The sequence below is a fragment of the Trichophyton verrucosum genome (assembly GCF_000151505.1).
Source record: "Trichophyton verrucosum HKI 0517 chromosome Unknown contig00287_1.f1.exp, whole genome shotgun sequence".
In the NCBI taxonomy this organism is placed as follows: Eukaryota; Fungi; Ascomycota; class Eurotiomycetes; order Onygenales; family Arthrodermataceae; genus Trichophyton; species Trichophyton verrucosum.
Genome location: NW_003315460.1, coordinates 1 through 67,838, shown reverse-complemented (window position 1 = coordinate 67,838; position 67,838 = coordinate 1). Strand labels below are relative to the sequence as shown.

The 67,838-nt window shown below is 49.5% G+C and overlaps 18 protein-coding genes across 18 annotated transcripts in view; 9 read left to right on the top strand and 9 right to left on the bottom strand.

The window, feature by feature from the left end:
• The window catches only part of TRV_03410 (ABC transporter, putative), a gene marked incomplete at both ends in the record, with an annotated part of 2,229 nt that extends 1,453 nt beyond the window's left edge, over positions 1 to 776 (top strand). Inside the window, one exon of the mRNA XM_003022414.1 lies at positions 1 to 776. This exon is cut by the window's left edge and continues 660 nt beyond it. Within this exon, the coding sequence (XP_003022460.1) occupies positions 1 to 776 (776 nt within the window).
• A 151-nt stretch (positions 777 to 927) lies between these two features.
• TRV_03409 (uncharacterized protein) lies at positions 928 to 3,510 on the bottom strand (the record flags this gene model as incomplete). The annotated part of the gene is made up of 4 exons (XM_003022413.1): positions 928 to 1,267; positions 1,335 to 2,601; positions 2,666 to 3,336; positions 3,491 to 3,510. 4 exons carry the CDS (start codon positions 3,508 to 3,510, stop codon positions 928 to 930), a joined length of 2,298 nt encoding a protein of 765 aa, XP_003022459.1.
• Positions 3,511 to 3,655: 145 nt separating this feature from the next.
• TRV_03408 (uncharacterized protein) lies at positions 3,656 to 4,100 on the top strand (the record flags this gene model as incomplete). The annotated part of the gene is made up of 2 exons (XM_003022412.1): positions 3,656 to 3,824; positions 3,895 to 4,100. 2 exons carry the CDS (start codon positions 3,656 to 3,658, stop codon positions 4,098 to 4,100), a joined length of 375 nt encoding a protein of 124 aa, XP_003022458.1.
• A 1,047-nt stretch (positions 4,101 to 5,147) lies between these two features.
• TRV_03407 (uncharacterized protein) lies at positions 5,148 to 6,610 on the top strand (the record flags this gene model as incomplete). The annotated part of the gene is made up of 3 exons (XM_003022411.1): positions 5,148 to 5,303; positions 5,369 to 5,653; positions 5,708 to 6,610. 3 exons carry the CDS (start codon positions 5,148 to 5,150, stop codon positions 6,608 to 6,610), a joined length of 1,344 nt encoding a protein of 447 aa, XP_003022457.1.
• A 332-nt stretch (positions 6,611 to 6,942) lies between these two features.
• On the bottom strand, positions 6,943 to 11,070 carry TRV_03406 (uncharacterized protein; the record flags this gene model as incomplete). The annotated part of the gene is made up of 2 exons (XM_003022410.1): positions 6,943 to 10,492; positions 10,583 to 11,070. 2 exons carry the CDS (start codon positions 11,068 to 11,070, stop codon positions 6,943 to 6,945), a joined length of 4,038 nt encoding a protein of 1,345 aa, XP_003022456.1.
• Positions 11,071 to 11,959: 889 nt separating this feature from the next.
• Positions 11,960 to 12,181, top strand: TRV_03405 (mRNA export factor Mlo3, putative; the record flags this gene model as incomplete). The annotated part of the gene is made up of 1 exon (XM_003022409.1): positions 11,960 to 12,181. The coding sequence occupies one exon, from the start codon at positions 11,960 to 11,962 to the stop codon at positions 12,179 to 12,181; it is 222 nt and encodes a 73-aa protein (XP_003022455.1).
• Positions 12,182 to 13,327: 1,146 nt separating this feature from the next.
• TRV_03404 (uncharacterized protein) lies at positions 13,328 to 13,969 on the top strand (the record flags this gene model as incomplete). The annotated part of the gene is made up of 3 exons (XM_003022408.1): positions 13,328 to 13,453; positions 13,513 to 13,583; positions 13,651 to 13,969. 3 exons carry the CDS (start codon positions 13,328 to 13,330, stop codon positions 13,967 to 13,969), a joined length of 516 nt encoding a protein of 171 aa, XP_003022454.1.
• A 10,189-nt stretch (positions 13,970 to 24,158) lies between these two features.
• TRV_03403 (uncharacterized protein) lies at positions 24,159 to 26,093 on the top strand (the record flags this gene model as incomplete). The annotated part of the gene is made up of 4 exons (XM_003022407.1): positions 24,159 to 24,809; positions 24,896 to 25,182; positions 25,367 to 25,827; positions 26,011 to 26,093. 4 exons carry the CDS (start codon positions 24,159 to 24,161, stop codon positions 26,091 to 26,093), a joined length of 1,482 nt encoding a protein of 493 aa, XP_003022453.1.
• Positions 26,094 to 32,976: 6,883 nt separating this feature from the next.
• TRV_03402 (WD domain, G-beta repeat protein) lies at positions 32,977 to 37,961 on the top strand (the record flags this gene model as incomplete). The annotated part of the gene is made up of 5 exons (XM_003022406.1): positions 32,977 to 33,376; positions 33,443 to 33,566; positions 33,626 to 33,934; positions 33,997 to 34,775; positions 34,831 to 37,961. The coding sequence occupies 5 exons, from the start codon at positions 32,977 to 32,979 to the stop codon at positions 37,959 to 37,961; spliced, it is 4,743 nt and encodes a 1,580-aa protein (XP_003022452.1).
• Positions 37,962 to 38,522: 561 nt separating this feature from the next.
• On the bottom strand, positions 38,523 to 39,704 carry TRV_03401 (endo-1,3(4)-beta-glucanase, putative; the record flags this gene model as incomplete). The annotated part of the gene is made up of 1 exon (XM_003022405.1): positions 38,523 to 39,704. One exon carries the CDS (start codon positions 39,702 to 39,704, stop codon positions 38,523 to 38,525), a length of 1,182 nt encoding a protein of 393 aa, XP_003022451.1.
• A 1,196-nt stretch (positions 39,705 to 40,900) lies between these two features.
• On the top strand, positions 40,901 to 42,837 carry TRV_03400 (flavin containing polyamine oxidase, putative; the record flags this gene model as incomplete). The annotated part of the gene is made up of 6 exons (XM_003022404.1): positions 40,901 to 40,946; positions 41,139 to 41,248; positions 41,439 to 41,464; positions 41,519 to 41,865; positions 41,930 to 42,482; positions 42,537 to 42,837. 6 exons carry the CDS (start codon positions 40,901 to 40,903, stop codon positions 42,835 to 42,837), a joined length of 1,383 nt encoding a protein of 460 aa, XP_003022450.1.
• A 742-nt stretch (positions 42,838 to 43,579) lies between these two features.
• Positions 43,580 to 44,013, bottom strand: TRV_03399 (uncharacterized protein; the record flags this gene model as incomplete). The annotated part of the gene is made up of 2 exons (XM_003022403.1): positions 43,580 to 43,891; positions 43,966 to 44,013. 2 exons carry the CDS (start codon positions 44,011 to 44,013, stop codon positions 43,580 to 43,582), a joined length of 360 nt encoding a protein of 119 aa, XP_003022449.1.
• A 1,994-nt stretch (positions 44,014 to 46,007) lies between these two features.
• Positions 46,008 to 47,604, bottom strand: TRV_03398 (MFS transporter, putative; the record flags this gene model as incomplete). The annotated part of the gene is made up of 3 exons (XM_003022402.1): positions 46,008 to 47,210; positions 47,261 to 47,361; positions 47,448 to 47,604. 3 exons carry the CDS (start codon positions 47,602 to 47,604, stop codon positions 46,008 to 46,010), a joined length of 1,461 nt encoding a protein of 486 aa, XP_003022448.1.
• Positions 47,605 to 53,597: 5,993 nt separating this feature from the next.
• Positions 53,598 to 54,299, top strand: TRV_03397 (uncharacterized protein; the record flags this gene model as incomplete). The annotated part of the gene is made up of 4 exons (XM_003022401.1): positions 53,598 to 53,664; positions 53,804 to 53,991; positions 54,130 to 54,216; positions 54,267 to 54,299. The coding sequence occupies 4 exons, from the start codon at positions 53,598 to 53,600 to the stop codon at positions 54,297 to 54,299; spliced, it is 375 nt and encodes a 124-aa protein (XP_003022447.1).
• A 600-nt stretch (positions 54,300 to 54,899) lies between these two features.
• TRV_03396 (uncharacterized protein) lies at positions 54,900 to 56,294 on the bottom strand (the record flags this gene model as incomplete). Its single annotated transcript, XM_003022400.1, has 1 exon — positions 54,900 to 56,294. One exon carries the CDS (start codon positions 56,292 to 56,294, stop codon positions 54,900 to 54,902), a length of 1,395 nt encoding a protein of 464 aa, XP_003022446.1.
• A 1,445-nt stretch (positions 56,295 to 57,739) lies between these two features.
• On the bottom strand, positions 57,740 to 60,301 carry TRV_03395 (uncharacterized protein; the record flags this gene model as incomplete). The annotated part of the gene is made up of 1 exon (XM_003022399.1): positions 57,740 to 60,301. The coding sequence occupies one exon, from the start codon at positions 60,299 to 60,301 to the stop codon at positions 57,740 to 57,742; it is 2,562 nt and encodes an 853-aa protein (XP_003022445.1).
• A 1,316-nt stretch (positions 60,302 to 61,617) lies between these two features.
• Positions 61,618 to 65,942, bottom strand: TRV_03394 (uncharacterized protein; the record flags this gene model as incomplete). The annotated part of the gene is given in 8 exon segments (XM_003022398.1): positions 61,618 to 61,751; positions 61,771 to 62,057; positions 62,240 to 62,614; positions 62,720 to 63,731; positions 63,790 to 64,357; positions 64,423 to 65,258; positions 65,329 to 65,562; positions 65,669 to 65,942. 8 exon segments carry the CDS (start codon positions 65,940 to 65,942, stop codon positions 61,618 to 61,620), a joined length of 3,720 nt encoding a protein of 1,239 aa, XP_003022444.1.
• Positions 65,943 to 66,196: 254 nt separating this feature from the next.
• Positions 66,197 to 67,174, bottom strand: TRV_03393 (uncharacterized protein; the record flags this gene model as incomplete). Its single annotated transcript, XM_003022397.1, has 3 exons — positions 66,197 to 66,252; positions 66,331 to 66,868; positions 66,953 to 67,174. The coding sequence occupies 3 exons, from the start codon at positions 67,172 to 67,174 to the stop codon at positions 66,197 to 66,199; spliced, it is 816 nt and encodes a 271-aa protein (XP_003022443.1).
• Between the last annotated feature and the right edge of the window lie 664 nt (positions 67,175 to 67,838).

Genomic DNA, 67,838 nt, shown 5'->3' with positions numbered 1-67,838 from the left:
GTCTGTTTGGCCGATCAAGGTTACCGGAAGCTGGTAAGCCTGGCATATCACTGTTTGACCTCCAGTCACGCATTGGACACTCTTCGCCTGAGGTACACGCATTTTTCCCTCGAAGCTTGTCTATAAGGGCATCGGTAGAGTCCGCCTGGGCAGATACATTCCTGTCAAAACCGAAACTTGATCAGAAGAGACGCCTTGACGTTATTTCCGCACTAAAATTTTTCGAAGCAGACTTGAACGCAGAGTTTCTGCTTGGAGCTAACCATGAGGCTCATGATCCTTCGGTTTCTTGGGCTGACAACACCCTCTTCTCGTCCTTGGATGTGGCCCAGCAGCGTTTAGTCCTATTTCTACGTGCTGTCGTCAATAAGCCCGAGCTGATTGTTCTCGACGAAGCCTTTTCTGGAATGCCTAGATCCTTGAGAGACAAGTGCCTACACTTCCTCGAAGCTGGAGAAACATTAGAAGAAAGTACCGGTTCTCGTCGAGTACCTGACTTCAATATGTGGCATCTTCCTCGCCTGCAAAGCCACGCGATGAATGAGGCCAGACATCGAGGACTGTCTGCATCTCAAGCTTTAATTGTCATCAGCCATGTCAAGGAAGAAGTTCCAGATGTTGTCTCGCACTGGATGAGGCTGCCTACAGGGTCAGAGAATGATAGAGGGTTAGTAGGACGTGCCAGCACTGGAACTTCATCAAACAGCTTTAGAATCGGTACTTTGAAGGATAACCAAACGATTCCTGGGGATGCGTGGGATGAAATTTGGGCATAAATCTGGCAAAAATAATAAGAGATGGTGTATAGAATAAAACTGAAATCATAGGCATGTGTATCAGGTTGATTCATCAAGCGTTACATGGGTATTATTAAATCGAGATAATATGCAATGGATAAATTCTCCACACGGATGCTATAAACCAAGTTCACTCTGTTGGGGTGCTATTCGGGGATTTGACAACCAGTCCTTCAACACGGATCATATCTTTAAAATCCACCCCGACTTCTGAAAGTGAGCTAGCATGTTGGTATACTATCTCCATGCATTTCTCCCACACGGGGTTGCTGGGCTCAACACTGCTAAGCTGACGGCTTAGAGTAGCATTAAAGTCGTCCAAATGATCCTTGCCCCATTTAATACTTGCACTGGACATGGGTGATGGGAAACATTGTTGATAGATGGCGATCGTGTTCCGAATCATGGTGAAGTAGACAAACGAAATTTGGAATATATATAACAGCAAGTCACCTTCAAAAACACAGTGTCTGGACGAATGTTAGTGCGAAGAGGGAGTAAAGTAAACGATTACAAGAATGATTACACGGAGCATACCTAGCACGTTTGGTTATTATTTGGCTCCTAGCATTGAGGTAAGCTTCCCGAGCTCGATCATCATAACCCAGCCGAGTCAACCAGGCAACATTCGTCTTTGTAGCATTCATGAAAGAATTAGTATCGACTAGGGCTCGAAGAAGAATTTCGGCAAGTTTGTTAGCCCTAGCATCTACTCCGGAGTTAATGGCCTCCTGAGCGGTTTGATTCCCTTTCAGTCCTTTTGCCAGTTTTCGAAGTTTCTCAACACGCGAAACAGCAGTTTCAAACACTTGGATTGCGATGTCAATATCAAGTTCATCAAGTTGACCTTCCACCCATCTCATGTTCTGTTGCTTTCCGTCGACATCAATTAAAACTTCTAGTTTATCACGAGGGTCCATGGTATCTAGAAATTCAGAATGCCGGTGAGATGCAGGCTGACTGTTGTTCATCAGTGCCTCCCGGGATTTGGCAGCAACCTCTGCCTCTGATTTTAGGCTTTTACGGAGCTCCTCCAGCGTCTTTCGGAAAGTCATGACCAGCTCATTCTTAGCCTTGTTATTCCGCTGGTCATGACGATAGGTAAAGGAGCTTTGGCCATATCGAATGTTGACTGCATTTGGCACGCCACGTTCATCCATGTCTTCGCCAGAATTTAAGCCAGATCCAAGGTCAATCATGTCGATATCCTGTAGTGGCCAGCACTCTTCCGCTACCAGTTTTGTTGGAACAGAAACTGACTTCCCGTTAGCAGTGTTTGGATCCACTCGCTTTCTTTTCTTTGCAGCGATGAGCAGATGATCATTGAGAAGAACAATATGAACTGGACGTCTTGGTTTCCACGTAGCAGAATCAAGTTCAACCCATTGGCTCGATTCCATGACGATGTGTCGCCCCGGGATTGCTGGAAGATACTTTTGAGAACGTTCAACGTTCTTCCATAACTGCTGCAGCTGAATATTCCACATGCTCTCCAGGTTGGCAATAGAACTCCTATGGGCGTGTCTCCTAGCTGGCGCATCATCAAAGTCCGGTTGTGAACCATTTGCTCCGTTCGTTGCGTTGGCTTGGCCTAGAGTGGTAGTAAGCTCGGACATGAGGCCGCGAAGGGTGCTCATCTCCTCCCTTAACTTTTCAGCTTCCTTACTGATTTTAATGAACTGGGTGCGGTTCTGGTACACGCTCTGCTGTAGGTCAGAGGAGGTTTTGCTCTTTAGTTTCCGCAAGTCACTCTGATAGTCTCGTATGTCCTGTTCCGAGGCATGTTCTAACAGCCCGGTCACATCTATGCGAACGGTAGAGTATTAGCGCAAGTCACTACACAAATGAGAAATCAACATGCAACATACAGCTTTCAATTGGTAAATTCGGGTTTCTCAAGGCATTCGCATCCACTCGAATCGGCTGTGCTCCCCCCGCGGACGTGGGCTCCCTGTCTGAGGCAAAGTGGTCTATGGGAGCGCTTGGAAGGCTGGGGACTGGAGGAGCTTCCGAGTCGATGCCCGGGAGAGTATTGAATTTCGCAGAGTATCTTCGTTTAACAAGGTCCGAAGTAGCATCACTGGGCTGCGGGTGGTGTCTGGCTTCTGGAGCTCGTCCTGCTGCTGGCGCGGCGGAGTTGTTGTGATTCGTGATAGGCTGCGGAGCACTGATCTTGGGGCGACGGCGGGAAGCCTTGCTTCGAAGGGTGAGGCCCTTCACATCCATGGCGCCTCTGTCCTTTATTTCAATAGCATAAATCTGCTGCTGGCGGATGTCGTAGTTGATACCGTAGTTGTTGCTGTTATGTGGTTGGAGTTGTTGTAGTCGTCGAAATTGACGTTGCGTGAAACCCAAAAGGGGAAGGCCGAAAAGGTAAAAAAAGGAACAAAATGATAAAACATCGGAAAAAAAAAGAGCTTCGATAACTTCAACTTTTCCAAAAGAGCCTTCAAGTCGAGCAACAAACAACAAACCTGCAGTCCCGATAATTTTCTTTTCTTCTTGTCTGTCTGCTTTTTGCGGTTGGATTAATATCTCGCTTCATTATTTCCTATCACTGATAGAGAAGTGCTACTGTGCCTTCGTCACTTCGCCATCTCTACAGACTCATAATATACAGCCATCGACAATGAGGACATCAACAATAGCGGCCGTCTCGGCTGGCACCGTTATTACAGGATTGCTTGGTAAACCTCTCAATTGTGCTATTCATGCTGTGTTTCATGTGGATTCTAGCTACAGGAGGATATGAGCTGACCTTTTGAAATTTTCTGGTTCTAGCCTATGCCATCTATTTTGACTACCGAAGACAGTCTGACCCCGAATTCCGCCGTGCTTTGAAACGAGATAATCGTCGGATGGCAAGAGCGGTGCGGCAGGAGAATGAAGCTCAAGGAGCTCAGCAGATGGCGAAGATCAGACAGGCAGTTGCCGATGCAAAGGACGAGGGTTTCCCAGCTGACCTTGAGGAGAGAGAAGGCTTCTTTATGAGCCAGGTTGCAAAGGGAGAGGGACTATGCGCAGACAGTACGTCAGACAGACATTAACCCCTTCTAACCCCCTCTCTCGAAGTTCGATCCTAATCTCGAGATTCTAGGCTCCTCGCATGTTGAAGCCGCCGTGGCCTTCTACAAAGCGCTCAAGGTCTATCCTCAGCCCAAGGACCTCATTGCTATCTACGACAGAACCGTGCCAAAGGACGTCCTCGAAATATTAGCCGAGATGGTCGCCATGGATCCCTCATTGAAGCTAGGTGCTTTCACCAGCGACAGCGGCGCCGAGAGCGCCCACAGCGTCGAGTAAAGCTGTACAAGGGACGAGAAAAAAAAAACAGAAAGAAAGAAAGAAACGACGACGACGGATAAAAGACCATCTCCATAGCCGCACTTCTTCTCCAAAATCCTCTCCATCTATCCTCTATCACACTCCCCGGTCTCACCTGTCCGTATATCCTATTAGCAGCCGGATTTGGATTGATAGTCACTGGCCTCGGCTACCAGCAACCAGCTCTCGCATGGATGTCTGGTAATCCTTTCTTCTTGTGCTTCTTTTTGTGGTTTGGTCGGGTTGGGACTGTTTAACACTGTACTTTAACGATATCTTCTCATGCCTGATAGGCTATTAAATGTATTATCTCCTTTCTCCTGCCCTGGGCTCTGGTTCTGGTCATAGTCGTCAAGCTTATACGTCGTACAGCCCCTTGGCCCGCAGCGCTCCTATAGAGACTACCAGCGGCCACGGCCCATGGTCCAAGGGAAGCGCCCTGTGCTATTATCACTACTATTCGCTGTTCGGGCAGCGGCAACTTGAAACAGCCAAGATAGCGGGAAAGCTGCGTCCCGGGATCAATGAACCTTTATTAACGCCAGCCGGCCCAAGGGAATGAATCCTCATTTAACAACCATCGCAGGCGGATCAAAAACCACCCTCCTTTTCCTTTCGCGCAGTCATTCTTTTCAGAGTCGATCTCTTTGTTGGAGCGACTTGCTCGCTCGTTCGTTCTCTCGCTCTCTTCACTCCTTTGAAGCGGCCCTAAGCCCTTGCCGGTCCTTACATTTCGCTCTATTTATCTTGTTGAACGAGGTAAAATTGCTACCAATCTACGATCATGAAGAAGGTGAGCGATACAAGCATTATTCCTTGATTTCACGCGATATAGATGTCGAGGCTGATGCATTTTTTACCTCAGTTCGCCTTTCTCGCGTCGCTTTGCGGCCTTCTGTCGGCCGTTGCGGCCGTGACTCCCATCGAGGTCAAGGGCTCGCAGTTCGTGAACCCGAAGACCAACACCCGTTTCCAGATGATTGGCGTTGAGTACGTTGTCTTGCCCCGTACAATGCGTTTACAATAATGGAAATAAAGTCATGGGTATATCTGTCTGATGCGCATTTCTATCGCAGCTATCAACCCGGTGGCTCATCTGGATATAAGCCAGACAGCGGCAAGGATCCCCTATCCAATGCCGATGACTGTCTGCGAGATGCCATTCTTCTCCAACGTCTTGGTGTACGTTCTCTGTTATATGTTATCATGATATCTACGGAATTAGCCACGCTGATTGCGAGTAATAGGTTAATACCATCCGCATCTACAACCTTAACCCTGCCTTGAACCATGATGAATGTGTCTCCATTTTCAATGCAGCTGGTATCTACCTATTGCTTGATGTCAGCACTCCAGAGTATGGAGAGTACTTGAACCGTGCTGAACCAGCCTCTTCGTACAACAAGCAATTCTTGACTCGTCTCTTCTCCATGGTTGAGGCATTCAAGGATTATCCCAACCTTCTCGGCTTCTTTGGCGGTAACGAGATCATCAACGAAGATGCTGCAAAGAATGTTCCTGCGTACATTCGAGTGAGTATCTACCCCTATTAAGTTAGTTTCTGTACCGACTGACAATGGCTGCAGGCTATCCAGCGTGACCTCAAGGACTACATTGCTGCCCATGCTAGCCGCGCAATTCCTGTCGGCTACTCCGCTGCTGATGTCCGTGATATACTAAAGGACACCTGGAACTACGTTACCTGCCACTCTACCCTAACCCCTTCTTCCAATGCTGATTTCTTCGGTATTAACTCTTACTCCTGGTGCGGCGACTCTAGTTACACCGAGAGTGGATATGACAAACTGGTAGAACTCTTCTCAAAGACATCTGTCCCCGTTTTCTTCTCAGAGTATGGCTGCAATGAGGTGAAACCACGTATATTCACTGAAGTTCAGGCTGTATACGGTCCAGAAATGACCAAGGCCATGTGTGGCGGCTTGATCTATGAGTACTCTCAGGAAGCCAACGAGTATGGCTTAGTTTATCTTGGTGGAAAAGACAATACCACCCTCCTTGTTGATTACGAGAACTTAGCTGGCCAGTTCAGCAAACTGGACATTAAGAAACTCCAGTCCCTCGACCTGAGCACTACCACTATCAAGCCACCAAGCTGCAAGCCCGGCTTAATCACTACCAAAGGCTTCCACAAGATGTTCACCCTTCCAATGAGACCACCTGGTGTTCAGGACATGATCAAGAATGGCATCAAGAACCCTCCGAAGGGTAAGATCGTCGAAGTCAAGAAGACCAAGGCTGAAGGCAAAATTTTCAACAAGGAGGGAAAGCTCCTCAAAAATCTGGAGCTCAAGGTTCTCAAGAATGACCAAGCTAACGTTCCTGGAGAGAACACATCTGGCACTCCTACCGGAAATGGCAAATCCTCAGACGGCTCCAAGGAAGAGTCTGGTGCAGGAATGAATATGTTCAATTCTCATTTCGCCTACGTCCTTGCTGGTATTGTTGCACTAGGACAGCTAATTGCATGAAGTTATCATAGATCCTTTAATTGATAACTAAGCCAAGGTGTCAAGCTAGCGCTAGTATATTAATACCTGATATTTAATTATGACGTTACTCTCAATTATAATAGCTCGTGTGTATATGGATTCGACATTAGACTATTCAATTCTTAATAGAAACCCCCAATCTCTGGTGCTTCCCATTTTGGACCTTCGTTGAGGTCTGTGGTCCATAATTCTTCACTGAATTCAGATTTCCATATAGAGCCCGGATAGGCCGTGTCTGCAGTATGTTTGCACATAAAACAGAGCACCAACCCATTTCTGCTGGTCCGATAATAACGCGGCCCGTATAGTTCCTAAAGCCTTTGATCAGCGATTGTAACCAGCAAAAATTGCAGAATTCTTACATGGAGACACCAAGAACAGCCGGCGAAACTAATCGAATGATACCCCTGAAGAACGATCGTGTCGTCCAATTTGTATTTCGTTTCACTCCAGTTCCTCACTAAACTTTTGTTTTGGTGGTATACAGCAATTCTAAAAGGAGTCCACTCCGCTGCTGGTTCGTCGGTAGTTTTGACTGTGCTCTCTTTCACGCCGTACTCCAGCAGTAAATTAATAAGCTCCACAGATCCGCGCTTACACGCCCAGTGTAAGGGTGACCAGGTATTTTCAGTAAACTTGACGTCTAGTGGCTGTGCTTCAAGTGCTACACGAAGAGTCTCTATAGAGCCACCGCAGGCAGCATGATGCACTATTCCGCGTCCTGTTATATCCAGTGCTTGGGGATCGATGCCATTATCAAGGAAGAATTTTAGCACATCGGCATGGCCACCTCTTGCTGCGAAGTGAGCAGGGTTTCTTCCTTCACTATCCTTATACTGTGCAGGGCCACAAAGTGGAACAAACCACTGAACAAGTTTGAGATTACCGCCGTACGCAATAGCATTCAGGTAAGTTCCATACTTCTTTGGTACAGAGGCATTTGTCGTGCCAGCCAAACCCCTAACCAAATGCATGAGCATGATCTCGTTTCCTCTGATAGCAGCTTGCAGTAAAGGTGTATATCTGAGTTTGTCGCGTTTGGTAGGATCAGCTCCCCGGAGACGAAGCATGTGAACTATCTCAACCTGGTCCCGGACAATTGCTTCGCACAGCGGACTAATCCCAAAGTTATGCTCAGGGTCCACATTTGCTCCCTTTCTGAGCAGTGTTTTAGAAATTTCAGTGAGGCCACTTCGGATTGCATAAACCAACATTGTCTCGGAGGCCACATCTTTCGTCATTGAAGGATGAATGTTAGGGCTTGCTCCCTTCCATAAAAGGAGTTTCACAATGTTAGTATAGCCGCCGAGGACTGCATTGAATAACGGTGTATAGGTCCTCGCGGGGTCAAGGACATTTTCTGCTTTGACTCCTTCCAGAAGAAGAAACTTGACAACCCAGGTGTGGCCATGAACAGACGCCTTATACAATGCTTCGTCACCCACTCTATCTTCAAGGCTTACTCCTGCTTTAACAAGGAGTTTTACGATAGCTGTATACCCTCCCGAAGCCGCATCTTTCAACGCTTTGCTTTCAGCCGTCACCACTGCGCCTTGGCTGATAAGGTATTGGAGAGCCTCAATACGCCCTTGACATGATGCTTCATATATTGGGGTATTTCCGGATGATGGAGCATGGTGTATATCTGCTCCCTCTCTCACAAGGAGCTTGATCATGTCAGTATTGCCAGCTTGGCACGCATAACACAAAGGAGTCCGTCCTGTCGACGTAGCCGCTTCGATATTAGCCCCCTTTTCGAGAAGAAACTTGACGGTTCCTAAATTTCCGCTGGAAGCAGCCAGATGCAGCGGAGTCACCCCCTCATTATCAGCTATTGCGATATCGGCATCATTGCTTATTAGACGCTCCAGTAACTTAATGTTCCCGTTCTTTGCTGTATGGTGAATAGTTGTCCGGCCTTCCTTGTTCCTCGTATCTAATTTGGCACCCTTTTCAATCAGATAGGATATAATTTGGTTATCGCCATTAGCGATGGCGGCATTTACCGCACTTCCATATTCACCCCCCTCTAAATTAACATCAGCTCCTGATTCAACCAATAGCTCGACGATTGGCATCTCGCCCCCGAAGCAGGCCACTTGCAAGGCAGTCCCGAATCGCCCAGCAAGAGCGTCGGGATCCTCTGCATGTTCTTTCAAAGAGATTCTAGCAACATCCAGTAACCTGAGCCGGCAAGAATGGTAAAGGGGCCCCGCCCCTACTCCTCCGACATGATGCTTCCATCGAATGAAGTTAGGGCTTTTGTGGAAAAAGTGACTGATTTGTTGAGCCAACTGACTGTTCTCCCCAGCGGCAAGCGCATGTGTGTCGAATGAAGTAGCGGCATAATTGAGGAAAGACCCATCGTCTACGTCAAAAGTAGGCAAAACACTGCAGTCCCATACTTCAGGATAGGTAAGATAGCGAAGACAAGTTTTAGCAAGTATACTATGTTGCATAGCTTGGCTGGCGGAACTGGACAACAGCTTTCCTGGACTTGAAATATTCCCAAAGTTTGCAAACTTTGAGAGGAGATATTCTTTAACTGAAGCATGGACTAAATGAATTGTCCCGTAACCTTGAGGGGTATCAATATTCCATCTCATCATATAGTCTGGAGCCTCGATCCGAACCTCAATTAACGAGCCACAAAGCTCCTTGATTTCACCATTAACATATTCTTCGTCGATCTCTTCTGGAAGTTCGTCCACAGGAAACTCAGGAGGTTCATCATCGTTCAGATCATTTTCACCGTTACCTTCCTCTCCTTCTTCCCCTACTTCCTCGTCGTCATCATCACAAATGGCAAGTGCTTGGACTAACTCGGATAATTTCAGTGGTCTGTACGCAAAAGTAGCCCAGCGGAGAATGGACATGGCACGGCGCCTTTCGTTAGCTGGCTGCCTTTGAATGTTTGCCCAATTGCGCTCATATACTTGATAGAGTCCAGTTGGCATAGTTGAGACTATATTTCGAAGCTGTTTCTCGTTCTTGCCGCTACGCAGCTGGTCTTGTTGCATCTTGATCCAAAGAAACATTCCCTCACACTTCTCTGCCATTTGAGCGGCTAATTCCCGTCGAAGAGAGGCGTCTTTCTTCCCGAGTTTCTTATTGACAATGCTTTCCGAGTAGAGCTGGATCTCAGACTTGGTTTTAGACTTTGAAATTTGACACTGAAGCATAGTGCTTTCCCCCTTATTTCCAGGGGAAGGGGAAAGTTCTTGGTTTAAATCAACTTCATCCCGGCTCACGATTAAAACCCGACATTTAACGCCCTTTGCGTGCTCTTTCAGTCCTCGAAGTAGCTGGGCTCGTTCGTCATCATGTATTTCGTATTCATCCAGCCCGTCTAAAACAAAAGTAAAAGGGGTAGTATCGGAGGCGATAGCTTTAAATAGTTTCCAGACTTCAGCTTGCGATGCTCTTCTGCCTGCTTCAACATGGTCCATTGCTTGTTGAACCAGTTCTAAATTCCGTTCATCGTGCCGTGCAGCTTGAGAAATCCACGAGCGTACCACGCCATCTGGATGTCCTCCTGCCTGAACATGACTAGTAGAGAAGAAGTACGCTAACGGGTGGCTTGACTTCTCAGTAAACTGCTGGATGATTTTTGCGCATAGGACAGATTTTCCAGAACCTGCTGGACCACATATCCAAAGGAATTTGGCTGTTTCCCGAGGAAAATAATCTGATTCCCAAGTCTTATAAGCAGGCTCGGTAGTAATCCAGTTACAAGTACCATCTAGACAAGCTGATAAATGTCTCTCATATTGCTGCTCGGTCTCAGGGGCATCTAGCCACTCTTCAACTCTCTTCTGTGTTTGGATAAGAGTGTTCTTTCGTGTTTCTATGAGCAAGGCCCTAATATCCTTAACAAGGGAATCTGATCTACCATACTGTTAGCTTTCCTCTTCAACATTCACAGAATAGCAATAGCGAGTGCCACCGTACCCGTCTTTCTCTTTAGGAAGGAGATTGTGCAGTTCATCAACAAACTTTCCAAACATTGTAACCTGGGAGGTGAAGCTTCCCTTTCCCCTGAGGGCCCAGCTAATTCCACCTCTAATGGAAGGTTTTGAACTATTCTTGCTTGCCTTTCCTTCACTTTCAGCAGAAGATACCACAACTTGAGGTACTCGTAACCGAGATTGTGAACGCTCTATCGAGTCAAAAAGCGTGCTAATTTCTTCAAGAACTAGCTTAACGGCCGACAATATCTCTGGCTCATCAAGACGAACATGATGACTGTCTTTCAGGACTCCGTTCTCAATGCCAGCGTATGTCGCCCAGTCCTTTAGTCTGACCTTGTTGGCCTCAAAGCTCACAACAGTTTGCCGTGACTGAGTCGAGAATTCTCTATAATTCGACACTCGATCGAGGACATCCATGCAGACGCTGAAAAGGCCTGCAACGCCCATAACAAGGCCGGCGACCTCCATATTGAGCTGGTTTCCAATCGAGTTTCATGTGGATGTGCTCAAAAACAATAAATATATATATTTCGAAGATATGATATTAAAAATGCGAACCTTTTAAGAAGGGGTATTTACGGCGGCCCTGTTGGAGGGTAAGGCCCCCAACTGCTAAGCGCCGACATGCCTGCATGCACAAGCTACCTTGCATGTAGCTTGCTGCCAATCAGTAAGCGCTATTACAGGTATCCCACGATTACAAAAATAGACTAGGGGCGACATTGCTAGACAATCTCTCTTGGTTTAAAGCGCGTATAGTAATCACATATCCATAATGCAACATGTTCTCCTTGAGGTATCAAGCGCGTCCTCGAAATATCAGGTAGGATGTTAAAGATGACCAGACGTCGCAGGTTTCCCTTTCCGGTTTAGTGACTAATTCTGCGACCAAAAACCTTATTAGGTAATCACAACGCCGGTTATGGATATTCTATTTTCCGAATTGCTTACATAACACAGGACACCTCTGACTCTTTAGCCAAAAGCGGTTAGCGCAGTGCCTGTCCTGCTCGCTCAGCCTTCTTTTCCCTTCCTGGCGTCTTTTCGCTCTTCTTCTTCTTCTTCCGCTGAGACTTCCAACCTTCAACCTCTCTCGATCTCAACTTCACTCGACCATCCAGGAGAACAGAACCAGCTGCATATTCACTATCCTCACATTCACCACGACAACGACTTGTGCTCTCGACTGTCCTTTTAGCGACCAAGCTATATCTTCTCTGCTGCCACTCCAGCACTTTCAGTCTGCGACACCAGCAACTGCCCAACGCGCGTCGATAAGCCCTCTCGACCTGCTGCGTCCAGTCTGATACTGCTATATTCCAAGTCTCAAAAGCCCCAGTTTCAAAGCCAAGCCATCATGTCTGAAAAGCTCGACAAGGCTCTTGATGAGCTTGTTAGCTCTCGCCGCCAGGCGCGTCGCCAGCGTCGCCCTGCCGCGAAGGCTGCAAAGGCCGCTCCCGTCGGAGGAGTCAGAAAATCTACTAGGCAACCCAAGCCAACATCCAAAGCCACACCTACTGCACCTGCTGCAGGATCAGGAGATGGAAAAATCATCGTGAGCGGCTTGGTAAGCCATTAATTCTTCCTCCTGGCCTTACTTGTCATTCGAGTGAAAGAAACTTACAGCTGCTAACTGCGCGTTCGTCTAGCCCTCCGATGTTAATGAAGCAAATATCAAGGTATGTTGATAGAGACGCTCTTCGGAGTTTCATTCGCCGTCTCCGTTTCAGCCATTTTGCTTCGAACGTGACGATCGGAAGAGTCGGCTTTCCTATTTTTTCTTCCCACGCGAAAAACCAAAGGCGGACTTGATCTCAGTGCGGCTATACTCCGTGGTGATGGCCTATCAATAGCGCGTGTGAACTATGGCTTCTTGAGCTCTCTTGCTATCAGACGGTCGATCCCTTCCTATCTTTCGCTCGCCTATGCTGAGGCATGACGCAGAGACTTATGGAAGGTTGTATCCTGTCATGGCCTTAAAAATAAAGATAAAAAGACCCGGTATATGCCTTGTGGGGTGCACTTGAGCGGTCAAGCCGACGCGTCATGGCATTATTCAAAATATGCTAGACTTTTGGCTCTTTCATTGGAAGTGAGGAGAATCAGCGAGCGCAGCAGCGGTTGAACAGCATAGCATAATGATCCATCCGTCATCACCTCAATAGTACTCGGTATCTGCGACATGTCGATCGAGTTATCTATTTTTGCAATCAACTCTCGCCAGCGACGCCTTTGTGAGGGCCAAGCTTTCCGACCTAGTTGATGCGCAATATTCACAACCGTGACGTTATCGCTGCCTGTGGTGCTCCCTTTTCAACCAGCCTACTCTAAAACCAATAATCTCCTACACCATCTTTTACTGGCTCTAGGACCAACCCTTGTGGAGGTGTTAATCTCTTCACTGTCTACTGGAATCTCTGGATACCCCAAATACGAACCCTTTTCTACTCCAGACTGATGTTGCTACCTCAGCCGAAATGCAGGTCAAGGCAACCCTGGCTCCACCCGATTCGTTCGTGCTAACTACTAACCTGGCTGTTATGCTGTGCTCGCTGGTCTGTTTGGGGTCTGGAATATTCTTATAAATTTCGCTCGAAAGCCGATGATCCCGATTGCTCATATTCAATGCTTCGGCAAACGTACTTTGAAACTACGAACATACTGATGAGTCTCGTGTTACCGATAGGAATACTTCCACAAGTCAGCGGGACCTGTCAAGAAGGTCATGCTGACCTACAATCAGAACGGCACCAGCCGTGGTATCGCTTCTATCATATTCAGCCGCCCTGAAACTGCTATCAAAGCTGCTAAGGAGCTGAATGGACTCCTGATCGACAAACGCCCCATTAAAGTAAGTATATTCAAATCATTTATCAGTTCTCTACTGAAACTAACATGACCTCAATCTAGATTGAGGTTGTTGTTGATGCATCCCGTGCGCCTCCGGTTCCTACACCCAAGCCATTGACCGAGCGTGTTGCGTAAGTTTTCTCCCACTGTCTACCTGCAGTGGTTTTGTAGCTCTTTTTATTCACTAACAAACAGTAGTCAACCAAAGTCTCAGCCCAAGCCCGCTTCTGCTGCGAAAGCTGGACGAAAGAGAGATGCCCGCGGTCGAACCCAACGGGGCCGCAACGCCGGTCGCCCAAAGTCCAAGACCCTTGAAGAGCTTGATGCTGAAATGGTAAACTACTTCGCCGAAGCTCCTGCCAGTACTAACGCTCCCGCTCCTGCAGCCAATGGTGCTGCTCCACAGCCCGCTGGTAACGGCGAAGACCTCGGAATGGTTGATGAGATCTCCGTAAGTAGATGGTTTATTCCAGTGCTCTTTAAGTACTATCCCAATGCTAACGTTGTGTTCCAGTAAATTATTTCGCTTTAAGCATTTGTCCAAGGGCTCGCTGGCTACTTTGAGGATCCCGGATGTAATTGACTCCTTGAGACTGTCTTCTCTTTTCTCTTCCAATGTGCTATGTTTTTAATACCTCTTTCTCCTTGTCCGAAGTCAGGCTTCAAAGTGTCTTTTATTCAAAAAGAAAGAAACCAAAAAAAAAATATGAGCCATTCCCCCAACAAGTTACACTTCTATCTCGATCGAGTTCCGGCGCTTACCTCACTTGTTCGTGCCTCTTTCTTTCCTTTGTTTGTTTGTATCCCGCCCTGATGCCTTTTTCATTTGAGCTTAATCATCATCCTACTTGTCTGCTTGGGCGTTCGTCATATTCTGGGAATGGGGGGGTTGGTAGTTCTTGTGGTCCAAAGTAAATATTCGCGTCTCGCAGACAATTCAAGATTGAAACCATATGCTGAGCACTGAAGTTTTCATTGATAATAATACGTATAGTAAAGTATAGGTATTGATTATGTGCTAGTCTGAATAGAGATGTTTCAATTGATTGAGTCGTTCTTTTGTGGGAAAGGCATGAAAGGGCATGCAATTATCTACTGCTGTGAGCCCAATATGGTTGAATTATCAAAACACTTTCACACTATCATTGTGTGTTATAACTACATTTCTTCCACTGTCCATAACTCGCACTCGTGTTGAACCAGTGTAATCTGGAACATTCGAAGTGTAGTTATTCTGATAGTTTCAGTTCTTATGAAAAAATGGTTGACAAAAGTTCCCAGGGCCAACTATGGCTAATGGGGTATAAAGAGCGAATCTAACCATTATCAACATATATTGTCCGAGTGTCCACCAGTTTTCGCATTAGAGACTCTTGATACTACTTTACACTACAACTACTTATGATCCTGCAATTGTTATTAAATACCGCTTGATCAAGCTAGAGCGCAAGTAGGAGATACAAAGGATATGGGAGTCATAATGCCCCGGGCAGTTGGAGAATTAGCTATTCAGTTGCCTTTTACGAGAATTCCGGTAAAGTGCCTGCAACAGTCATGAGTCCTTAAGTCCAAACCTTGACCCTGGTCTGCAGCGAGCTTTTTGGAAGTTTGGAAGAGCTCGATAGATGATTCGTTGTTTACCGACATCCCCAGTCCGACCGGAGTCTTGTTCATGAAGAGCTATTGGCTGTAAATGAGTATACCCCTATTTTCCCTCGCCAGTCGGGTGTTTTTGTTGGATATATCCCTCAAGACCCAACCCCAGAACCTCTATCAAACCGGTTTCCCTTTACAGAGTATGGATATCAACTTCTTCAAGCATCCGGCCGCCCTCCTTTCATGTCTTTGTCTACCAACAAAACAAGTAACCAGGCCTTGGGTGTGAAAGTAGCCAGGCGGCCGGGTCGGTCACCTCTTCCGCCCCCCGACCTTTATTGTTTATTAGTTATATGTTTGTTTGCGTTCAGAACAAGGCCAGCTGAACAAAGAAAGTTGATCGATCGATCGAAACAATGTTGCACTATAACTGATTTGCCCTTGACAGCCTCAGATGCAAAAATCACCCTTCATGAATCTGGTCAAAACTTGCGCCACTTGTGATTCACCGGGCATCGGTTGATCTGCAGGGTACCTGTGGCTCGAGGGCCAAAGAAAGGATGCATCCCTTTGATGAAGCTGTCACTGCGCGCCATACACTGCGCCGTCCTATTTGCAGTTACATGACCAAGGAACGCACATAACAAGAGAAACAGGCTTTTTCTCGTTTCGACGATGCGGCTCAGCCAATCAGAAAGTCGGCTCGGGCCTATTTGCGATGTGATCTGAACAATCGAGATTCGGTATGCATGAGGGCGGAGGTGATGCGGGCTTGATGTATCACCGTGAGTGATATAGTATATATAGAGTCGCTGTTGAATGAAAGCTTTGTCTGTCTGGGGGAAGAAGTTACCAGCGACGAGGGTGGGCTCTAAAATATGGATGTGTGCCACCCCCTCTTGCCTCTCTCTTGCGGGTGATGTGGTCTATCGCAACCGTGTTTGTTTTGTTTTCTTGGTTAGGTTTTGCCTGTAGATCGAGATTTAGTTTATGAAAACAAGAAAACTAGCGAGAGGATAGAAAATCGACCTCCCAATGTGATCTATGCGTTTTTCATTCTCATACTTCATACCAAGATCCTAGATTGAGTGACTGGGTTCGAGTCATGGAACTTGAATGTGAAAGCGACTCCCGTACTCGGGGAATATCTTGCATTGTTTGTACCTCGTATAGATTCCGGGTTGGGGATGTATGTAGGGCTTGGATATGGCTTGAAAAGCGACAATCTAAAGGGAATTTCCTGCTTTTCCAACATAGCTTCACAGGATCGATGTGCGTATATACGTGTCCTTCCGCAAAGGGGGGTAAATGAAGGGTAAATGCATGCTAGTCTAGGCTGGGCCGTTGGGAGCCTGGAATCAGGTCTAGCCACAGTCTTTTTATCCATTGAGACTGTGTACGGAGGATATTCATGGGGAGGGATTTTCAAACGTGGGAGAGGCGCGCACCCGGTCACCGCTTAGTACACTATCTCGAGCCATTATCACTAGACAACGGGTAGCCTTATAGCAGCACACGACACGACTTCATCTCAGCTTCTGGAATGATCCTTTTTTCAATAGTTTCCCGCGATCTAGTGACGGAACTCAGTAAACTAGATGGTTTCGGGTGTTGAGGTGAGGATCTCCCATCATGGCTGCCAGGTGGCTGGCGATAGTAGCGGTGAGATTTTCAAACAGAAAAAGAGTTAAGGCATGAATAATTCACCGACACGAAAGGGCTGAACTATTGGGCTTGCCTCCTGTCCGTCTCGCCATGCTTCTCCTCTAGCCGGAAATCGGAGCTGCAAAGTACGTGAAGAGGAGGCCGAACGGTGTCGAATAGCGGTGATGCAAGAATCAAGATCGAGCTTGAGGATCTCTGCAGCTAGCCCTACGGCAGGCAGAGTCGAAAGCAAGCGGTGTGCTCGACAGCCATAATGGCAATGGCTATTTGCCTAAATTATTATGACAGGTCCCTGCAGAAAAAGGCGAAATACGATCATGAATCGCAACCGAACTGCCCAGTATGGAGTTACTGAGTATGTGACGAACAATATCTTGTTCATGCAGACAACCCGCTTGTGAGGGTTGAAGCAGCTGGCTCTGGACCCTGATATTGACATCGAGCCTGTCTCGGCCCGCCCGAGCCCCATGTATCCATATCATCCCACAATCGGACCCATCTGTAGCTTCATGCTGTGCGATGATATTCTTCAACGCGGGGGTATCGATATGATGCGTCTGTGGCTGGAGCCGGCAGACACGCATCCTTGATATCAGGCAGTTGGTATTCAAACAGGAGCTATGGAGTAGGCCATTGCAAATATGATGTTTACAAGGAAAAACGAGCATTAGTCTTGTACTCAGCCCATTTGGCCGTAGCATTGTCAATGTACACCCGTCCTCCGTCCGTAGCAGTGAGTTTCTTCATCGTCGCCGTCGCTGCCAGGCCTTCCGTCTCTGTGCACAGATCGACTTACATAATCAACATTAGCCACGTGATATATCAATCGTGATTGGCTGGGAAAGTAAGACTCCTGATTGGCGGAAGGAACGTCGAACTTCCCCTGAACTGAAGAAAACGCAAACAAAAGCAAAGAGCAAACGAAGAACGCAGAAGAAGCGAAGAAAAAGAGATCTCAGATCGCTGGCTTCTTCCGTGCCACGTACAGACACAGGACACACAGGCTGGATAACAAACACCTCCGGGGTATGTCTGACTCGCTGAAATGAAAATACTGGGCTGGAGATGCCCTCTTGGGCTACACGTTTGAAGACACACCACCAGTGGGCTCCAGAGTCTGGGGATTCCGGGGTATGCTGTCTCTTCTCAGTTATGAATCGGTCCTGCCCCCACACAGACAGGACGTTAGTGCGCTCACATAACACTGGAACATGTACGGAGTAAAGGGACGGGATCTGCGGGAATCAGGATAGAAGCCAGCCAAAGATGAAGGGTAAGAAAAGCCACACCCTTGGACCTGCGTCTGCATCCTCCATGAGGCGAGGCGACTGGCGCCCGCCACCGTCAGCTCCCCACGAACTCCAGACGCCTCCCCAGACGCCTCCCTTTTGCCTTCCCGTCTATCAAACCTCCCCCTCATGGAAGAGGAGGAGAAGGAGGGGAGGGTGCGAGGTCTGACCGCGTGTCATTTCACATCTGGGACAGCAGAGTGTAAATGTGAAGAAAGTAAGGGGTAAACGCCGGGAGTGGAGGCACCAAGATGCCACTTTGCACTGCAGAATACACGCATAAACATCGAACAGACGGAATAATGATAGAATGAAATGATCACTACAGGGACCAGTTGGTCAAGTCAGCTTTCGACTCCGGTACGGAGGTAGACCGTGCGATGGATTGATGGTTAATACGCATTTCGATCGAGCCTGATCTGATTCGATCTGTCCCAAGATATCGCCACCTCGACATGGCAGAATATCCGTGCATTTCGTGTGTACGTACGAGTGTGTTTTGTGTGTGTACGGGACAGTCCCTGTCGAACTATCAGGTTTTCTAGCGATAGTTCTAGACAGACATGGTAGGACACCAACTAGTCGGTCCAGGTACAAAGGGACTTGGTCCCATGGATTCGGGATCTGGCTTTGTCCCGTCACGTCGGGAGAGTTTAACCCTTTTCCACAACAGGTCGGACTATCACATTCACATATTCACAAAATAACGAATGAATGGACTGTCTATTCGACCTCGCTTTCTTTTTCGCCGCCCCCTCCTTCGTTTTTAGCTGCTAACTATTGAAGATCATTGGTTTCATTCGAAATTGCCTTTTTCCTTGATTTGGGACGACGATTGGAGTCTCACTGTGGAGACGCGGAAGGGAGGGAGGCTGGCGGTCCGTCCTTCCGCCCCAAGCCTGCCCGCCTCTTGAGCGTGCAGAGTGCGAGAAGGGAGAGATCTGAATGATCCAGAGCTCGAACTGGGCTGGCAAGGGCGAATTTAATTATTTTAATGCTGCATATTTTAAATACACTAACTAGGCATTAGTTTCCCAGTTAGTGTGCACTAACTGTCCCATCGTACATATGATGGGTCGTTTGTCCTCCCAGCTTCCTCTCTTCACGCTCCCCGAGTGGTGGAATTGCTCCCAAGCCCAAGCCCCTGCCGGTGGGGGTCCAGGGTTTTGGGACGTCTCTTGAACCATGTGTGGCCTTCTCAATTCCGTCTTGCCAGGGGAGGACTGTCCTCGATACGACAGCCAGCAGGGGAACAGCTGGCAACAAAGGCGAGGATGGAAGAGAAGCTGAATGTGAGGAAGCATACTCTGTAAAAGGTATGCAAAAAAATTTTTTTTTTTAAAGTCCTACTCCGTACGGAGTACTCCGTATTATTATATGGTATACGAAGCATTCTCGTCGAAATCCCAGGTAATAATATGTGGAATATCTGGAGGCAAACTGGTCATCAGCAAAGTGATTCGTTCGCACTGACTGTGGTTGCAGATGCCTACGAAGTATGGGTGCAGAGTGTCTCCTCCTCTGTGCCTGTCTCGATCGGAGCCATGGCTGAGAGTTGCCCGCCACTTTGGACGTTGGGTCCTTGATGATCCTTCATTTCCTCCTCTCCATCAAAGTGCGCACACACGAACAGCATATCCATTCGTGGCCAGCCCCTCATGAGGGATAGGCTAGGAAGTGATTCCTGCCCAGTGGGAGACTAGCTGCTTGGCTAATAACGGTGGAAGGGCAGCTCGAGACCATCGCTGCAACGTTTACGGATTTTATGAGAAGACATGACGCTAGCGGGACATGACAGCCTCCCTGACTGGTCTGTTTCGATCAGTCGTTCCCAACTAGTCAAGGGTAAACGACGATTCATCTCGACGTGGTTGGCTCACCTGTTCACCTGTCACTGTCCTGGTTCTCTGGTTCGCCCTCGTCTTTTATTATTTGTGATGGGTATGGCTGAATCGAGCGACTCAGTCGAGGAAGACTAGTAAGGCGGATTTTCGATGCATCTGCAGCACCCACACGTGTATGCAAGGGCAGAGAGCCAGTGGTTCGTCTCCTGGTGATGCTTCGTCGATTCGTGAGTTGAAACATCGACCTGCAAATACACATAAATTCAGGACGGCGATGTGGTGTGGTGCTCTGTAGCGTTGGGCTGAGAAGGCTGTCACCCCTTTTGCCAGTCAAGCCAAAGGGTTACGACGAGCGGATACACTATACACTTTCGATGGCAAGCCATTCTGAATCAATGAGCACCGAGGGAAGGGAACCGGACAGGAGTCTCGATCGGCCTGGTCAGTCGCCGTTTAATCTCTTCGACTTTCCCCTTCCCCAATCTTCCCCAAGATTCGTTGTCTTAACGGTCTCGACTCCCACAACTCCAGAGATCATCAGCTTAGTCTGTCAACGGCGTCTTTCCAGTGGACGTCCAAGCTACCCTATAAGGATGTACAACGCAACATAAGGGCTCCGTAGCGCTGGAGCATTCAGACCCAAGAGAAGGGATCAAACCGTCAGACCAATCATCCACAACAGGACGGCTTGTGTACGCTTATTCGAGAGTAATGCAGAAGAAGGAAAAAAAAACCTCCATCGGGCTAAGTAACCGTCTCTATCCTCCACGAGTCAAGCCTTTCCCAGCCAGCAGAGAGGGAAGTCGCCCCCTATTCCTGCTGTTTTTCTTTTTCAAGTCGTTCTTTTTTGTGTGTATTTTATTATTTTATTATTCCTGCGGAACAAAAATGACACGGCGAGAAAAGAAAAGCGACAGCTAACAAAAACAAAAAGGAAACGGAACCTAACAAGCTATCGCGGGTCCGATTCCGACAAGTCGCTGCCTCACGTTCCCCGGACCAGGGTCGTGTCTGTGTACGATGCAGAGGCACACGCACACAAAGAGTGACCGGCAGGCGTCTACGGGATAAATCGCATGCGGCGGCAGTTGGATGGTCGGCGTGATGAGACGCTGGTGAGCGGTCAGGTTGACTCTCCCACGGGCCTTCTTTTGCTTCTGCCTCGCCGGCTCTCTACCACGGAACCAGCGAGAGCAAGAGAGAGAGAGAGTGTGTGTGTGGGTGTGCGAGAGAAGCCTGGTCCTGACCGTCTATTTACTCTGCGTATCGGGGATGTCTGATGCCTCTCCGGCTGGACTCTTGACAAAGACAATGGCAGCTGTCCCGACGGCCCGGCACATTCATCCCCCAAGCGACACAGACGGAACAGCATATAGATATAGAAAGCAGCGCATACAAAGAGGGAGCACAAAGCAAAGCACAAACGCGAAGCGAGAGGGAGAAAGAACTGGAGTCCCAGCGCTGCGGAATAAAGGGAAATAAATGCAAAAATGCAAAAATAAAAAGGCTCATCACAATCCAGTCAATCAGAGCGATTGTTATTACGATTATTATGGGTAAGCCGGCGAATCGCGGCTGGCTGACTGGGATAATATTATTTATTTTTATCCTCCGTATGGGCTTCTCTTCCCCGGTGGCCCCCCCCTTCCCCCCGCCCCCTGCAGTGGCCCTCCTGCACTCCGCCAACGGCTTTTTTTTTTTTTTTTTACGGAGCCAGCCAGTCGAAGAGACTGAAAACTGAGAACGATGGAGATGAGCTTATGGAGCCTTAAGCACGGAGGACCGTAGATGGCCTACGAATACATTTTGCGCACGGCGTACGGCACTTACATGGCTGCCTGTGACCCTGATGCTGCCCGTAACCGGCCCTTGCGTCACTCAACGGCGTCGACTCGACTCGAACTCGACCAGCAGTCCCGGCCGGAGCAGGTGGCCGTCCACTTCTGCCGTGGCGCGACAAGCCCAGGGACAACAAAACACAGGGGAGGGAGGGTGTCCAGTCCGTCCCTATACGAGCCGTCGTGTCGCCTCAACAGACATATACATAATATATCGGTGTGAAGGACCTTTGAACATCGTGCAGGCACAGGTCCGGAACCGGGGAGTTTTTATTTTTACTCTTCGTTAATTTAACTACGTGCCGCCGACCGCTGCTGCTGATGCTGCTGCTGCTGCTGGCTGGCTGGCTGGCTGCCCAAGCCCGGAGCGACTACCCGCGCCCAAAAAAAAGGGGAGCAAGACGAAGCAGAAGCAGAAGATGCAGTGTCAGAAAATGTTGTTGGTAGCTATATTGCTTCCGGCCAGGGCAGGGCACAGCGCAGCAACTGCAGGCCGAGTTCGAAATCGCACTTATTAATTTAATAATAAAGAGTGCTATCTGGAGTGTCCGAAAAACAGGGCTGTTCGACTCGGTGCACCGGCGAGATCTATAGTAGTTGATCCCGAAAAACAGGATCTCTCTGGGGTACGTCAAACTTCCTGTCTGCCGGCCTGGTTTCCACAAGGTGTCTTCCAGGGCAGAGCGCACACTCAAAAAAGATCATACACGCACGGTAATATGATCAACCCCATGAGGAGAAGAGGACGAAGCAAGGGAAAAAGGAATAAAAAGCAGGATAGCAACAGCTTCGATTCCAACAAAAAAGAAAAAAAGGAAAAAAGGGAAACAGGCGCCGCCTCCCGATATCTTGTTTACTTGTGTGTAACGGCGGCAGTCAGTTGGGGAGGTCTCACACTACGACTCTGCCTGCCGCCATCCCTCCCGTCCGCGTCCATAATCTCCGGGGAGCAAAAACAAGGGAGAGAGCTTAGAGGTTACAAGGGAATTAAGGAAGTGTTGCTGTTGGTCATCCTTGCCTAGGGGAGTCGTTGCCGTGCTGTGACGAGACCGCCTGTCCAGCCCATGATACAACAAACAACAAACGAGCGAGGACCAGGCATCCATCCTCATCCGTCCCTACTTACGGTGAGGCCACGAAGGGGGTGGTGATTGTCTTCATCAGCGACGACGACGACCCAACAACCAAGCCGTGAAGATGATGCAGTTAGTCACCGCCCGTTGCGCCAGGGTGTCTTCCTGCCGCGATGATTAGTCGAAGGGCTGACCAGACCGCCAGTTAAGGCATGGGAACTTGGAATCAACCACACCATCACGACGGAAGTATACGCAGAGTCACTCTGCTTGTGTCGAGTTGAAGAAAAGGGTGGTTTGAACTCTTCACGTCTTTGGCTCAAACGGTTCCCGCCCCCTTCTTCGCTCGAGACAGCCTTGGACCTCCCTCTGGTCGGCAAAAAAAGAGTGTAAAGTAAAGCATCAGGAGTCGCCAGGCAGCAGCAGCAGCAACAGGAGGATGATGAATATGAAAAAAAAGAGTTTCTAAGGGAGTCAGGCTCAGGCGTATTTTTCAATACAGACTGTGTAAGAGACATTACACTTGGCAGCTCTGCTACCCCCCGGGCTCAGCGGACCGTTCCATGGGATCTCTAACTACCTGGGGTAACTCCTGCGGCGTATCGTCTGGCCTGCTGCTGGCGAGCAAGGCGAGCACGACGAGAGAGAGACAAGAACGGCCGGAGACGGAGGTTAGGCTTCGCCTTGCTCCCTCCCTTTCTTGTGCTTGGTTATGCCCTCTGCCATGTAACTGTGCCTCTTGTCTCCTGGGCTTGTCTCTTGTCTCCTGCTACGCTGCCCACTCCCGTACGTATACTCCCTTTCACCCTTGAGCATGGCTGAGTGTGTGTGCGAGGCCACTACTCCGTACTGTTGTATGAGAAGTGGCCTCCATACATACCTACGCCTCACCCTACGCTAACGACTGGTTTATTATTTGCTTTTGGACCGGGGCACCGGTGTGTGCAAATCCGCTCCACCGCCCACAGTGATTCATAATAAGAATAATAATAATTCATATTTCATTTTTGCAATCTGTGTTTGGTTGGTACCATGTTTTATTTTTCGGCTTTCGGTTTTTGCATATGATATAACATTCTTTTTTCCTCCCTTGTCTCTCGTCTCCCTTTTCGTTGCTTTTTCCCTGTTCTCCTTGCTTTTCTTTTTGCAATATGGCTATTTTTTGCTTTTTTCGCCCTTTTGGCCCTTCGCCCTGGAGTATACCTTGACCTTGCACGAGCTATCATATCGAATAAATATAAGCAAGATGCTCGGCTTCATCCTTTTTGATATATATATATCTAACTACTCATCCTCCTCCACAACCAGCCCTGACCACGGATCTGAACACACTCACACACACACGTCTTATATCCAATATCAAAACTAATATAATATACAACGACGGAGAGCATCTTCTTTATGGCTTGCACGGCTATACAACCACCATCACTCTCATCGTCACTGTCGACCCTGCTATCAGCAGCATCATATACCAGCAGCATCAGCAACAGCAACAAGCAACAGAACTTCGACTCACGGAGCTACCAGACCAAGATGTGGCGAGGCTACGGCTTTGGCAGCAGTGCTGCATCCTCTCCAGTCTCACCACCATCGTCTTTCCCACAGCCAGCTCCTCCACCACCATCGCCATGCGACGGGCTGCTCGACATCTACCCTCGCAAGACATCCTTCTCAACCATCTCGGGAAGCAACACCTCCTGTGCCTTTCCCTCGTGGCCCAACCGATCATCTCTCTACTCTGGCTCCGAGGACGACAGCCACGGCTCTGCCTCGGCCTATCTCTCTGACGAGGACTTGTTCCCGATCTCATCTACTTCCTCATCATCCAACCCGATGCTGGCAGCCATGGAGACCCCCTTCGGAAGCGATAGCTTCGACGACAACGAAAACGCCATCATCGGAAACCCCGAGCTTACCACCGAGGAGCAGATCCGACACATGAACGAAACCGAGGACTGGCGCATGAGACAGTATGTCCAGGCCCAGGCTCAGGCTCGCGCTCTCCAGGCTCTCCGGGCCGCTCAGCTGGCAGCCGTGGAGCACGCGCAGGCTAGCAGACAGCGCAAGAAGCGCGCATCGGGATCGAGCAGCAAGAAGCGAAGAGCTCATCGTGGATCTGCCGCGGTTGCCGCTAGCAGTGGCGGAAGCAGCTCTTCCTCAACCTCGGCTTCTTCCAAGCAATAGATCACCGCCTATTATCATTATTATTGTTATCTACCTTCTCCTTTGTCAGCTCATATGATACCAACGACTTCAACGAAAGCACATGCACAACAGCAGCAGCTCCCATCACCAGCACCATCACCATCACCGTCACCGTCACCATCCACCGGCAGCCAACAAACGAAAACAAAAACAGACTTCCAGATGAGTCACTCCCCCCAAGGCTTCGGAGGGATGGTGGATGCCCAAGGCTCAGCGAGTTAGGCGCGTTCGGTGGTTTTCTTTTCTTTTGCCTTACACACTTTCGACCTTTTGAGTCTACTTTTTATTTTTTACCTTCGACTGTTGGGCATGGTATGGAAGCGCACATCCTGGTGATTGGCCGGCAGGGAGGTTTCACCGCTTCACCTTCACCCGACGAGGCCCGATCATGACCACTCCAGGGATGCTGTCACCGTCACCTTCGCCGCCAAAAGGCCAACAAACTTCTTCAGAGCGGCTTCGAGTCATCGTCATCGGATCCCTCAGCAGCGTCCGCCATCCCCATCTCCATCCCCAGCATCGTCCGCTTCGTCGTCGTCGCTTCCCGTCAGCCGCGATAAAAATAGCCCTTCCTGTCCCGAGGCCGAGGCTGACTTTGGAAGGGAGGGACTTGCTTATGTCAGCGACCTCTCTCGTCGGCTGATGCATGCACGTGGTCCAGGTCACGGAGTTGCCTTGCTTAGTCACCCCCTCACCGCCCCCTTCCTTCCTTCTTTCCGCGCGCAGCCTTGTTTATCCCTTTTTGATACCCAAAGCCTGTTTTTCTTCTTCTTTTACTTCTTTTACTTCATCTTCTTTTTCTTCATACGAGATACCCGGCCTTTATTTTTGATTATTAGCCCTTTCAAGCCCTTTTTAATGTGTGAGTGTTTTGTGGTTTATTATTTTATTTATCTCCTTTGTTGGAATTCCCTTTGTCATAGCGATATATACCCTTGAGCGTTGAGCGATACCATCATCATCATCATCATCATCAGTCATAGTTAGCAAGCAAATCTAGTTTTAGCTCCCTTTTAGTTATTAGTAATTCAAAACAAGTCATAAGCCATACAAAACACCGGTCAGCTTCCTCTTCCAGCTCCCTTTTTCCTCTTTCTCCATGCATCTCCGGCCTTGATTGTTGTGTAAGCCTGTGAAGCGAGAGCGCATGGCTAGGGTTGTACCATGGATCGGATCTTCCGGACGGCGGTGAGATGGGGGGAAAGAAAGTACTCCGTACATACTCCGTACTTTACCTTACTCCTTCCATACACACTTTCCGATCAATTTCTTATGATTAACACCAAGGTTAATAATGACAAGATGACAAGATGACCAGATCGTAAAGGGGTGCATGGCACTTGATCGGTGAAGCAAAAAAGTCTTGTCCTTTTTTCTTGACGGCTGCTCTGGACTCCAAACATCGGTGAAACTCGCATGAGATCGGTGAGAGACCAGGGAAAAACTAGCCAAAGTATCTCTCCAAATCGAGTCGACGAACCAGTCACGAAACTAGCAGGGTTGGTCGGACGGCGACGGCGACGGCGGCGGCGGCGGGCGGACGGGCGGGCGGCATGCGTCGCTCATACAGTACTCCGTACAGTAGATAGATAGACCATCCATTATTAGCATACTCACAATCAAGAGACGTGATGCAATCTTGGTCAACTTGCGACTCGATGTTGGAACCGGAGTCGATGTAGTTCGCGCTCATGTGTATGTACGCACGGAGTATATCGAGTATATGCAGTTTCCTGTCTTACTCCGGCCAGGGAAGCGCATGAGATGAGGCTGGTGATGTCAGGCTGGGTCGGTGTGACAGATATCTGTCATACAACACCCATATTATTATGAATTTACTCCGTACGCTACTGACTGACTTTCCTTGCTCGTGGGAGATGACAAGCATGGGCTGCTGGAGTCGACGATGGGGGGGTATGCCCCATGCGATACCCGCCCGCCAGCCAGCCAGCCAGCCAGCCAGAGAAGTTGGAGACACCGATAGTATGTAATCATCGACGAAACTGGAGATTGATGGAGATGAAGCCAGTGGGCTGTCGGGTCCGTAAGGTAACAAACAGTAAGAGATCGTATTGGGCTGAATTTTGCAAAACGCACACCGTTCAGGGCTGAGACGGAGCCAGACACCGACACCAACAGGTAAAGTAAAGTAATGACAGGGTTCGCTATGATATCCCCATGCATAAGTCCGGCTGCTCGTTCGGAGTTGTCGTCCAGAGGGCGTCCGTCGGAGTTTCGAAGCCAGACTTGGATGGACGAGGTCGTGGGTTTTTGGCGGTGATGGGCGATGATGGGCTGGCGATGGATGGACCCGAGTAACGATGAGCCACACACAACGGTCCCATCAATATAGACCAAGACATCCATCAGCTACGACGGCGAGGTGCTACCCTGATGGGCTCACCGTTTAATTAGCCAGCTGCTCCTGTTTTATCAACACATGCACTCCGTATGTAAGCAAGTAAGCAAGTAAGCAATAACTAGTCAAGTAAAATAACCATCTCGTACTTCTCGTTCCTCGCCCTTTTACCCCGTTGAGAGAAGACGTTTCCTTCGCTTCTTCTTCGACCGCCCCCGTGTTCGTGTCCTGGAGGAGAATGTGAAACGCCCAGCAGTGATTTAACTTCTATCCGCCGTTTCTGCGCGGTTTGGACGGGAGATTGCCATCCTGCACTCGCTAGCCGTTCGCGAAGGAGCTAGCTGGGTAGTTTGCTGCCCTAGGGGGAGTTCCTTAATTACTTACTTACTCTCGCACTCGTCCTAAGATCACCAGTTCGCTTGCTCCGAGCAGGGCCCCCTTCTGTATCCTCAACATTAATGCTAACGGATATACGGGGTACGCGCATTCACATGGAGTTTCCGAGGAGCTCTAGCTGTGTTTGGTAGGAGGGTCAACCGTCTGGACTGGAGTCTTTATGCAGTTCGTGTCTTGTCTGGCCTCGGTTGGCCGGATAAGGCTGGCAGTGCTCTTTCTCCTCGCCTTCTCCCGTCTTCCTTTTTTGTTCCTTCGTGCTTCCTTCTCTTCCTTTCCCTGCTGCATACCCTTGCCACGTGTGGGGAGCTGCTGGAGGAGTTCGTTGATCGTTGCGCATCTTCTTCAGGGTCCATACAGCCGAGATGTAACCTGTTTGGTATGACTTATACTGCTAGGTGGCCTCTTCAGACCCAAAGAGTAGGAGACGAAGCAGCTTCCCAGCCCCCTGATGCAACGTTGACTCAGTTGGTTCTAGTTGTCTCGCTCATCCTCAAGGGGGGGGGGGGGGTTTCTGTTCGTCCGTCTGTATGCCTGTATTTCATGTTGTAACGAACGGGTGTAATCTTACACACAGCCAGCCCAAGGCTCTCTCAGGACGAAACACATGCTGCCTGCCTGCTCGTCTGTCTGTCTCACGTCTGGCCTGACCGAGCATCATCTATATTAATAGATTTTATGCTGCATAACCATACATAACTTCACAAGACTTCATCAGCACCCCAGGCCGTCCTCGATTGAGTTGATCTCAGGATCCTGCCACGTGCGGCTGACATTTGAATATGGCCGTGCATCAGCGGTCCCTTCTCTTTGGACACCCGTGGGCCCCTGCGTGCTTCGTTCCCGTTGTCGATAGGCAGAGTCTGGGTGGGAGTGCATGATGCACGTTGACTGGCCGTGGTATCTCTCCGTCTGCAAGTATGACGGTATCATGTTGATACTGGTTTTCAGAGATATGGTATCTCGGGAAGTGTGCCATGAGTGGTATTATTGGTGATGAAGCATGGCGAGCCGAGTCTTCAGATGCTGCTCCCGTCGGTGGAAGGAGTAATATGAAATACTTTTTCAATTAGATAAGGCGCTCTTCTTGCAGGAGGTCAAGAGTAGATTCACAGCCTTACATGTACAGCATGTGGCAGATATATTGGTTGTACCAATCATACTTGTCACGCTGCCTTTCAAGGCTATACATATAGCCGGTTTTTAATTGACCATTCAGTGGCCACTTCTCGGGATTTCCACTCTGATACCATCCATATCTTGCCTGGTATTTTGCATTCTCACAGTACAGGACCAACGAAATAAAACTTCATTCCATCGTTCCTGCTTTGCCAAAATGAGACCTGAAAACGGAAGGAGAGAAAGGGAGCATCGTTCTTTCCTTCCGTCTTTTTTGTTTGTTTGTTTACTTTTATTCTCTTTCCATCACTTCTCTGCTTGTTACTTGTACCTTCTTCTTTCTGGTCAGCTAGGCCATGGATTCCGCGGTTGAAACCCGCATAAGTCCTAAAACGGTTCGAGCCAGCTTATCCTATCCTTCGTCAGCGTCTATAATCTTCTGTCAGTGACTTCTAGAACTCATGGTCGTACTTACAACGTACATCTATGATATATGCCCTGATGACAATCTGATTTGCATCAGGGAAACGAACAGGGAGAAAAAAGAAAGAAAGAAAAAGAAAGAAAGAGAATAGAGGCTTGGGTAGTAGATTCAGTCGACCTACAGATAGGTGTGCATATCCTGACTGGAAGCAATGATTCTTCAAGTAGAAATAACAAAGGAACGAATACTGCGCTCCTCAATTGTAACAACCCTTTTCCTCTAGCCGGAGCAACAGAAAAGGGTAAAACTAGGATGGCATGAGTAAGATTGAATCTTCAATATCAGATCCATGGATGAAGAAACTCTCAGTTAAAGCTTGTAACTGATGCCAACGCGTGTTCTTGCTGATAAATGAGCACCTGAAATCAAGCCGTTGACCCTCTGTTGACAAAACTGCTGGTAGGGTGACTCTGCAGGATATCTGATACTATCAAGGCAAAGGGAAAAAGAGCCAAGTTCCTGGAGACTCCAGACAAACGCCCTGAAAAAAAAGGGGGTAAAAGGGCGATGTCTGGACTGCGGTTGTGGCTCGGGAAGACGGTTGAGCTTCCTTTCGGGGTCCCACCCTGAACCACAGAACCGGAAAACTCAGGCAACTCAACTTCAACGTCTATCTTCGTCATCTTCTGATCTTCACCATTCATCTCCCCGCGTCTTCACCACTCATCAACAGTTTGACGCCTGTTGTCCCTGAGTATTACTCCACAGTCGTTATGATGGCGTGCTCTTTAGTGGATTGAGTCTTCTTTACAGCGCTGCCTTGCAAATCTTCTGTGCCACATTTGTCAACACGCAAAAAGCAAGGGGTATCTGGGAGACAGCAAGACGACAAGGAGACGGGACTGCTGCGTACAGTGATCGCAACTAATGGACCCTCACTCGGACATCCTGCGAGAGCATTGTCATGCAGCTTGGGGGCCGAGTAGCTAGCAGTATGCAGCGTGAGGCAATACCCCCAAGGATGAAGATCCTGCATCATAAATTATTTAATCAGTTGGCCTGCTAACGCACGTTTCATCACTGCCTCTAGCAACGCCATCGACCTTTGTTCATCCAGATACCGTCTCGTTATGGACCTGATGCTTGTTGATAGGACATGCGGCCGGCGCTGCGGCTCAAACTCCACCGCAAGGCCAGTCGTGTTTACAAGCATCTGAGACCCCGCCTGAGGTCCATTCAAATAATGGGGTATTTCAAGACACCTGATATCGCGGCTAAGGGCTAAAAATATCCCAGATAGCTAGGAAAGGAGGCGGTCGGGTATACAGGCATCCGTGGCGCAGCGACATCAGGGTTGACATATTATTCACGCTGTATATGCGGTTTCAAGCCAGGATCCCGCTTCCCTGGGCCCTCCTTGGTCCTCCTCCAAATGAACACAAGCTGCGGTGTCGGAAATCAGCTGTGATTATGACCCTTATGAAGGGGGAAAGAGACTTGTTTGGTCGGCGATGATGAAGAGTTGGATTTTTTTCCCTTTCTGTGTGCAGTAGAGCTTGGCCAATCAGTTCGCAGCCTACATGGGTAGACGATGAGAAAGCTACGCCTTTCGTACGACTTGGAGACTATTTCTTCCTCCATAATAGGCCTCTTGGCCATTCAGGCACCGAACGTCTATCGTACGTCCATCCTGATGTTGGGATGTGGTCATCCTCGTCAGAGGCCGCGAGGCCGCAGTGGCTAGCGAGCGAAGCCTTAATTCCCCATATGCACGGCATCAGCTATCCAAGACACACTTGGATGCTGGATAAGTCTATCTAGTCAACTAGCTAGCTACACGTCACGCACGGGGCGGATTGGTGGGCTAAAATCTCGAGAAAGAAACGATTGCTCCCTTTTCCCTCGTCTCCCTCGTTACGCGCTGGCCCTCTGGATGGCGTTGTTCGCCTTGGGGGCAAGAAGCGTCGCTCTTGAGCACCAGCGAGCGCTCACGCAACGCATGCGATGATGTGTGGAGCCGGGCCATCACCTTTAGTCGGGATGTGATTGGGTTGTTGCTGTGATGCGGGCTGCAGCGTGAAGAACTCTCTGCAATCTCTTGAACCAATCCCGTTGCCGAAGAACCTGAGAGCGACGGACACTAACTGTGATCCTTGTCTCTTGGCTACTTTCATCACTTCCGGCCCCACGCTCCTCACTTACCTGGCGAGTATTGAAGCCCCGACGAGGCGTCTCATGCCTCCAGACAGCTGTCGAGGAGGACACGCTGTCTAGCCTGGATGCTCAACGAGAACCGCTTTCGAGATCAGGCGAAGGTCGGCTAGCATGATGTACCAGCATATTGCTTTGCAATGCTATTGTCTTCTAATTAACCAACAATGACATTTTCGCTTTCGCATTTTGCATAAAGTAGGCGCCCTCACTGACAGAGATCGACTCTACTTGCTTTTTTTCCCTTCCTCTCTTCCCGCACGGTTACCTGCATTCTTATCCATTCGGCGGTCCTTATCTCGAGGTTGACGAAGAGCCTGGCATACTATTACTGCATATACTGGCTCTAACACAAGGATTTGCCTGTCAACAGCGAGGAATTCAACGGCCAACGGGGCACAAACAGTTACGCTCCACCAAGGGATGGGCTACGTTTACTGGCGAATAATGGAAGGTTCATCCACAGCCCTTCGAGAAGCCCAAGTGGTTTCATAACTCTGGCCTCCAACCTCAAAGGCTCTCTTTTATGGTCAACCTGCACACTTCCATACTAATTGGTTCCTTGAAAAGTAGACCCATGCCGGCGCTTATTGGTGCCCACAGCGAGCTCTACCCTTGATTAACCAGCCACCCTCCTTGAAGCACAGCAAGCTCGAAGGGAAAACTGCTCGCCCCCGGCAGCGACTAGGTCTTAGCCCCCGTCCACCCCATTCGTGCCAGCCGTCTCCATTTAAGGTCAGGTCAACACGATACCAAGCACAAATAGGAGCTGCGAAGCCTGACCTCATTGCCCGGTTGGACTATCATCTATATTTACTCATTTTCTTTAAGGTTCTGGGGGTCATTGATGTTCTCTTTCCGGCAAGCGTTTCACTCTTCCATCGACTAACCCCTTCAGAGGCCCTCTTCCTCGCATCCCTTTTCTCTCCAGCTTCGGATGACGGATGTTGATGACAGAAGTCTCTCCCTAAAGAGTCTCCTCCTCTGTGCTCTTCTACCTCTCTCTGTCTCTCTCTCTCTCTCTGTCTTGGACCTTCGACATCTGTTTATATTGAGCATTTAGCCTGTTAGATCTTCGACTCCGTGCATATCTTTCTTTTACGTTGACTTTCCCGTTGGACTCCAAGCGCCAAACTACCTCTCTGCCCCGCGGCGCCTATTTCATTTTGCGACCTTGTTTTCGATCTTTCAGTTTCATCTCATCTTCGAATAATAACGCCTCGCAGTCTGTTCCATAACCGCTGTGAAAGAGTTTAGCCGCTGGGTTTCTTACTATTGTTCATGCAAGGTTAAGGCGCTGAAGGCGCCTACGGATCCCTCCGCAAGGTCAGTCAGGCCTCCCAAGCGCCCTCCTCTTTTCTCCTGCCATCTTATCATAAACATGCTTGTTGCCTCTTCTTTTGCCGTCGCCGCTTTCATTCCTCTTTGTCCTGTTCTTCTTTAGCGGCTGACCCCATGCGCAGTCCTCTTAATTAACACCTCTAACAGACTCCTCTCCCGTGAAGATGTCTTCCGAGCACTATGGGGTGCGGATGTCGACGTCTTCGGGCTCGCGCTCAGCTTCGGGCTCCTTACTCTCAAGCCCTCCTATCGAGTTAAATAATGATCTCAGCCCTTGCGCCGCTACCGCATCATTGTTTCTATTCTCACAAGGCCCGACCGTCATCGCTCTACATCATGACAGCTTGGCCGTGGACCGGAGGTTTCACCGTCATCGCGACGATGTCCAGATAATAGCCGTTGATAATGTTAGTGAAAGAGGGGCTGGACGTTTGGTGGTTAGTTATGACATTGGCCACACTGCGATAATATGGGATCTTTTCACCGGTCAAGAAATTACCCGGTTTGTCTCATTTGAACCTATCAGAGTTGCTACTTGGCTTCGGAATGGACATGTTGCATTTGGTTAGTTGTGCTTTTTATTTGGGCCCGGAGGTAATTCGCTTTTGAGAACTAATGAGTGGACTGCAGGAAACATCAAAGGTGAAATCATATTGTTCGAGCCATCAACCTCGGAACACATATCTGCCCGCACGATATTTGACCTAATCACTGCTTTGGCTCCAACAATGGATTGTAACACCTTTGCCATAGGGTATTTGCAAGATCGACCCCCCGAGCCATTTAAGCTCTTACTGACTTTGAATTTATCAGATATCTCAATGGATCCATTCTAATTGCTACCCTTCTTCCAACGTTTACCATTTTGCACACCCTCACAACCACTAGGGGCCCGTCACCTGTCATATCTCTTTCCTGGCATGCTTCATCAACCAAACAGAAAACCGATATGTTGGCATCCCAAACTATAGACGGCGATTTATTTGTTTGGAGCGTAGCCAAACAGCCATCCACAGAATCACCCCGAGTTATAAGAGCCTTGAAGAAGTCGGAATCAAATAACACCAGTCCCAAATGGTTGGCTTGGTCAAAAAACGGCCGCATTGTTCAGCATAATGATGGGTTAGTAACAATCCTCAGAGACCATACACAATTGCTCTAGAAGCTGCTAACGCTCAATATAGTGAGAGTTTGGCGTGGGATGTCAGAACAAAAAACGTTTCATATGAAACTATACCAACCATCCAAGGCGTTCAAGGCATAGCAAACTATGGACCTACTGCCACACTTTTCACTATGGGCCCGAACCATACTATACAACAGTATGATGTAGCAAACGCTGTAATGGTTGCAAATGCACAGCACATTCCGCAGAAACCAGATCCACCTGTCGAGCAGCCCCCAGCTGCTGAGAGTGCTCTCACAGTCGAGACCCTAGCAAAACACACTGCATCCGAACAGAAACACAAAAGCCGCCCATCACAAGGATCTTTGCCTGGCGTTGAGTCTAAACTGGACTTGGTTCGTGCTGAGGCTTCAAAGAGCCCGGGATCAGGATACAGTGTGCCTATTTCGAATGGTTCTAGGCCCCGGAACCGCACACCGTATGCTCCTCGCCCTCCTGGCTCCAATTATAGTGGTTCAGCAACCACCTTCTCCCTTGGGTCTCCTAGGCCATCCATTGCAGAAACCCTTCACTCTGGCTACTCCGCGCGGTATGCCATGTCAATGAACTCCACGGAGTCTACTTTGTCCAAGCTACGCACTGTTTCCATTCCTGGAATCTGGGATGACCCAGTTACCGACCTCTTCCCCTACATACGCGCTCGATTAAATAGCGTATCAATAAATCCTTCTCGCAGATTTGATGACCCAAACCTTGGACCGGATGAACTACGGAGGCAAATGTTGACAGTGATATTTGGATGGGAGGGAAACATTGAAGACCTGATACGGAGTGAATGTAAGAAATTACCTGGCTTTGCCTCCTTTCATCACTAGCTAATGGTGTTTATTAGTTAAACAACATACCTATGGCTCACAACACTCAGCTATCCTAGCAAGGTGGCTACTTCCATCTGAGTCTGATATAATGGTGCCTATGGTTGAAGCATCAACCTCTTCCTATGTCAATTGGATGATTATGGCCCTTAGCTTATTGACCAAGAAAGAAGCCTCAAAGGAGCCTGGCCAGGCACTTGCGAAAAAGCTTATAGCTTCCAATGACCCCCACGCAGCCGCAGCGGTCTTGATGGGTATTGGGGAAGGAGAACTTGCTGTTGAGCTTTATGTGTCCAGGAACCAGTTTATGGAAGCTGTGCTTCTAAGTTGTTTGTTGACACCAGCTGCATGGACCAGGCAATCGTACCTTGTTCGCAAATGGGGAGAACACGCGGCTATCAACTCACAGCAGCACTTAGCACTGCGTTGTTTCTCCTGCACTGAAACGGCAAATCCCGTATCTTGGAAAGGTCCTACTAGTCATCCCTCTGGCCCCAACCCACCCTCAGAGAAAAACCAAGTTACCCCGATGAACGGCCCACCTTCGAATAACTTATCCCCAACTTCTCGTCTGAAGAATCAATCTCTGAAGCTCATAACTTCATTTGGTTCAAATAATAACTCTACCTTCCAGTTCCCTGGTCTTGCATCTGCCGATAGAACCCCTACCAATATGCCCGGGGTTACTCCAATCGACGCTGGGCTGGGAGATCAAATGTTTTCTCCCGGAGGCTACAATAGTAGCCTTCGGCCAGGGGGTCACCGAGGCCAAGGAACCACTCCAGTTTCTCGTACCCATCCTGCAAGCTTTGGAAGGGAACGTCTTCCGTCCATCGGAGAGTCACCAAACGATCCTACCCCAACTGTATCAGCACCCAGGAGCCGCCTTCCAGTTGACCAGTCCTCTGAATCCGACAAAGAAATAAAAGTGATTGACGTGCCGCTTGTACCTCCACCAGCGTCGAACTTGAACCAAACTACCACGGAAACCCTTGAGTATCTAACACCGGCCAGATACACCCCACTAAATGAGTCCATGAAGGAGAAGGAAACGCCCATGACAGCCGTACCACCAGATAGGACCCTGAGTTCCTCTTCGGGCCGGGAAAACAAGCTGGAGACTGCATTAGGACAGAATCAGCGGAGTAGCAACGGCTCACAATCCCGGAAACCTGATGGGCTGCAGATACAGTGGCCTCCTGTGGACGATCAGTCATCAGAGGATCCGCCATCGGAGGAAATGTATTATCAACAGCCGTCCTCTAACCGCCGAAATGGTGACAGGGGGGATGGCGTGATGAGTCCGACTGCCTCTACCAGAAGTGCAAGGTCAGGTACAAGTGTACCATTAAGTGCAAAAAGTCTCGACAAGTATATTAGCAGCCTTGATGGAGCTAGTTATCATGCTCAGAGACAAAAGCCACACAAGAAATCTGGCTCAAGAGCAAGCTCGAAGGATCCTAATGGACGTGGGAGAAGCAAACAGAGATATATCCAGCCAGCTAAGAGGTCACCATCATCGCCCATTCCCATGTCCCCAGAGGACATTGCTCTCTACTCGTCCTCTTCTAAAGACTACGTTGGAGTTCGGCCGCCGTCGCGAAACGGAAGGATGAGTAGCCGAATGCGCAGCAACAGTCCTGGAGCTAGAAGCCGGGTATCAGGACGAAGCACAAGCAGACGCCGAGATTTCGATCGCTCAATAAGGTCACCAACATCCCCTGTGCCGATGTCTCCCGCTGAAAGCAGTGGAGATATTGACCACAGGTTCAGGCTGTTGAATGCCGAGCGGAAACAGCGTTATAAATCCAGAGAGCGGAGTGCAAATAGACGTCACGATCGTAGTAGGAGTGCACCTCGATATTCTTCATCTGAGCAGAGGAATGGAACCGAAAAAGATAGTGATACCAGTGGAGAAACTGGCAATCGTTCTGATCCAGTCTACCCGGCATACAACTCTAATGATGAGCAACCCCAACCACAGCTGTCCGGTCATAACCAAATTGACAATCAGCTTGATGAACACGGCAGGAAACGGTCTGCTGCTGCGGAGCTTGAGGCTCGCCGTCAATCTCTAGCTCGTCGGCCTTCTGCTCCTCCCATCCCACTCCCTGGAGAGGCAAGCCTCAACCAAATTCTCTCTGGTCGTCCTTCTCCTTCCCCCGGCCCACAAACTCATGGTAGATCCAATAGCTCTTTTACCCAAAGGGCCATGTCGAAAAGCACAGGACCTACCCCATCTAGCCTAAATGAGCGTGTTCCATTCACCATGCCAATTGGACTTCCCGCTACCCCAAGGGCTATGAGACATCCTAAATACAGCACCGGATACAACGACTCTGACGCACCTGAAGTACCTGAAGTACCACCCCCGGATGCATTCTATAGCTATGAGAGAAGGCCATCTTTCAATATCCCCCGCTCCATGTCTGCTCCAATTCCAGCGGAAGATGGTATGCCAACTCATCCTCATTTCCAGCGTCAACTTCCTAGTAGCCGAACAAACCGAACTCCAGGTCACAAACGTGAGCCGTCAAACGAGGGCATGACACTGGAAAATTCCCGAGTAGAGAACCTACGAGCTGAACATTCCCGTATACCCTCTGGTCCACCGCCTCCTCTCCTTCCAGAATTACAGCATTTACATGCCACTGCTACTCCTCCGCCGCCACCACCTCCACCGGCGCCTCCATCACGCCAACCACCGCCGCCACCACCTCCACCGGCGCCTCCATCACGCCAACCACCGCCGCCAGCTGCATCTGTGCAAAATGATGGTCCAACGCATGACGAAGGGCGAAACTCCCTCATCTCTGGAGTCGGTACGATAAACATTGCGATTGATGATTCTCACAGCCCCGGGCTTTTTGGGCCCCCTAACCCGAACCCCAACTTCCGCGCAGCATCGTTGCCCGCACATCAGCAATCGCTGCACCAGCTAGAGGGCAACATGAGAGCATCTGCTGATCCCCACAAACGAGGCAGGAGTGTCAACGATAATGTACAATTCAAGTTTCGCAACCTTACTGACCGCATGAGGAGCTCAAGTCGACCCCGTAATGGACGTTCCCCTGCTTCAGACCGTCAGGATGTGTGTTCTCCATACGAGAGCCTGACAATAAACGGTCCGATTGAGAACAGAATCTAGTTTAATTAATTCCTTTCTTCTATTTCGCGTTTGAGTTGTTGAAGTGAGTTAATGTGGGTGCTTGATTAGATGCTGATACCCATTTTACTACTCAATTCCTTTTTACTATTTCTATTCATTTTCCAATTTTCTTTGGACCATTTTGGTAACTATTTTACGATCTGATCATATGTCTATCTCTCGAGCGATTTTTTCTGGTTTATGTTGATGTCTTAGTAGTATTCATGGGCTTGGTTAATCTTTGCCCTATTTGATCCTACCTAAATTCTTACGATTATTCTTATCAATGACCCATTTACGTTTTATCACCGGTCACTTTTAGCTATTCGCCGCCGTCTATCTAAACGGGCCAAAATATATTGTAGATATTAATCAATTGAATCGGGGGCTTGATTAATGTTTTATCCACAGAATTCCAGTTATAAAGAGAATCATGCTAGACTTTGCATTGTTGTGCCTATTGTTACATATAGAGTGAATTGGTATATTTTTAAATTTTACACATACGTTATGTCTTATTATAGTAATAAGGCGCAGCTCGCTACCATCAATCTGGCGGCTCTACCATCCTGATGAGGAAGTGTTATTATTCCCAGCGTTTGCAGAAGAATCACCCATGGATTGCTGGCGAATACGCGCCCAGGCACTTCCGGAGTGTGGGGCGGGGGAGGACGATGAGTCAGGAGTAGATGTGAACTCTGAGCTTACAGGGCTCGCATCATCATCCCAGAAACTCTTCCCTTCTGTACTAGAAGTAGAACTGTCACGAGCGGGGGGGTATGTCTGCTGTTGTCTCCAATCTCTCGAATAATCATTTGTACTAGGATATGAAGATGAAGTAGAATACTCCGAGGTTTCTCCCTGTCGATAGGTCTCTCTGAGGATTTTCGAATCCCCGATGGCTGACTGGTTGCTGTATCCTGCCTGGATGTCAGGCTGGCTCTGGTAATAGGAAGATTCAGTGGCTCCTTGTTGACCATAGCTGTTCGTAGGGCTGGTATCATTGGCAGCATAATATTCCGCTCGTTGAGGCTGAGAGGCAGGATGCAGATTGTTACGTTGGCGACGAGCCGCTGCTAATCTTTCTGCATTGTGCCGCCTAATACGAGCCATAACCTCCTTCTGGTCTAATTGTCCAACCTCCTTTAACAAAGGAACTAATCTGGAGTCTGTGGACATGTTGATTTTGGCAACTGCCTCACCGACGACCTCACCGAAGACGAGACCAATAAATCCAAATATTGGCAATATAAATGAAGCTCTTATGAGTCTGCCTTTCAGTTCACCTGGATTCAGCTTGAGTAGGGGCCGATTCTGATTTGGAGTAAAGTGTTCGCTGGCTGACTTGTTGGCGGCCGCCTCTTCTGCAGCATTTTTCGATTTTGCAATAAACGATCCTACAGCTAGGCCCACAACCCCTCCGTAACAAGGCATGTTCTGCATAGTCGAAGCTTGCGAAACTAGCGCATCCGTCTCTTCTTGGGTTGGGAACCGATTGGTGATCACGCGGACGAAGTCTAAGCGGTCTTCGATTAGGCGGCTAATGCTTCGTTGGTAGTTGGCCTCGGTCCAGTAAAATATCCGCTTGATGAGGCTAAATGGCGGCAATTCAACTCGTGTGGGATATTTGGCAAACCGAGAAAGCTGTCCGCCTTCTGAATACTCGGGGCTCGAGAAGTATGAATCGCTATCCGACGGTGGCGAGTCGTCCGAGAAGCCTGTTTGTTGCGGATTCAACACCATGGTTCCTCTCACCACGTGGGGATATATTGGCTAGAATCGAGAGGTAAATCTTCGGAAGTCGTGGAGAGTAAGCTGTTATGTCCTGTCACAGTTGTAGTTGTTCGGCTGTTTGTGCTCGACGTTGATATTTCCAAGTTTGTCCCGGCGTTTATTGACTCTCTGCTTAGTCAATGATCAGGTGATAATATTATCACGTGATAGAGCTCTTCTCCAGATTATGTAATGGGACGTTTGTTACATAAGCATATTTATTCTTTTTTTTCTTTTTTCTTGTTGTTGCTTTTTCCGGCTTTCAACCACGTCGAGATCTCAATGTTTTTGCATCCAACAAACACGGAGAAAGGCGGGCGGTTGGTTCGCCTCGCGCGCCTAACCCGCAATGAAGGAGCCTGCTTGCATGATCGCACCGAATTGCCTTGCTTGACGGCGTGCGAGCTCCGATGTTGGACAGCGCGGGGGCCAGCAATGATGGAGGAGGGACCTAGTGATGTTTCTGCCACAGAGGCAGCCTTCGGTTTGTCCTGACCGCGTGACATGGACATCGCCCCGTGGGGAGAGATGCAAGTTGACGCACTTGCTGCCCTTGTCCTTGAGCAGTACGGAGTATAATAGCTCTCTTGTGTCCCATTTTGGTCCATAAGTGATGGGTGTTATATCCTGTCAAGCAACGGAGTCGCTTTGTGGAAGGTGGCTGTCCGCCCATGCTGCAGCGGACCACGCCTGAATTTTTGAGACCCCAGAATACAGGTCCTGTCCGAAGAGAGAACTAGTTAACTAGTTAACTACCTATTGCATACCAAGCCGCTGATGTAACGCGGATATGCCCTCCAGCTGACAGTGTGTAGCCAGTAATATCATATGGCTTTGCTTCGCTAGCAAGCAGCCGATTGCTGCTTGGTCTGACCATCAAGTAGACCGTACCCCCGCTCGAGGCCTCAAATTTGGGGCTTCGTGAAAGAGGACTTATAAATGGGACTGTCGTTCCAGAATGGCCGGGTTTCGTTCATGTTTCCCAAGGAGCGGGTGCGTTGCAATCTAGAGCGCTGAATGTACTCTTGAGACCTCGCCTGTTCTAGTCATTTTCTCCCTTTTAGGTTGCCACTAGCTGGAAATATACTCAGTCAGCATGAGGCTCAATTCCGGGTTTCTCGCAGCTTGTCTTGGGATACCTATCATCCATGGAAAACCTATTGAGCATGGGCAGACAGAACCTGCTTGCCGAAAGACGAAAGTCGCAGTCCTGTATGTTTCACAGACAATTTTGTCATTATTTCGTGGAGGTATACTTACAGAATACAGAGGTGCAGGTGTTGCTGGGATTACCGCTGCGGTAGGCTCCCGTTGCCTCACTGTTACATTGTAATGAACTTTTAAGGAATTAACAGAAGATACCCTGTTCAATTTAGCAAACACTTGCAAACCAGTCGATAACAGATTTTGTCATTGTTGAATACCAAGATAGAATCGGCGGGCGTTTACATAATGTCAAGTTTGGGAAGAAGAAAGACGGGTCCCCATATACCGTTGAGGCCGGTGCAAACTGGGTAGGCTCTTAATTAAGATCAACCCCATATTATACCGAAGCAAACCGGGGTTAACCATCACGCCAAATATAGGTTGAAGGGCTAGGCGGAGACGACCACCCGGAAAATCCGATATTCACGCTGGTATGGAAAGCTTGACCTAGCAATTTACAGATGTTTGTTGGACTGGACTGACTAACGCTATATTAAGGCTAAAAAATACAAGCTTCGAGCCCTGTAAGTTGTTGGCAATATAATGCTCCACTAAAGTTGCTTACCGCGTCTCTACAGGGCGACAGACTATGACAACAAAACAACATACGATAAGACCGGCAAAAATGATTTTTCCAAGATAATAGCCAATGCACAAGCAGCTATGGAAAAGGTGGTTACTCATGCTGGGTCACTGTTAAAGAATAATATTCAAGACAAGACAGTTCGTGCGGCCCTTCGATTTATGGGATGGAATCCAGCTGCGAATAATGCACATGCACAGTTTGCAGACTGGTTCGGCAGCGACTTCGAATCTAGTTTCACTCCAGAGGAGAATTCTGCAGTTTTCTCATCCGTTGCCGACAACGCCACTTTCAAACACTTTTCTGATGATAACCTTTTCGTCTATGACCAGCGGGGCTACAGTAAGTTACCCCTCCTATTCTTCCGGGTTTCGCTTTTGACAAGTTGGCTATTTGAAACTACTAGGCACCTTTATTAGAGGCGAGGCTGCTACATTCCTTCAGCCCAATGACCCCAGACTGCTCCTGAATACCGTTGTTCAGGTTGTTAACTACACGGACAACGGTGTGACTGTCGTAACCAACGACGGTGGCTGTGTCCAAGCTGATTATGCAGTTGCAACATTTTCACTGGGAGTTTTACAGCGTGATGTGGTACAATTCTACCCTCCATTCCCTAACTGGAAAAAATCTGCCATCTCAAGTTTTGAGATAGGAACATATACCAAGATATTCCTCCAGTTCGACAAAGCGTTCTGGCCAAACAGTCAGTATCTTATGTACGCTGACCCCCACGAGAGAGGTTACTATCCTCTTTTCCAACCGTTAGATCTTCCAGGTGCTCTCCAAGGCTCTGGAATCCTTGTAGGCACCGTTGTGGGTAAACAGGCACGCAGAGTCGAAGCCCAAACGAACCAGGAGACCCAGGAAGAAATTATGAAAGTTCTTCGGACGATGTTTGGAGAAAGCATCCCTGACCCAACTGATATTTGGTATCCGCGATGGAACCAGGAGCCCTGGTATGTAGGCGGCCTTGGATCATTATAGACTATTTGATAACTAACTATGCCCAGGGCTTATGGCTCGTATTCAAACTGGCCCCCATCAACCAGTCTGCAGGCACACCAAAATCTCCGAGCAAACGTTGGCCGACTCTTTTTTGCTGGTGAGGCGACAAGCCAGGAGTTTTACGGCTACTTGCACGGCGCTTTATTTGAGGGACGTGCAGTAGGACAGATGTTGGCCACTTGCATTGATGATCCAGTGCGGTGTACGGATAAGAATGGGCAACCACGGTACCCGGTACTGAGTGGAGTCACTCCTTATGATCTATACAATGAGGAAAACGGATGGTTCGTGAGCACCATAGCTTAGAACTCCAGTTTAGATTAGAGGAATGTTCAACAACTTTTTAATTTGGAGTATTCAATGTCAGTTGTAGCAGCTTAGGAGAGAGACAGGTTGACAATTTTCCGCATACACCACCAATTATGAAAGGCTTGAAAATAGGCTGAGAAGCTAAGTTAAGTAAGTTACCATTTCTCTACGTACGGACGCAGATCAATCTCATGTGTGAATGCCGTTCTCGGCTGGGAATGTAAGTGCCAGTATGTTTCCGCAATCTAGTTTCATAAATTAGCACATCGAGCAGAGCTGGCTGCGGAAAAGACCTGGTATCAGATAGCTGGATACTTACAGCATCAGGGTTTAGCTTTGAATCAGGGGAGCTAAATTGGATATGGCTTGTCCGTTCAATGTCGATAACTCCATCAACAATGGCATGACAGATGTGTATGCCTTGAGGACCAAACTCTCTAGCCAAGGATTGCGCCACAGCTCGCAAAGCAAACTTGCCTGACGCAAACGATGAGAATTTTGCTGACGCCTTGAGGCTTGCAGTGGCACCTAATGATCTAATATTAGTATGCAAATGTATACTATTCAGATGTTTAGGTACCAATAGTTACCGGTAAATATCAATGTAGGAGGAAGCTCCAGCTCAGTCGCCTTTTGGAGCCGTGGGATGGCAGCCTGAGAGAAATGGAAGCCTCCCAGTCTTTGGTAATGAAATAGTTAGCCCAAGGTATCAATTAATAGCTATGACCACTGCTCGGGATTAAATGAACAGATACCCATTAGTTTTGAATCCCTGAGTGAACTCATCCTCGGTCAGCTCCAGGAACGGCTTTACAGAAAGGCCTCCGCCAACGTTGTACACAGCAGCTGCTAGCAGACTACCAGGAAAAGCCTTGTCGATCTCCGCAAATGCATGATTAATGCTGCTTGCATCTGATACATCTGCACTAAACCCGACGGCTTTTCCACCACCTTTAGTGATATCGTCGACAACTCCCTCGTAGTTCTTTGGGTTGCGAGCAAGCAGAGCTACTGGGTACTTTTGAGCAAAGCGGCGAGCAATAGAAGCCCCCTATAGTTATAGGGGAAAATTAGCGTTACAAAAGCTATGAAATGGATACATAGGGTGCATGGAACCCAACATACCGTCCCTGGGCCGACGCCTGCGATAACGGCCACTGCCTTTGCTGCCATACTGTTTGTTATAGGCAGCTTGACAAGGATATTCGATGACGACCACTTGCCAGGTGTTGTTATGGCAAGCTGAAGTTGCGGTGGCCGAGGATGCAACACGTACGTAATTGCAGTCTGTTATAGAGATATTCAAGAAATTTAATTCATACAACCGTTCTTCTTCCCCATCTTACTGCAAAGAAGGTATGAAAGATGCCCGGGTTTTGCGGTTAACTAGCTATATGGGGTATTAGTGAGCAAGAAATTGCCCGAAGCCTTAACTCCGGGCTTACGTCCGTGTGTAACCAATACACAGTTGAGCCCCTCATAGAGCTCTTTATTTATACCAACCTTGGGGGCATTTTTCATGACAGCAAGCCTTGCTTGACTCCATTACCGACCATGGCCGGGAGGTACTTAGCCAAACCCGCAGCCTCTTTGCACGTGGCTGGATAATCAGTTAACCTCTACCTGCTACTCGGTAGTTATGGCCCGAGGGCACGGGCTGCCTTGTTTCCGATTCACTAAAGCAATAGACGCTCACGATTTCTGATAGCTGTTAACGACATCTCATCTTCATTGGTACCATTAACAGAATCGGAAACTCCAGAGCTGCTTTAGCCACGCCGTAGATCTGTGGGTAAATGAATTTCTTGAATCAAAATGTTTACAGAATATATATGACGGATGGACTGCTCGGAAGCCCGTTCTGGGCCTCGGCAGTTCTGAAACCTTAATTCACGGATCAAAGTTAGTCCATCATATGAGCTTTCACGTGATTACGTACTATTAAAGCGGATCATCGAATCTTATCTGATTTCTTGAAGTTCTGGAACGACAACAAAACAAACATCAACGACAGCTTCGTTTAGTTGGCGAATCCATGGGGATAGGGAGTCTTCCATCTTGCCGGAACGTTCGTTGACATCCGAGACCCTGATATCCGGGCCCCCAAGGGTGACTGCGAAGCGAATAATCTTGCTGGAGGCATAGTTTTGGCTATGGGTCGGAGTACCTAGGATCAGCTCTTTATTCAGGCCTTTTTAATGGTGAACTTCTTTCCGAAATGACTACGGCTGGTACTGGTCTCCTATGACCTAAGAGTGGTGCCTATGTTGATGACCAATTCTCCACCGTGTCATCACCCATGCATTTCTCATCACAGGTCAACAGGTTCTGTCGTGAGTTGAAAGTACATGGGGCATTTTCACCGCTGGCTGATACTGTGTCCCGTTGTTCTATAGGGACCATCTTGAATGGGATAAATATCTTGTGGGTGATAGCCAACAAAAAGATGACTCTAATCCCCGATGAAGCGGCAGGCAGAGACGGCTGTTGGGACAGATTTTGATCGTGTGGAGAAATATTCACCATCTACCAACTAACCATGAGACCTGTGAAATGACGTACCCTGTTTTTCTGCTCAATTTCTGGATAGTTAGATGTCATTTTTTGCCCATGGAAGACGGTATACTCTCATCTCGGGCGTGGGGATGTCATGACATTATAGAATAAATTGGTGTTATATTTTTTTGGAAAGATCCGGCCTGTTCCGGTCCATAGTTCGGGTGAGGTGATGGTGTGGAGCGACCCTTGTGTTGTAGGTTAACTCGACCGATACTAGAACCAATTCACTATTGTCAAGAAGTTTTGCAGTGGTTGATATGCCTGAAGGCGAGCTGCTAGCGGTTGAATATGCTCCTTGTTTCACAACCTGTGATGTATTTTTGATGTTTATATTGCTCAATTGGGGAAAAAGAGGGAAACCAACTGGCAGGAAGGCTAAAGATCATGAACACATGAATAAAAGATGGAACGATTCATTTTATATTTAACTGCTTTCAACTATAGGTTCTTAGACCGAGAGTCATGCTAGTGTATGTGAAATGCATCTTGAGGATCTAACGATCTAAGGGTGCATGCATAGAAGAGGACACGCCAGATAACGAGTAATCCGTGCCTCAAAAAATAGATATATATTCATTCAAACCAACTCGTTGAAGACAGGCGCAGATTTAGGTGCTATATCTGAACTGAGGGTTACGATCACCCATTTCCTGTACTTCCTCGTGAGTCATGCCTTCGATCTTGTAGTCTTCCTTACCCTCTGCACGAGCCTTGTTGATGCGAGAATAATGGAACCACATGAAACCATAGATCAAGACGGAAAGGCCCGCTAGTGCCAGAGTGACGGCATGGCCCATGACATAGCGAGGAGCGGTATGGTGAGGGTACAGGAACGGGGTGACGATGCCGGATGTGTTTCCCAGAGTGAGCTGCAGGCCGGTAGCGAATGCACGCTTGCCGAATCGTGGAAGGTTTGTTGGCAGCCAGGCGGTAGGAAGTCCGACAGCAACATAAACACCACAGGCGACGAGGAAGCAGCCAAAGTAGTGTACGCCCGAGGAGGTGTCAGAGATCAACAAGCCATACCCCAGTATGGTAACGCAGGTGAAGGCTATGGTGAAGACGGCTCTCTTCTGCCATCGATCACTGAACCAAGCAATGATGAGATATGTGATTGCACCCAGAGCATAGCATGGGATGGTCAACGCCTGCACCTGGGGGCCAGTCCAGTCTCCGAAGGCTTTGATGATGGTTGGCAAGAAGGTACTGTACCCGTATAGCACGGCGTCGGTGCCGAACTGGCCAAGGCAGAAGAGATAGATGGTCCAGTCCTTTGCGCCCTCCTTTGCATCGGCAACATGGAACAGCTGCGCGGAGTCCGTCTGGCCGATCTCACGTCTTCGACGGGCTCTCCCGATCTCCTTTTCTTCTTCAGTAAGGTAGTAAGCCGTATCTGGATCATCTGCGAGCCCAAACCATGTGGCTATCCCTATCAAGAACGATGGGATACCTTCGAGGATCATGATCCACCGCCATCCCTTGAGGCCAGCGGTGCCATCCAGAAACCCGATGGCATACGCTAGAAGGCCACCGCACGCACCGGCGGCGGCAGCGGCACTGAAGAGATATCCTACTCGTAGGGCGATCTCCCTTTTCCCGTAGAAGAGCGTCATGTAAGCGATCAGACCGGGGAACAGGCCAGCCTCAACAGCGCCCAAGATGAAGCGGCAGACAACCATGCCGGCAAAGTTCTGGGTGATTCCCGACAGAGTGGCCACGAGGCCCCATATCGTCGTTATGACTGAGATGTATCGGGAGGCAGTGAATCGTCGGATGAACAGGTTCGAGGGGACTTCGAGGAGCTGTCGTTGCTGTTAGCAGGTGGCCGTCTCTTTCCTGTCACGAACGGGGTTCTACTCACACAGTATGGGATGAAGAGGATGGACACAGCAATCTGATACTGATTTCCTTTCAGCCCCAGGTCCTCTTCGAGGCCGTACAGCCTGGCATTTCCAATGTTCACTGAAGACGGTCAACTTGTCAGCTTGTGGCTTCTTTTTGCTAGTTACTAGTTAAGTCGCGCGATAGACAAAGGCAGAAGAACAAACCTCGATCGAGGAAGCTGAACAGATACAGGCCAACGAGAAACGGGACGATGTGCCTGTCAATCTTCGCAATCAATGCTTTCTCTCTCTTCTCGTCGATGACAACGGCCTCCTGCTCAGGCGCTGGCTTCCCCTCGAGCTCGATGACTTCGTCTGCCATCTCGAGATCTCTCTCTCTCTCTCTGTGCGCCGCCTTTTCCGAGCTTCCGGCTAGTTGGTTAGCTAACAACGAACTGCCTGCACCGATACGACGGCAGGATCTGACAGGGATAGCTGTTGCTTTACGAGACGAAGAGGTTTCTGGCTAACTAGTTACCTCTCTATCACGGCAGGTCGGGCTTTAATAGAGAAGACGGCTGGGCTGGCTGGCACAGAGGACGAAGCAGAAGCTCCTGTCGTCCGTTCCGCTCAGCGGGTTAACTACTCTACGGCTACAAATGCACACACAGCAGATGATCTGGAATCCAGGGCGGAACACAGGGCGAAAGACGGCAAAGAGGGAACTTTCCCGGAGCATTTCCGGTGCAAGTGGAGGCAAACGAGATGGGAAGAAACTTCGGTTAAGCCTGAGGGCTGCCGTGGATTCTCGCTGGAGCAGGACGCAGGCTATCACTCAGCACGGCAGGCCAACCAGAGGCGCCTCTGTTCGGTGCTAGAATTTCTCTGGACGGGAATGGAACAGGAACCGTCCGTTTCCCGCTCGCGACCTGCTTAGGCAGCGAAAACAAGCCTTGCCACGGCGTTTGGTTGTTTTCTAGAAGGCGGCTCCTGGTGGTACTTGGTCGGAGTCTTCCCCGGATTTCGATATCTGCGGCTCTTGGGCTTGGAATGAGGAGAAAATGGCGACTCTATACGGAGTACAACTACGTGATAATAACAACGGCACATATAAGACCCCAGGTCTGTGATACCTAGCTTGCAAAGGCTGACGGTGCCCCTTTAAGCCATTTGGCGGTCGGAGTACTACTTACGCTCAGTTCGCCTATCGCTATCGTACCGCGGAGAAGATGTTGATCTCGGGGAAAACCCCGTCAACCATAACGCTCGCTAGACTTCGATATAGCAGCGGAAGAGTGCACAACTGGAAGAGGAAGATGTTAGCCATCTTGTTGGGTCAACGGCGAAGAGATTTTGGCGCTGAAGCAGAAGAGCGGCCGTGTATGCCTGTGACTGTCGTTGCCTTGAGATAAAATCGATATGTTCCACAACATCCCCGGAGAGATGGAAAAACGACAGCTTTCCCCGGAAAGCCGAAACGCTAGCCCCTCGTGTCCCCATAGCAGGAGGGGAATCGGGCTGGAGGAGTTGCTGACACTAGACTGGTCTGATATAAACTACGACTCCGTACGGCGGCCGCTCCTTATAAACACTAGCTGCTTCACAAGACCGGCCCTAAGCACCAACTATCGATCTCTAGTCGAGAGATGCAAGTATATGGCCTTCACGGAAAAGAGGGAAAAAAACCATTCGATATCGCGGGATTCGCTGATCTTTCTTCCCAATTGGCCAAGATGTTTTTAGCGCTGGATAGGACCAGAGACGGATACCCAAAGGAAATGGGAGAAGCATTTTTCTCTGGCCGACCCTTGAGCTGACCCCTTTTCTGTCTCCCTTTCTAAAAAATCCGAGCGTGGCGAAATCAGCAAAGCATCAAGGCCCTGGCATCGCCATCGTTCCCGTTGATTGGGATAATATTGATGCCTTTGGGCTGACCTCCTTGCAAGTGGAACTTGTTTTTACCCCAAGTACAAAACCTCCGGCTTCTAAAGGATGACTGCAGACGAGGCCCGTTTTCTTTACGGATATGTCTCCCCAAAGAGCAAGGGTCGAAAGCATCACCGGGATGAAGTTCGGATGGTCACATTCTATTATTGGAGAGAGAAGTTGAAAATGTCAAAGCAAGGAAAATTCTACTTGGGGGAGGAGTTTCGTGCACGATGCATCATAGGCGAGGCCCTGTCAGCCTACTGCCTGACCGAGCTGTCTTCGGAAGCATGTTCTTAGCGCATATTCCTTGCATACTCTGTGTCCGAAGCAGAGTATGGAAGTATGTAAGAGGCCATTTCAAGGCTGCAGATATTGATGGTGATCCTGCAGACAAGCTCAGGTCGCTTAACGATCGACTCACATCCGGATCTACCGAGCAAACCATATATAACAGCCACTTATAACTGCAAAATCAGTAGATTGCAGAAGAGAGGGTCTCTCGCCAAATTTAGCGAGCTGACAGGGTCAAAAAGGACGAGATAGTCCGATATCTCCCGCTAATTACTCTGGTCCATACTGATAAATGAACGCAACTCGTAGTTAGAATGATAAGAAATTCAAACGGTTTTTTTAAGACCCTATAATATAGTTAGTCACTCATCGTGGGAAGGTGGTCTGGAGGGGTCAGTTGGTAATCAAAAATAAAAATCCTTTCGGCTAATCCACTGATATATGGGCTTCTCTTTCCTGGTCCTATGGGGTATTATATCAGTCTCTCGGAGGACAGGGGTGACTTGCACAAATTTGGAAAATTTGAGAAGCCCCGAATCTGGGAGAGTGTCTACAGCCCTGGCTGAGAGAGACGAGCTGAGAGCCTCGCATTAACCATCAAATTGACTACTATTTTGTATTTTCCGGGAGGCCCGACCCCGATGCGCTTCCTAAATCGATGCGAGTGCGAGTGTCTACTCAAGAGAGTACGAACGTTAGTTAAGCTTAGGCCTCCATGAGTCTCCTCGGGCCTAGTTATCAAAGTCACTCCATACAACTCGGTTATCAATTCAGTTGGTTATCCCTCCAGGAACGACCAAGACTTTCTATGGGTATTATATCGGTGGTTATGTACACTTCGCACTTGGTATTTGACTGTAAAACTCTGTGAATAGCCGTTTCAGGTCTTCAATACCATTCTTGGGCAATAATAGTTTCCTTAGCAGCTATATAATCAGGAAGATGAATGCATAATATATTCGTGGATAGTTAATTAACCAACAGAGCGTCTGGAAAGGTGAAACTGACTGAGCTTCGGCGTCTACTGGACCAAACGAGGTTAGCCATAACCCGTTGTTGATAGGCGCAAAGGGGGAAGGAGCGACTCGAGAGTATTGTTATGCCATCTTCTAACTAGGAAGGCGCGTTCGCTTCGCGCTTATTCCTCGACTCAGCAAGCGCCATCGCTTCTAGAAACGGCAACCGCCACAGAGCCGCAACTGGGCGGACTAGCAGGCAGTTAACTAGTTAGCTACGGGAAATTATCTTTCCTGCGTTTAAAAGCCATACTGAGGCACATCTTACGCGCAGAGAGACTGTTTCTATCTATGTCATAACTACTTGCTGGGTACGTTGCCTGGCACATCAAGTGAAGACAGCAAGAACGAACCCTGGATAAGAGCTACGCAACTCGTGTTTGAATCGGATGGCGAAATCGAAGAATCCAGTGCTGTGGACGATCAGTCTAAATAGTTACTTGGCTGGTAACCACTGACGGGGATCGTTGTATATAAGTTTATAAAACCACCGGATTCAGTGACTCCTCTGGTCGCCTATCAGGGAATACCCGTTCATACTGGAACTCAGCAGCCCTCACCGTGGCAGGTGAGTACCTTGAGATAAATTACTGGGAAGAATGAAGGGTGACCCTTGAGAATGCAGTTTGCAGGCTTCATTGACATAATTAAAGGTAAATATTACGTTATTGTTGCAAATGACACCTCCGTTGGATAACCTGGTCTCGCAGCTCCGAATGTGGCTGTTATGAGGAATAATATTGAAAAACAAGTAGGGATCTGATCCAACGATATGGTAGATTCCCGGAACAAAATGCCGGCAGGACGGCTACCAAACAGACAACCCTTGAACGGCGGAGATCACGTAAGTATAGACCAGGGATATATCATTATACTTCCCGTGAAGGAATATCGCAATATTTGCAATATAAGGAATGTACTTTAGGATACTCACATTTGGATTGAAGACATGACTCAAAGTTGCATATCATCCTGCTTCCCCGAAAGAGCCAGGGCTATCCCTGGCGATGCACAAGACATGGGTTCGGACGATTGACTTGCAAAGAAGAGTGAACCAGGGGCAGAAGTACCAGTACTTCATGGACTACTTTTTTGCAGCAAAAAAACGAAGATGTGGGCAGTCGAGGGCTTCCCTGGTCAACTTTAGTTTCGAAGTGAGAACTTTTCTCACCCTGCTCGACCTTTACAGGTAACTAAGACGGATGGGGCGAGACGAGACGAGAGTGGTCTGTCCAGTCCATGGGATTCCAGGACTCTGGTTGCGGTGCAACCCGCCAGGCTGATCCTCAAGGCTTGTTTCGACTGATCGTTAGATCCGCTCCAGGCGGAAAGTCGGCGGACAGATTCGCCGTAGTCTCAGATTCTCTACTGTCGACCTTGGATGTCGTTGTGTGTGGTTGATAGCTATCAAGTTAACTAGGGCATATATCCCGCGCGCGCCACAGATCAGCACCGCCCGTCTCGAAAAGAATCGGTCTCAATGCAGGCTGGAAGCAAAGAAGAAGAAAAAAAAGTGCAAGGAAGAAGTCAAGTAGCGAGGCATGCGGTGCAACACACAACACACGAGATAAGCGATGGTTTTCGGCCTGTTGATCCCTGGACGGGCTCGACGGGGGGTCAGGCCTTGCTTTGGGCAGCCAGTGACAAGATGCATACTTGGATTACAAAAAAGGGAAGGCGAAGATAACTAAAGGGGCTGATGCGAAAGACAAGAAGGAGTCGAAGGAATTGAAGAGGCTACATGTTATTCCCTGTCCTTGTCCCTGTCTCCGCCACTGTCCCTGTCCTTGGGCGTCAAGGAGTGACTTCTGGGCTTTGCTATGTCTCTTTCTCGGTAGTTAAGACATTGTCTTCATTTCCGAGCAGCTTGTGGCAAGTCAGACTCAGCAAAAATTTGTCAATTTTTATACACACCATCATCTGGTCAAGATGGTGGAGCCGAACGAGTGAGCTCATCCTGGCAGCCAGCAGGTTTGGAGCTTTATACTCGATGCAGCTTCAGCCTGCTATTTGTTCATCAAACAACAGTCTAGTTTGGACCTCCACTCGGAGCTATCTGGGCAGAATATCCCTAACACGACAAGTTTCCTACGGGAAATGGATTGCTGTTTGGAGGAAGAGTTGGGAGTCCACGGAGTACTTCGTATGGAGTACATATTATCTATTTAACTGCCCATCACGCTTTACTTCCGATCCAACTAATATATATTTTGCGGATGTAGCTATGGTGTGCGTCTCACCATAATCCTTGGTGCATCTTTTTATTTGCAGGCGGAGATACCCCCGAGGTATCCATATATGGGCCCCGATTCAATATCAGTTCTCACAGACCACTCCAAGGATATCAAACGTCCCTTAGGGAGTACACTCGTCGACAAAGGCTATTTCCCTTTGAAGTGAAGAATTAAGCAGACTCGACTGGGTAACACAGGAAATATACGGTTCATTGCAATGGTTACTAGGTTGCCCAAAAAGGCCATAATTGCGAGGCCAAGTCAGTGACACCCCAATTATCTCAAGTACATACAGGCTCCGCATGGGTGCATGCGTCGGATCCTTCAGGCTGGATCTGGCCTTTTGTTATTATACCTGGCTATAGCTGGAGAGCAAATCCATAGTTGTCGATGGCGACATGTGTACTAACTAGTTATCTCACTATCCGGGAGATCAACATCAACAACCCGTTCCGCCTTAACGGATAACTAGTCATTCAAATAAGGGGCCCGGAACGGTTCTCTGGATTGATCCACTTACCTTCTCATCGGAAGATATGTCGATTTGACTAACTACTAACTAGTTTGATAGTTAATTAATTGATGTCTTATATATGTGATAATGATGTGCTGCGCTGCAACGTTCTAGGTCTAGGTTCTATATCAGCCATCTTATATACCTAGGTACTATAGATAGCAGCGAGCCAGCCAGCCTATCAACCCATGCCCGTGCCCGCAGCCTGCTTAATCTGCGAACAGATGTATGTCTGAGAGGAATCTCCGGTTCGTGACTTGGGCTGCATGGCGCTGCAGATACTTACTGTGCTGTATGGATGTTTAATTTCATGGGCACGGAGCTAAGGTGGGAGGACAGTGGTTTTTAAAGGTATTACAATGTTTATGATTTTCTATTAAAGGGCTTGTTTATGTACAAGGGAGAAAGGGAAGCAAGCGGGTTTACGGGCTGGGAGTTAGGAGTTAAGGTGTTGGTAGGTAGGCGAAGGATAGATAGGGAGGTCGGGGGATGGTAGGTAGTAGAGGTAGGCGGTTATACTAGGTAGGTAAATGGTAAAATAGATTAGGAAAGTAGACATAGATAGAAGAGAAATAGAAAAGGCTTGAACGATAACAGAAGTGGTATCTCAAATCAGTCAAGGAGAAGAAGAAAAGATCAAGAAACTAGACAGTAGACGACAGACAGTAAAGATAGCGAGCAGTAAGGACAGAAGCAGCAGCAGCAGCGGTAAAGCAAGACAATGTATCAAAGACAAGATTGGAAGAGGCAAGGAAAGGAAACAAAGAAAAAGCAAGACGGACGATGTAAGCGGTAGACAGATAGAGAGGAAGGCGTATATATGGAATGGGTATCCGAACCAAACAAGACCAGCCTGCCTGAAACCAGAACCAACCCCCGACCAACCCACTCCAACTGAAGCCAGAAACGACAGTAAGAATTAGACGAGTGGAAAACAGGAAGAAAAAACACACAAAAGGAAAAAGACGCAAGAAAATGAGAACGCCAGACAGACAGACCTGAAGGCAGAAGTAAGTAAGCAGTAGCAATAAGCAGTTAAGTACTAAGCAGTAGTAAGCAGAGCAGAGCAGAGCAAGAGGATATATCCCGTTAAAACTCGCGAGCGCCAGAACCGTGTAAGTAGGTCGGTAGATAGATGATGGTGGATTAGAGGCGGGTATTGGTGTTGAAAAAAAGGGGTTTGGGTATTGGGTATAGGAAGAGGGTATGTCTTTTGTGCCTGTGGAGGCGATGAAATGTATCTTATAGCCATGCAAATCAGTAAGTTAAAAACGCAACACGCAAACGGCATCCAAGAAAGAAGCAGGTCGTGGTTGTAGTTTTTTTTGGGTTTTTGGTTTTTGTTCGTTTTGGTAGTGTGGGAGGGATTTTTTTCGGTGTTTTTCGAAGCTTTTTATTTGGGCCTTGGGGGGAGATTTTGGCCATTGTTAGGTTGGTTATAGTAAAATAATGGAGGAGAAAAAGTCCGATCCGCGTCCATGTAAATGCATCCATGCAAATGCCGTCCAGAACGCAACGCAATCCAGTAAGTAAGGGTATCTCAAAAGGAAATCCTGTAATAGTAGATGTAAATGTTGGTAAAAGCGTAGTATAAGATAGTAGTGTTTGGTAGAACTGTGGTGTGTATGTGTGGTTTGGTCGTTTTGTATAGCTTTTTGTGTTTCTGTTTGTTTTTGGGGTATTATTGTTTTGTTTACTTTGAGACCTCCCGCAAGAGTTCACCACAGTTGGCATCGAAGCGCATGTTCCAGAGTCTGACGCTGTTCATGAGCTTCTCGGTGTTCTCGAGCTCTCTGTCGCGACCGAAGATGGAATCCACAAACTCGCATCCGGCATTACGGCCCATAGTGATGGTGGCAGGAGAGCCTCCACGAGCGGCGTGTTCACGCTTAGCGGCCTTCCACATGAAGTGCTCGCAGGCCTTGAGCAGTCGTTTGAAGCGAGCCCAGAGCCGCTCGCCAGACTCGAGAAAGTCTTCGACCATCTCGCGGGCCTCGGTGGATCGGATGAGCGGGGCACACTCGTCGGCACGCTTGACCTTCCCCGCGAGCTTGATGAGGAGCAGCCAGAGATCACCAGCGACGTCGGCCATGGGGGCGGTGGCGCCGTGGTGGAAGGCAGTCCAGTCGTAGATCCATTTGCCCAGGGAGTTTGCGTCAAAGACCGAGCCGAGAAGCAGGATGGGGGCCTCCTTGGGATTCCAGTTCTTGATGCTGTAGCCTGGCGGGATGTTGTGGTGGATGGCGTCTGCCTCGGTGGCCCGCGGGGGCGACTTTGGCGGGGCAGGCTGGGCGTGATGGCTGTGGGAGGCAGAGTGGTAGGCAGAAGGTTTGGGCTTGGAGGCGCTGTGGCTCTGGGAGTAAGGGTCGTGGGCAGAAGAGTGAGTTGGGCGGGTGAAGGTGGAAGCACGACGAGCGCGAGAGCGTTTGGGGGTGTCTAGGGGGTCGTCGTAGGCAGCAGCAGCAGCGGCAGCGGCAGAGCTTGTCTGGGGATAGTGGTAGTGGTTAGTCGAGGCGCGTCTGCGAGTGTAGTAGGTGGTAGCAGAAGGCCGTCTGCGAGGCTGCTGGTAGTAGTAACCGTCGTACTCATCTAGACCGGGTATGGAGCCGTCATCGGACACGTTGTCCGGGACGGACATCTTCCGTCTATGTTTTGGTCTCTGGTGGTGGTTTGGAGAGTGCTGGGTCTGTTTCCCGTAGCCATGATGACTGTGATGATAATAATAATAATCGGGACTTACATGATCGTGGTGCGGCTGCGAGTGCTGCTTGCGAGGAGTGGAAAAGTACTCCGGCCGGTCGTAAGGGGGCTGCCACGAGTACTGGTAGTTCTGCTGCGGCGTCTGCTGGCTGTATCCGGCTGAGAAGCTGGCCCGGTAGGCGTGTTTCTTTGACCGGGGGGTGGCATGGGGGGAGCCGGTCGCGAAGGCAGCAGCGGCGGCGGCGGCGGCAGCCTGGGCAGCCTGAGCAGAGGCAGAGGCCGAAGCTGAGGGCGGCGGGGGCCCGTAGTAGGAGGAGTAGTGAGGCGACGGGGGGGTGTAGCCGTCGTACGCAGACCACCCGGACGGGGGGCTGGGATAGTGGTACATTATGAGAGCATCACCCAGTCAAAACGTCGGCAGTTCGTGGAGTCGTTGGAACGTTTGTCCCAGTTATACAGAGCGAGAGCAGGCAAGAGAAGCGTCCGTAGGCAGAGAGGCTGACAGGCGAGAAAGCAGCAGAGTCACCGGTCTATCGGGGGGAGGAGGCAGAGGTCGCGGCGGTGGTGGTGGAGGTGCTGTGGGAGCATTTGCGCAGTGCAGGAGCAGCTCATGGGCTTTGTGCAGGCAGCGAGCAGGGCGAGACGAGAGACGATATCCAGGCCAGATATCTTCTCTCAGTCTGCGGGAACGGCGTGGTCGTCTTTCTTGTCAGCGAGCGTCTGGTCTCTGCGTCTCTGCGTCTCCAGCGAGTCCTGGAGGCCTTCTCGTCTTCTTTGCTGGTTGCCTTGCGGTGACTGTGCTGTCTGTCCGGTCTCGGTGACCAGCGAGGAAGAAAACAGGAGAACCGAATAGCAAGGGAAAAAAGGAGAATAGAATGAAGCAAAAAAAAAAAAGAACAACTCCGGTCTATCCTGTCCGTCTGTGTCTGTCTGTCTGTCTGTCTGTCTGCGACTGTGTCTGGTGTCTTCTGTTTGTCCTCAGCAGGAGCAGGAGAAGAAGAAGAAGAAGAAGTTTTTTCGCCTTCCTTGATTTTCCTTTTTTGTGCGAAAAAAGAAGTTTTTGAAGAGTTTTTTTAGGTGGTAAGATTGGGTAATTACGGGACGGGACGAGGCGCAAGGCTGGGCGTGGCAGGGCGTAAGTTACGGTACGGTGGATACGGGCACAGGAGACGAAAAGGAGGCAGCAAAAAAGATGGACGCGAAGGAGTCATCGAAAGAGTCATCGACGGTCGCTGTTCGTATAGATATATATATATATATATATTTACATTCTATATATTTATATCTACAGCAGGAGAAGAGAAGAGAAGAGAGACGAGTAACCGGGCGTAAGACGAACTGCTGTAAAGACGCCAAAGTACTCCGTAACAGAGTATTTAAAGAGCAAGGTTACAGCAAGGCAGCAGTTGGGCATGAAGCAGAGACGATGATGATGTAGAACGAGAGCGAAGAAGACGGTGAAGAGGGAGGTAAATAAGCAAGTAGTGACAAATCTCGTATCGACTCTCTCTGCTGCGGCTCGTCTGGCATCCTCTACCACCCTCTACCACTGTCTACCATCTTCTTCTCGTCTTCTTCTTCTTCGTCTTTTCTTCGATCCTTGCAAGTTCTATAGTTCTGCTTACTAAAGTTACGATTACTAACCCTGTCGCCACGTGAGTGCTTACGTCATGGTACATGAACTGCGGCCCGGGCTCGCCTTTACTTGCTCTTTAAGGGGTGATGGATAGATAGACGGGGAGGATGGAAGAGGGCAGACAGATAGATGAACGAGATGAACGAGATGAAGATTTAGATTGTGGTAGATGGCAGATAACTAGTAGTAGACAATAGCTATACGACAATGTACTCATCAGTAAGACGTTGCGAGTCGATGATGCGTCGCCACCGAAAGGCCGCGCCCCCCAGCAGTTCCCCTGAAGGAGGCGCCCCTGAGCCACTCTCGTTCGGATCCTCTTCCTGCCAGATACGCTCCAGCAGCTGCAGACAGGAAAGGTTGTTCACAAAGCCAGAGTCCCGCTGGATGTCGCAGCACCGCTCGCGGATGATGGCCCTCTCGGCCTCGCCCATGCACTCGCTGCCTACCACAAACAGCGGCCACAGCAGGAAAACGTCCGACTTGACGGCTTGTATATAGTGCAGGGCCGCGCTGACTAGTGTCTGGAAGCGAGGATGGCGTGAGGGCGTGGTCGGGTGGGCCAGGCGCTCTAGATACAGCAAGGCAGAGTACCGGAAGGACTCGGAAATGTTGGAGATCTCGGGCAGGTTGGCTGGGTTGACGTGCGATAAGGGGGATGCCGGAAGCGGAGCGGTAAAGAGAGATGTAGAGGTGGGTGTCGATGTTGTCGATGTTGTTGCTGTCGAGATGGTAGATGCAAGGGATGGGGCCGGGCTATGGGTGAGATTGTGATTGTGGGCGTGGGCGTGGGCGCCCGGTAGGTCCGGAAGACGCCAGCTCTCGAGTTTCTGCCGGACGACGTGCCATTCTCGCCAGAACTCGGTGCGTGGGTCAAGCTGGCTTACGGGGATGGCTGGCATGTCAACCAGGGGGGGAGTGCTGGTATTAGCAGTATTAGTACTTCTAGTAGCCGAAGTAGTGGGTAGCGGATAGTGGGTTAGGCTCTGAGGGATAGCAGCCGTCGGGACGGGGCGCTCCATCCGAGCAGTGCTGTTGTCTACCGGCTTGGCCTGGCTGAGCTGGTTGAGTCGGCCCAACTGAGCAACGGCCCGGAATAGGCGTGGATCACAGCCAGCCAGGTTCTCCAGCGCCCACTCGTCTTGTCCCGAGGTAGTCACCTCCAACAGACAGCCGTTCATCTGGCTGTCCCGGTCGTTGATGGTGGCAGTCATCGTGTCAAACCAGGTGAACATCCGCATAAACCACTTCATCACATCCGAGTCCTGGCTCCCTCGGTCTCGGCCGGCGCCCCGTATCATAAACAGCTTCTTCACGCCCGCAAACTGGCTCCGGAACGAAGCGAGCCCCGTATCACACATGTGGAAGAGGCAGAGCATCAGCAGCGTGGCAAACACCGAGTCCGTCCGTCTCTGCACAGGGTCTGCCAGTTGGGCGTTGATAGACCGTATGGCCATCCCCTTGTGGTATGACTCTTCTCGAAGCTGCTCCTCCGGCGTCGTCACTCCAAACGCCTCTTCAAAGGCTCGCTCCGTCATCCGGCAGTGGGCCTGCAGCGATCTTCTAGAAGGGTCTGTCTTCCCCGTCGACAGCAGGCCCCAGTTGCGCCGCCGCTGACGCAAGTTACTCAGTGACAGTGCTGCGATGGCATGCTGCAGTGCCTCGCTGTCCTTGGCGAGCTCGAGCAGGTACAGCCTGAATGGGTTGTTCGGGCTGTCAAACGTCACTATCACAGGCGCTATGACCTCCGTATAGTACCCGATCAGGTACCGCATGCGCGGGTTGCGGCCTATCCATGTTGTCGAGAACGGTTGGCTCAGCGAAAAGCTCGCGGTTGGGTATGGCTGGTAATGGTAGGTATTATTAGTATTAGCATTATATATCGGCACGTCAGACGATACTGCTGTCTCTGATTCGTCGAGCTCTTCTTCAATATGCCGCTTCTGCGTCACTGGCGTGGAATACACCTCCAGCGGACTGAAGTGAGTGGTTGTAGCACTGTACGGAGAGCCATAGGGAGACCCTAGCTCTACGTAGGTGCTGGTACTGCTGGTACCACTGGTGCCGTGGGTGTTGGTGGTACTGATGCTGATGCTGGTGCTGGTGCTGGTGCTGGTGTTGATGTTGAGTGGCTCAGGTACGGCCCGGTAGAGCGGTAGGCCGCACGCGTCGATGGGGCTGTAGGTCGAATTATATGCAGCTAGGTTCGCATATGTGGGCTCACTCGTGGTGGCGCTGCCGGTCATGCTTATGCTTCCGGCGACGCTTCCGGTGATGCTGCTGTTGCTGCCGCTGCTGCTGGTGCTTCGCGGAGGAGTCAAGTTTATTGCTGACCACGGCGAATTCGGCGTCGGCGTCTGTGTCGGCGCTGGCTCAGTCTCCTTCTGGACTGGCCGACTCTTTTCCGCTGCTTTCGCCTCTGCAGGTTGGGTAGGTACACTCCGAGGCTCGGTCGACTGGGTAACCTTCTTTGCGCCTGATATCGGCAGAGACAGACCCCTGAGCTTCCCTCTGCTGGCCACGCCGATGCCCCAGGTCAACGTCGTCTTGTATCCCGAGCACTGCCGTCCCATATCAAGGCATGGAGTGCAGTAGGGCCGCCGTCTGTCGCATCGCACCTGTCTGCTTGCGCAGGTGAAGCAGTCGTCTGCCGCACCGCTGCCCACCGCCCGACGGCGCCGTTTCCGAGGTACAACAGACGAGCCTTCGCCCTTTGTGCTTGGTTTGCGTGCCTTTGTCGTGCCTGGTGTCGCCGTCATGGCGTTAGAGCGTATGGCGTAGATATTATGAGCCGATATAAAATAAATTTATTGCGGTTTCGGTAGTTGTGTATGCGGTGTAAATCCTCAGATACCCTTCGGGCTTGCCAACACGGCCATTCTCAACCGTGAGTTCGGCCGACTGCGATCCTGCGTGTCAACGTCGGTGTCGGTGTCGATGTCGATGTCGATGATATTGTCGATTCCAGATGATGCGCCTTTGCAGCTGGTCGAGACGATGCGATGGAATGCGGTACAATGCAATAATATTGCGTGACAGAAAAAGAAGCAGTTGTTCAAATGCGAGATCTGAATCTGTCTCCACCCCGGGTAAATATCTGTATCAGACAGATTAACGTCTTGCAGCCAGTGTCAAGAGTGTTCCAACGGCGGCCTGAAACACCCGCGTCGTCCTGAGATGGGCCCCCGGCGTACGGGGGATAGCATAAGCGTCTCGTATGAGGGATATTGGCCCAGCGATGCGTCGAGGGGACGACGTCAGGATGTGCAGATAAGGTCAGTCAAGTGAGAGAGGAAGAACCCTGGGAGGGACGTCAAAAAGAAAGAAGTCAAAAAGGAAGAGTCGAGAGAGTCGGAAAAAAGGACGAGGGCGAGCCATGGGGGACCCACTTTTCGCCCTTTTCGCTTCCACGGCTCTGGGAATTGTGGTGGCTCTGATTGGCCAGTACCCCAGACCGGCTTTAACCGAATAGGCAAGGTGGGTGGGGCAACGACGCTGAGTAAGCGGGACGGAAGGGGATGAAGCGCCCCTATTGGTCGGAAGAGCGGGAACGCAGCTGGCTGTGATTGGCTGGAGTTTTCGGCCCTGTCAAGCACGCGGTTGCACGTGATGCTTCTAGAAGAAAAGAAAGAAGAAGCGAAAAGTTTAATTTACGAGTTTACGAGAAGTTTAAAGTTGGAGTTGGAGAGACGATCGTGAAGGGCGAGAAGATGGTGGTCGGCGACGGGAGTTACGAGATGATCATGAGGATTACGAGGGTTGCAACATGTTGGTAGATGTATAAAAAGGTGATGTCAATTTATTAGACAGTTAAAAAGGTAACGAGTTATGTATAGGTAGAGACGAAGTATATGCCAATTTATTAGACAATAAACAGAATTGTCTCTGTAGGAGAGTAAAGGCAGGAGGAAGCAGGTATGTAGAAAGAGTAAAAAAGAAGAAGGAATATGATAGCCAGCCAACCAATGATACCCGCCAAACGCCAGGTCAAGCAGAAGAGAAGTGAACAAAATATGTAAAAGCTGACAAGCAGTACGGAGTAGCTCCTTGCTACTTAGATCAGGGCCATGGCGATCTATGTATATATACCCAAGGAAGATATTTTTAAGAAATGAACGTCAAAATGATGGTGAAAAGAAAAAGAAGAAGAAGAGAAGAGAAGAAGAGTAGACGTAGGAGGAGGAGAAGAAGAAGAAGGGCGATTATGTGCTGTTGCGTCCCGGCGTACTGTTGCGTCCAGTACCCGGTGTGCTGATCATTTCGTCCGAGACACTGATGACTTCCACATCCTCGGGCGTCTCGGCCATGGTGCTGGCGTACAGGCGGCTGAAAGATGAGTCGGTAGACAGCAGGGTATATGGGTCGTCATACTCGAGCAGCTCGCCGCCGTCCAGCAGGGCTACCCGGTCAAAGTCGAGGATGGTGTCCAGCTTGTGGGCGACTGCAATGATGGTGCGAGACGACAGCTTCTCTCGAATGACTCGCTGCATGATCTCATCGGTCTTGTTGTCGACGCTACAAGAAACAAGTTTGTTAGTCGGGAGTCCCGTATAATCATTTAGTAGCTATCATATGAAAAAGAGAACATCGGGGACCGAGGTGAAGGTTCGGCCGTTCCGAGTCGGTCCCGCTTTTGATGATCTTCTTTTATTTATACTTGAACACAAAGGACGGGGAAAGGAAAGAATAATACATACTTGCTTGTGGCTTCGTCGAGAATAAGGATTGTGCTGGGTCGAAGGATCGCTCGGGCAAGGCAGAGAAGTTGCTTCTGGCCATGCGAGAGATGGATCTCGTCAATGTCAACGTCAAGGCCGCCCTTCTCGTTGACAATGTTCCATAGCTGGACACTCTTCAGGGCTGAGATCATTGCGTCGTCACCGAGGACGCCAGTTGGATCGATATTGAGGCGCAGTGAGCCCTTTAGGATGAGGGCGTCCTGGGATACACCAGTGATACGGGACCGGATCTCGGAGCGAGGCAGAGTGCTGAGATCAATGCCGTCGATCGAGATGCTGCCGCCGCTCAACTCGAGCATGCGGAATATCGTTAGGATGAGAGAACTCTTTCCACTGTTTGGTTGAAATAAGCTCATGGTTAGTCTCCGCTGCGGGACGGGCAAAGGGAATGATACTGCGCAATACCACACACACGCATAAAAGGGAAATTAAACTAACCTTCCAGTTCGTCCACAGATGCCCAATTTCTCTCCCGGGGCGACGGTAAGGGTCACATTCTTTAGGATGGGTTCGCCCGGCCGGTACTCAGCGGAGACAGACTTAAACTCAATGCCTCCCTGAGCAGGCCAGTTGTCTGGTGGTTGAGTGTTTTCGCCCTCCTTATCCTCAGGTTGGGCAGTCTCGTTGAACACTTTGATGCGAGCAATGGCTCCAATGTGCGTCTCGAGAGTGGTCCAGAAGGTGATGAGCAGCTTGATCGACTGACTGAACTGGATAACATTAAGCAGAGCAACACCAGCATATCCACCGCTAATAGTGCCTCGGAGTTTGATGACCAGGACGATCAACAGCACGGCAATACCGGCAACAACCATATCGAGGACCAAAGTCAGCCATCGCTGGGCGGAGAAAAGGAGGTAGAAGGGCTTCTGGGAACGGTCGAGCAGCTTGCGGTTCTTCTTCTCAAGGGCTTCCTGCCATCCAAAGGCACGGATGGTGGCCAGACCGTTGAGACACTCGGTGAACTGAGAGTATAGCGGTGCCTTGGCCTCAAGGTCCATGAACCGGAGCTGGCGAGATGTACGAAGGTAGTACTTCTGGATCATGTACAGAGTACCGATGATAAGTGGGAAAGCAATGGCAGCATACACCGAAGCGACGCCAATGATCACCATCTGGGCGAAACACAGAACAAAGGTTGCAAAGGTGTTAAGTGCAGCGACGGGGAGCTCCATATCGATGAGCTGAAGATCCTGAGAGAATCGGTTCATGGTCACACCTTGGTCGGTGGTCGAGAAGAATGACAGAGGAGCAGACAGGACAGTCTTGAGCAGGGTAAAATGGAAGGCCTCGCCGGATTTTGGAACCATGGTGATGATCATTTGCCATGACCCGAGTATGAGAGAGATGATGGCAAGAACACCAAGCATGACATAGATACCCAGGTAGTAGCCGAGCTTTTCGTATGGAGCCTCGATGTTGGACGCAGCCCACCATTTCAACCAGATAGCTACTGCCGTTAGCACGCATCCGTCTCACGGAGAAAGAATAACAGGAAGAAGACTTACTAGGGAAGGAAATGCAGAAGACGAAAGCGCTGATGAAGAACATGAAGACGATGGTGGTTGGCCAGCCAATCGACCGGGCATAGTACAGGTAGATGGCCATGTCGCCCATTCGTCGGTTAGCCGCAGCCTCGAGCTCGTCCGACGTCTGGGGAGTCTCATCGATAACAGCCGGAGCAGGGAGGGGTCGTTCTGGTTCAGGCTTGAACAGCCAGTCGGGCGAGGGAAGGTTGAAACTCGAGACATATCCGCCGGATACGTTGAGCTCCTCGAATTTACCTTGCTCGTCGACACGGCCATCTGAGCTGAGGGCAATGATATGGTCGGCATAAGGAATACGTTTGGCTGCACGGTTATTATTAGCCAGAATAATCTCGCCTATTGTTACGGCATCGGGTTTCAACTTACGCGAAGACGAGGTGATGATGACGGTGGTCCCGAGTCGACGAAGCAGTCCCTCTTCTCCGAGAAGGCTGTGGAAGATGTGATTTTCAGTTGCAGCGTCGATTCCACTGAGAACATCGTCGAGGATAAGGACGTCCTTTTGAGCATAGATGGCACGGGCGAGGGCCTATGGTCTGGTTAAAACAGTGTCCATGGACGAACTTGTGTGTGAGGACGGGGAAGAGAACTTACAATACGCTGGCTCTGGCCACCACTCAGGGCGATACCCTTGCTGCCCACGATGGTCTGGTCACCGCGAGGGAGCTGGCGAAGATCCTGCGCCAGACCACAGGCGCGGACAACAGTGGCATACCATTTCTCATCAAAGTCCAGCACAGAGACAATGCTGTCCTTGATAGACTCGTTCATGTGCCAGGCAGTCTGGTCGCAGAAGGCAATGTTCCTGGAGGCAATCTCAACCACGCCGCCGAGACAGACGACTTCACCAAGGATAGCCTTGAGCAGAGTCGACTTGCCGCAGCCAACGGGACCGACGATGACAGTAGTCTTGGAACGAGGAATGTTGATGTTGATGGACTTGAGGACGGCGCCCTTCTCGTTCTCCCATGCAAAGCAGCCATCGCGGATAGCAACAGCGTCGACTTCTGGGTTGGAATGGGTCAATCCCTTGAGTGGGAAGGAACCGCCGGACTTTGTTGACCTGATGGTTGGACTGGCGGAGCTGCGGTTGATCTTCTCGCCGTTCTTGGAGGCGTCTTTATCGGAGAGAGCCAGGGTCTGCTGGCTAAGGTTGAATAGGTTGGTAATCCGCTGCTCTGGCTGGCGTCTAGAATCAACGCGGGATGGCTTGTCAAGGAACTCCTGAATACGGGTGAAGCATCCGACGGAGCCCAGGAATGTCACCAGGGACATAATCAAGGCCTGCAGGGGCTCCGACAGCAGCGCAAAGAGAGACAGGGAGGTGAACACACGGCTGATGTCCAGAATGGCGTTGCCGCCTCCATTCTTGTTGATAGCAGCAAACACGGCAAAAGTGATGATCGGACCAAAGATTTGAGACACAAATGCTACAGTGATTCGTCGTTAGCCAGCCTGCCAGCCACATAGCGAAAATCCATCTCGAACTGGACTGCTTACCGAAACCCATATTCCAGATCAGAAGCTTACGGAACTTCTTGGAGATGTTCAACTCTTCAAGTCTCAGATTGTGGAGATTCGTCAGGAGAACTTCCTTCAAACCGCACATCTTCACCCCCTTCATTGAACTCAGCATCACGCTGGTCGCAGAGATACGCCTCTCGATGGCCTCTAACCAGGAAGCCTGGTGAGCCATGACGAAGTTCATTGCAATCACCGAGCCGAAGAGTGAAACTATAGCGTCAAAACGTTAGCACGTTGGAACTGAACTCCACTCAGGGGTGTCGCACCAGGGGATGGGAGAGCCTCATCAGGGAAGCTGTTCAAGGCAAATACGTACGAATTGACACGGCGATTGGAACAACACAGGCGACTCCGAGCTGCTTCTGGAGGAGGAAGATGGCGATACCCACTTCGGCGGCGGCAGCCCACAGTTCGTGCATCATTTGCCATCCTTGGACGATACGTTCAATATCAGCACTCATGAGGGTCATGGAAGAGGCTGGGTCGACGTCCTGGATGTTGATGTCCGTTGCCTTCCGGTACAGCATGGAGATCAACCCACCGCGAACCATGGTAATGGCTCGGTAAGTCAAATGCTGGTATTGGCCCATGGTAACCTTTGAACCCAGAGTTTAGCCGAAGATTCCAAATGCTACCGGTACAAGGGCAAAAGGGGTCGGTTAATAATACTTACAGCCAGGCCGACGTATACTATGACATAAGCGAAAATAAGTCCGTATCCTTGGTTTGTCGTGTCGTCGGTAATCGGCTCGGAGGCAAGCAGAATCGCCTTGTTCAACAGGAACGGCTGGGCAAAGAGGAAGCCGATCAGGCAGAGACGTGGGAATGCAATGGACAAGATCGGTCATTTGAGCGTCTTGAAAGTCACCATGAGCAACGAGTTTGGCGTCTTAGATTTGACTACAAAGGAGCGATGAAATGTTAGCAACAACAAAGCATGAGATACCCAGCGGCAAATTGCAAGGTGCTAAAGCGTACCTTTTTCCCATGCGTCATTCATGCGCTGATGAATGCGCTCTGAGAGCAGATGTTTGTCGAGCTCGTATAGATCTTCTACGAAGAGCAGCTTGGAGAATCCCTCCCAGAAAAGAGCGTTCAGCCAGACGAAGAAACTTCGGTTGAAGATACCAGCAGTGGCTTCCGGAGGATAGGATTTGTACTCAGGCTTGAGCATAAATCGCTTCTCGGTAACTTCCAGGATCAAGATGACAAATTTCAAAGCAACCGTGGCCGTGAAGCCCCAGGCAATGATTTCGCCGGTTCCATTAGCATCTCGCAGCCATAGAGTCCTTGCTCGAGCAACGTCAAAAATAAGTGTGAAGAAGATGAATACGTTGAGCATCAAAGACGGCGTTGTCGTGTACAAGTGTTCCGCGTACGAGAGGAGGATGAATAGAATGGAACCAACGAGCGTCAAGACATTGACTGCGATTGAGAGCTGAGTTCTAGTGACATCGGGACGGGTCCAAAGAATTACAAGCAAAAGCTGCAATCCACAATATGCTGCGAGAGACGTCTATAGCAGGCGATCGTCCGTCAGTATACCGTCCGAATTGAAATACCCAGCTCGCAGCAGGATAACAATATGAAAAGCACTTACAATTTTCATATGAACCAAGGGAGTGTCCTCGACTTTCCGCTTTTTCTTGAAAAGATATGCAATTCGGAACGGGGCAAGCAGGATCATAATGCATAACGGTACCAATGTGAGGATGCTCTCCTCAAAGAGGAGAGTGAAATCAAATGCTCCACGGCATTGCTGAGCCCATGGACCAAATGTCCGGTCTTCCACCGAGGCACAGAGGATGTCGTTCGACGCCATGTTGCCCGGATGTTTATACCAGAAAACCAGGAATTGCTCAGATATGAGCAGAAGAGGTAGAAGAGAAAGATCTCGGAGAATATATTATAAACCTCGCACGAACTAAGACGACATTGACTGGGGCACCTTTTCTTCTTTTCCCTCTAGGTCAGTGGAGTGGGCTGCCCTGTTACAGATCCAAGTCAGATCCTCGATGGGGTACGGAGGTACTAGTCACGGACACCGGGTGTAGGGAAGAAGGGTATGGGGAGGGTTTATTGAATTGCAGAATCAAAACGGAAATCAAAGAGGAATGTTGAGGACAGTTTATCTGCACTTTCAACGGAGCTGTCAAGGCTGAAAATTTTTTCCTTTTGCAGCTGAGCTACGACACTGCCATCTGGAATCATGCCGAGACTGCCCGTCACGATGTGCTCGCGATTGGAGCTATGCACTATTTTGAGCATCTGGTGCGGAATGGTACAGTCCTGTGCCGTTTAACCTCGCCATTCTTGGAAGGCGACCCTGTACCCTTCGTATTGACTTTGACCTTGAGCTAACTCTCGATATTAAAAATAGAAGATCATATATCAAGAACAGAGATCAACTTAGGAGGGTGAGCAGTGGATCCGCTCCAACGACCCCCCTAGCTGTTTACTCCGTACTTTTTCACCTCAGTCTGGAA